This window comes from Scyliorhinus torazame, chromosome 2, assembly GCF_047496885.1.
Source record: "Scyliorhinus torazame isolate Kashiwa2021f chromosome 2, sScyTor2.1, whole genome shotgun sequence".
Classification (NCBI taxonomy): Eukaryota; Metazoa; Chordata; class Chondrichthyes; order Carcharhiniformes; family Scyliorhinidae; genus Scyliorhinus; species Scyliorhinus torazame.
The window spans coordinates 268,229,490-268,296,968 of record NC_092708.1 but is presented as its reverse complement, the minus strand read 5'-3'; the positions used below and the strand labels follow the sequence as shown (position 1 = coordinate 268,296,968).

General features: G+C 52.8%; 1 protein-coding gene and 1 non-coding gene across 2 annotated transcripts; both read left to right on the top strand.

Annotated features, from left to right (window-relative positions):
• Nucleotides 1-43,210: 43,210 nt before the first annotated feature.
• Nucleotides 43,211-43,395, top strand: LOC140408093 (U2 spliceosomal RNA). The gene has a single exon (XR_011940019.1). It is a non-coding gene; the product is annotated as a U2 spliceosomal RNA (small nuclear RNA).
• Nucleotides 43,396-52,774: 9,379 nt separating this feature from the next.
• Nucleotides 52,775-60,809, top strand: ndufaf1 (NADH:ubiquinone oxidoreductase complex assembly factor 1). The gene is made up of 4 exons (XM_072487045.1): nucleotides 52,775-53,404; nucleotides 57,675-57,860; nucleotides 59,370-59,444; nucleotides 60,453-60,809. The coding sequence occupies exons 1-4, from the start codon at nucleotides 52,931-52,933 to the stop codon at nucleotides 60,591-60,593; spliced, it is 876 nt and encodes a 291-aa protein (XP_072343146.1). The 5' UTR covers nucleotides 52,775-52,930; the 3' UTR covers nucleotides 60,594-60,809.
• The last annotated feature ends 6,670 nt before the right edge of the window (nucleotides 60,810-67,479 follow it).

Sequence of the window (67,479 nt, the reverse complement as noted above, 5' to 3'; positions counted from 1 at the left end):
GCATCTATCCTATATTCCCTTCATAATTTTATATGTTTCTATAAGATCCCCCCCGCATCCTTATAAATTCCAAGCTTGCTAACAGTCGTTCAAAAATTACTTGTCCATCAAGCTGCACCATACTTTGAATTAATAATAATAATAATCTTTATTGTCTCAAGTAGGCTTACATTAACACTGCAATGAAGTTACAGTGAAAAACTCCTTAGTCGCCACATACCGGCGCCTGTTCAGGTACACAGAAGGAGAATTCAGAACTCTCAGCTGGTACAGGAATTGAACCCGCGCTTCTGGCCTTGTTCTGCATCACTAACCAGCTGTCTAGTCCACTGAGCTAAACCAGCCCTCCAACATCTTAATGATGAAACTGAGTGGCGGCAGAAAAGGAAAGAAAAGGAAAAGAACCCTGCACTCCAGATCCCGCCAACTCCTTAGCAGAGAGGAAAGAAAATAAACTAATCCTGCACTCCAAATCATAATACCTTGTGGAACAGTAATAAAATTGGAAATTTGAAAAAAATAGAGTGAGGTGGAGAATAAAGAGAAAAACAAGATTGAGGAAAAAAAGAGAAACCAACATAAGAAATAGGGACAGGCATAGGCTATATGGCAGCACGGTGGCACAGTGGTTAGCCTCACAGTGCCAGGGACCCAGGTTCAATTCCGGCCTTGGGTGACTGTGGAGTTTGCACTTTCTCCCCGTGTCTGAGTGGGTTTCCTCCGGGTGCTCCGGTTTCCTCCCACAGTCCAAAGATTTGCAGGTTAGGTGGATTGGCCATGATAAATTGCCCTTAGTGCCAGGGATGTCAGGTTAAGTTACAGGATTCAGGCATAGGGTGGAGTGGATCAGTGCGGACTCGATGGGCCAAATGGCCGCCTTCTGCATTGTAGGGATTCTATGATTGGCCCTCACCTACTCAAACATTCAGCACGATCATGGCTCAACTTATAGATCAGCTCAATTTTCCCACACTATTCCCATATCCATAGATTTGTTTAGTGCCCAAGATTCTATTGGTCAACCTTGAATATGCTCGATGACTGACTATACACAAGTCTCTTGAGATAGAGAAAACCAAAGTAAATAAATTGCCCCTCACTTCAGTCCGAAGTGGTTCATTCCTTATTCTAAGACTACAGTCCCTAATAGTACATTTTCTAGCCAGGTGAAATAACCATTCAGTCTCTACCCTGTCAGATCTCTCAAAATCTTATATGCTTTCAATGAGATCACATCTCATTTTTCTAAATTCCAGAAAATATAAGCCCATTCTAGTCAATCACTCCTCATATAATAACACTCTCCTCCCAGAAATCATTCTGGTAAACCTTCATAGCACCTCTCTAAGGCAAGTATATCCTTCCTTAGGTATGGAGACCAAAGCTGTACAAAATATCCCAAGTGAGGGTTTACCAAAAACCTGTACAATTGCAGCAAGACTTCCTTACCCTTCTACTCCAATCCCCTTGCAATAAAAACCAACATATAATTTGCCTTCCTAATTACTTGCTGTTCCTGCATGTTAACTTTCTGTGTATTGTGTCTTCAGTGAACTCTCGCTAATGAATATGATTGTCCACCTAAGAAACTTTGTGTCACTGGTCATAGGTTCTGTGGGTTCTTGCATGGATGATGAGAGCGATCCCAGAGCCGCATCTCCAACCACACACTTGGTCGGTGTTTCCAGGAGTTGGAATTGGTTAAGGTCATTGGCATTCCTTTCTCAGGCTGATTTTCCGGACCCTCTTGTCATCGGGTGATCTTAAAGATTTGTGTCCCTTCAGTCAGGAGATTCCTCCAGGTAGGTTTCTTCTAAGCAAGGGTCTCCCGGGCTTTGATATCTATGTCGCAATACTTGAGGTAAGCCTTCAGGGTGTCTTTGAAGTGCTTTCTTTGTCTTCCTCTTGTTTGAGTGCCTTCCTTGAGCTGGGTGAAGAAGATTTGCTTTGGCAGTAGAAACTCTGGCAGCCTAAGCACGTGATCAGCCCAACAGAGTTGATTTCGGATGATCATGGCCTCATTGCTGGTGCTCTTGGCACCTTCAAGGATGCTGATGTTAGTGTGCCTGTCCTGCCAGCTGATGCGGAGAATCCATCTCAAACACCTGTAAGGGTCCTTCCTGATGATTCCTTTATTTCCCCTTTATTCTTTTTGCCATTATTATTTTGATCCTTCGATGCTTAATACACATGTATCTTTAAGTCAAGCGGCAGAGAGAATGACAAATTGAAAACGTTGCCACATAGTATATGGTGCTGGGTTTCTTTTTTTTTAAATATTTTTTATGAAGGCATATATAATTTTTTTAATTTTCAAGAAGAAAAACAACAAAGTAAATAACGCCCATCCAACCAAACACCGAACCCAGTCAACATGGCTTACATACATAATTCCCGTCCGCCTTTCCTACTAACTATTTCCCACCTCAACCAACTCCCCATGCCTCCCTCATTCCTTTTACCCCCGCCCCCCCTTCAGCTGACAGCTTAATTTTCCCCAAAGAAGTTGATAAACGTCTGCCACCTCTGCAAACCCCAGCATTGATCCCCTCATGGCAAACTTGATCTTCTCCAGCCTGAGAAACCCGGCCATGTCACTAACCCGTACTCCCGATTTTGGGAGTCCCTCCACGCCAATAAGAGCCATCTCCGGGCCTTGAACGGCATCACCCCCAATCTCCTCTCCTGTCCCCTTGTTTGAATCGTAAAGGCCTCGCTCTTACCCATATTCAATTTATACCCCGAAAACCGGCTAAATTCCTCTAGGATCCCCATAATCTCTCCAATCCTTGCAGCAGGCCAGAAATATATAAAAGCAGATTGTCTGCGTATAACGAGACCCTGTGCTCCAGTCCCCCCCTGCACTACCCCCTGCCAGTCCTTTGATGCTCTCAGCGGCATCGTCAGTGGCTCTATCGCCAAGGCAAACAACAGTGGGGAGAGTGGACATCCCTGCCTCATTCCCCGGTGCAGCCTAAAATAATCCGAGCTCACTCAGTTCGTCCGCACATGGCAAAATGATATATTTACACAGCTTTCCAAACAATCTACATACTAATGAGCCATCTCCGGCGACAAAAGGGAAACATTTAAATACACAATGTTAGGACAGACTCCCCGGCGCCAGAAGCAGCTAAGACAAAGCTGACTGACAGTCACCAGGACACGCCCAGCGATCAGGGAACCACCCCTCTATTGGAGGAAAATCGATACAGATGATTGGGAAAGACCCAATTAGTTGAGGCCAAGTTCAAGGCCCGCCCAAAAGCGCGCGAAGCCCTTTTCAGTATAAAAGTTATCCCTCAAGGGAGAATCTTCCTCCTTTGGCTTTGGATCTCCCCGAAGAGAGAGACCAGCCTAGCAGCTGCACCAGACCAAGTAAGTCCCAAGTCAATGCATGCTACGAGATAGACGCTCCTAGTTGCTACCCTGTAAACAGCTCAACCCAGCAGCCTCAGAACCGAGCAACGGCCATTGTTCCTCTGACTGAGTGGGCACCCGAAGCTAAGTATAGGCTTTAGTAATAGTGGTAGTTTAGTTTGTAGAGTTTATGCATGAGTAGATTTGACTGTGTGTAAATAAATGAGCATTGCTTTTGAACTTACTAACTGGTGCATCGAGTCATTGATCAGTATTCGGTTCTGAACCTTGTGGCGGTGTCGAAAGATACCTGGCGACTCTTGAGCAAACGTGATTAAACAGAGCCAAATTAAGAGCCAACCAAAAGTTAGCAACATTTACTGGCGACTCTGCCGGGACTCGACTTAGAAGTGGCCTAACCACTCCGAGAGAACCCAAAATTTGAATTGAGAATCCAATTGGGAACAGAAAAACCACAAGCGTCAGAACAGTACTGATCAAGCCTCTGAGATTCGGAAGTGTGTTAATGCATGCGTACTAACAGGGATGTAAGGTAAACCTGAGAGATTTTGTTGCGTAAAACTGTCGGGAGTTTTGTAGGCCGGAAATTAGCATAAGCCGTACCCGTGTTTACATCACCGCTTTATCACCCTCTGTTCCAAATTCAGTAGAGATCCCAGATAGAGAGAATGGCAATGAAGGCAATGGAACGCCTTATGAACCCCCAGGCATTCGAGGTCACAGCGACCAGTAGAGTAGGACAGTGTCCCATTTGGGAAGATGTGATCAGAAAATATCTAAAAGGGAAAGGATGGCCCCTTTGGAGTGAATTCTACAATAATGAGGAAACAGGACCCGGGAGTATAGGACATACTTGGTGGGAGATCCACAAGAAGAGCTTGGGAAAAGCTCGCAAGCCGATGGCAATCGTGTCCTGTTTGGCACAATTGCGAGGCACAGAGGAGGTCGTTAGGACGCTCAGTAGAGAGATAGAGGAGAGAGACAGAACCAGTGAGGTAGACGTGAGTGAGGTAGAGAAAGAGAATCGAGATTTAAAAGAGCAGTTAGCAGCAAGGGACAGAGAGGTGGATGATGCCAAGTGGGCACAGCAGTCTTGTCTCGCGCATTTGAACAGTTTTCAGACGCAATACGATAAGGCCTACCAGGACACGCAACGCGGTCTTGGTAAGACAAGAGACAGAACAGCAAGTCGAGAAATTGCAGAAACAATGCAATGATTTAAAAGCAGTCCTACGAGCACTCCATACTTCCACAACGGAACAAAGGCAGAGCTCCGTAGACCACGCAAAGTGCCGGAAGCAAATTGCAGAATTGCAATCTCTGCTGTCTGTTCAAAATGGATTTCAGAGTACATTCGGACCCCAATTAGATCAAGAAAACAGCCCCGACTGGCCGGAATTGAACGAGACTGCCCATAGATACGTACATGGGACATGTATGCAGGAAAAAACCCAGAAAAGGAAAGCGCCCCAACCGAACAGGCAGAACACCCCCCCATAAATCCTGTAACCACACACTGCAGGGCCGCAGGAGAAGGAGAAGCAGATTTCTTTTACACAACCCCGTTAACCGTGACCCAATTACGGGACGCGTGTGGAAAAATTACACCGTTGCTTCCCACTTCAGACCCCCACCAATTTTTCGCGAAAGTCAAACAACAGGCAACCATGTACGGCCTGGACGAAAAGGAGCAAGTGAAGCTCAGTTTTAAGCCTCGACCCTTCAGTCATAGCAGCCCTTCCCGACCCACAGAATGTAGGAGGAGGCACACTCCAAGAGATGCACACAGTGATCCTTGATGCGATCGGCTTTAACAGAGGAGACACCGTAGAAGGCCAAAATAAGTGTAGGCGAAAGAAGACAGAGCACCCCACAGCTTTTGCTGGACGTTTGTGGATTCACTTTACCACAGTTTTTGGAGAGTTAGCCCGCGCCCATTTGTCCCCAGATAATATGGCCAAATGGACCCGAATTCTAGTCTCCCATGCCACAGAGGCAGGACGAAAAGCTTGCGCAAATTATGACCCCTCAGATGAGGCCCACAATGAAAAATGGGTTTTGAAGAGATTGGGAGCAATCAATTGCAGGCAAAACCGCATTTATAACACCCGATGAAGAGCAGGTAGAAATGAACCCAGTTAAAGCACACCAGAACTCCACATGGGTAAATGAGGGCAGGAACAGCCAACCCCAGCCAAAACCTCAAGAATGTTATAATTGTGGACAGCTAGGACACTTTGCACGAGAGTGCAACGCGCCGCAAAAGCAGCAGAGAAACCAACAGACAGGCAGCCTAAACAAGAATAGGGCAAAGCCGATCCATAGCGTTAGCGCCCGGTCAGAGAGTACAGACATGAACGGCACCGACTGACGGTGTTCGGGTTCCCCAACTTGGATCTGCAACACCCTTTGGGACAAGTCCGTTTGACCGGTAGTAGCAGGCAAAGTCCGGGGACAACCCATAGAATTTCTTTGGGACACAGGAGGGCTCCGCACCATACTCAATTCCTCCACGATGTTTCAGCGAGACACGTGGCCCACAACAGACACCATTACACTCCGCGGCTTTACAGGCCATTTACAACAGGGACACATCACAGGCCCTATAGCAATACAGATAGGTAACATCACGACTAAGCACCCCGTAGTTTTAGTCGATCTGCCCCAGACAGCAGAACATATCCTTGGGATCGATTTCATGAGCTCCCATAACCTTTCTTTTGACCCATTTAACAAGTGTGTATGGAAAATGGCAAAGGCAGCACGAGCCCCCGCCATGCTCACAGTGGGAGAATACGTAAATAGGATTAACTCAGTAGGAGACTTCTGGTTCGACCCTCGAGCCATTAGCGCAGACAAACAAGTTAGGGCAGTCCTGCAGGAACACAAAGCAGCATTTGCACAGCACAAGCACGACTGTGGCAGTTTGACTGGCTTTGTGAACATTACAGGTCTCGACCCTAAACCCCAGAAGCAGTACGGATTTCCCCAGGAAGCAGAGGGAGAAATCTCCAAAGTGATAGAGAGTTTGTTGGATCAAGGCATACCCAGATCAGTAGCCTCCGCAAACAACGTACCGATTTGGCCCGTCAGGAAACCGGATGGATCATGGTGACTGACCATTGATTACCGGGAACTGAACAAAGTAACCCCAGCAGCAGCCCCCACCATAGCCACGAGTCCCGAGACCATGCTCAAACAGGGACTCCAGTCAAAACAATTTTCGGTTTTGTACATTAGTAATGGCTTCTGGTCCATTCCATTGGCTAAAGCGTGCCAGTACAATTTTGCCTTTACATTCCAAGGGCAACAATACACGTGGACGTGCCTTCCACAAGGCTTCCACAACTCCCCCTCCATTTTCCACCGACAGCTGGCAAATGGATTAGCAAAATTTTCCCGCCCCAATTGTCTGGTCCAGTATGTAGATGACTTGTTACTACAGACAGACACAAAGGGAGAGCACATTTTGCTTCTCGCCGAGCTCCTAGCACTCCTAAAAGAAATTGGTTGTAAAGTCAACCCCAAGAAGGCCCAGATTCTGAAAGAAAAAGTGATTTACTTGGGAACAGTGATCACTCATGGTAAACGCGAGATCGAGCACAAGAGAATTGACTCGATCGTCAAATTGCTCCTTCACCATAATGTCTCAGCCCTCCGGTCATTTTTAGGACTAGTTGGTTACTGCCAAAACCATATTGACGGTTTCGCCACTCAAGAAGCAGGCACCTTGGGAATGGCTTCCACAGCATACAGATGCCGTGGATGCTTTAAAAAGAGCACTCAGCACAGCCCCCGCACTACAGGTCCCAGATCCACATTCCCCGTACGCTATCGAGGAAGCAAGCACCGACTGAACCCTTTCGGCCGTGCTCCTCCAGGAACGCCACGACCAGTTACATACGCCTCACGCATGTTAGACCCCGTAGAGCAAGGATTTTCTGCCTGTGAAAGGCACCTGCTCGCAGTTTTTTGGGCAGTACAATACTTAGCCTACATTACAGGACTCAACCCCATCACCATCCTCACAGAACACACACCGACACAGCTATTGTTAGACGGCCGACTTAAAGATGGCACAGTCAGCCAAATCCGCGCAGCCCGTTGGACCCTTCTTTTACAAGGACGGGACATCACGGTAAAGAGAACCAAAACCCACACATTCCTTGCCGATAATTTGCAGTATGCAGGCACCCCTCATGAATGTGAGATCATCACCACGAAACAGAACACAGGCCCATTTATTCCCAAAACACCCCCCAGGAAAACAGGAAGCACACCCCAGAGACCCCAGCCCACAGACACGTGTGCACCCCTGAAGATTTATGTGGATGGCTCCTCCACAGTGTTAAATGGAGAGAGAATTACCGGTTGCGGTATATATGTAGAGGACGCGCAGGGACGCGCCCTAGATGAAATTTCCTTAAAGTTGCCAGGACACTTAGGCTCGCAGGCAGCAGAGCTGGCAGCGATTGCATACATTGTAGACCATCCAGACTCGTTCCCGACCCCAGCAGACATCTACTCAGACAGCTTGTATGTCTGCAATAGTTTGACAGAGTTCCTACCACTCTGGTAAACAAGAGGATTTGTTTCCGCGGACGGTAAACCCCTACCCTCAGCTCCATTACTCCGCCATATCTTAGAGACAGCGAAGGATAGGAAATGCGGCATAATTAAGGTTCGCAGTCATCACCGTTCTTCACCCCCTGGTAACGTTAAAGCAGACACCCTAGCGAAGGCAGGCTCCAGGCATGGTTATTTTTGGAACCCCCCCCCCCCGAAAGCACCCCAGTACACGCAGTTCAGGTCTCACAGACCAACATTCAGGATTTAGCGAAGGCCCAGAAAGAGGACAAGAAACTAAGGGAATTTTTAACGGGAACCTTCCCAGCCCCGTACGACAAGTTTAGAAACGCAATCACCACACACGACGGTGTGATTTTAAAGGATGGCATTTATATAGTTCCCAGCCAGGACAGGAACCAGATCATTTGTCAGTTTCATGACAATCATGGACACCAAGGAATTGAACCCACCCTAGCCCACCTCAGACCGCCCTGCTGGCGGCCTGATTAAAAAATCGATGTCACACACTGCGTAGAGAATTGTTTAATCTGTGCACAGAGCAATCTGGACAGATATGCGAAAAAGGCTCAACTTAGTCATACCCGCCCCATTAATGGACCCTGGACAAATCTCCAGATAGATTATATAGGACCCCTACCCCCGTGCAGAAATGGTTACAAGTATGTGTTGGTGGTCATAGACACCTTCACAAAATGGGTGGAAGCATTTCCGTCAAGAACTAATACGGCCAAAGACAACGGCTAAAATATTAACACACCACATCTTTACAAGATGGGGCCTCCCCCGCAGTATAGAATCCGATCAAGGCTCCCATTTCACCAGACGTGTAATGAAAAACATCCTCACGATTTTCGGCATGAGACAAAAGTTCCATATCGCATACCACCCCCAGTCAAGTGGTATTGTAGAGCGGATGAATAGGACATTAAAAGCCACTCTCAGGAAAATGGTTCAGCAAAATAATAGCACCTGGGATTCAATACTCCCATTTGCTTTAATGTTTTTAAGAAACACGGTATCTACATCCACAGGATACACCCCCCACACCCTCATGACCGGACGCCCCATGAAAGGCACTGAGTATTTACTAGGACTGGATTTGGCCAGCCCCGCAGTGACAGCCCTCACACATCAACACGGTTAAACAACTGATACAGAACATAAAGGCAGCCCAACTCGCCGCAACAGTGAGACTCGGAACCAGGAAGAAACAGAGCAAGGCTTGTTTCGACAAAACAGTACACGCCACTGAGTTTGCAGTAGGGCAACAAGTTATGCTTTCCCTTTACAAACCCAGTTCATTGCTTTCCCCTAAATTTTCCGCACCGTACTCCATTTCAGACAAAGTCAGCCCCTCAGTATACAAAATAACCTATCCCAATGGTAAGTCTGCGTTGTTTCACATAAACCAGCTCAAGGCTTACTGCTCACAGAATAACCACACACACCACATCCTGCTCACAGCAGCAGACGATCACGCCCCGCCCACAGATGACGTATTCCTCCCCTCCCCCAACCACTCCAGCCCGCCCTCAGACACGACTTCAACTCCGCCTCCAGCGGCACGACTCCGCCTCTCCCTTCCCTCAACCAGCAGCAACAGCGACAGTGATAGCGATCAAGATGACGGTAGCCACAGCACACCACGTTACGACTATACCCCTGCACCAGGCCCCACTCCCAGTGAATCTCAGCATGATTCTACCGACCCATTTGAAATCACTTATATCAAAGCCCCTGACCCAGACCCACCGCCCGACGATTACGGATTGAAGCACGGTAGCTCCAACCTCGACACACGATTCTGGCACCGAGACAATTCGTTCAGGCTCATCCGGAATGATGAGATGGACCCCAATTCGCCCCAAGCAGCTTTAGCACGGTTACTACAGACAAGAGTTTGGCAGCCGGGAGAAGATGATGACTTAGAGTCGGACTCCCACCAAACAAATCCCTTTGCGACCCTGTTCACTATTGAGCAGTGAAGTGTCCAGATGATGAAGAAAAAAGGAACCGATGGAGAGATACAGTGTCCTTTCTGATGGAACCTGCACCATGTTTGTTGAATGTTTGTTATTGTTAACTTTAAGTGTTGTTCGTAAACCCGAAAGTTTTCACGGCCCCACGTCACCACTCCTTTGACGCCCAATGGCTGTTAGAGGAACTAGTTTTTCCCCAGAAACTTGTTAAATGTACAAGTTTGTCCCCAGACAATAGTTCAGAGGAACTAGTTTGTCAACAGAACACGACTCATAGTTGCTCTCCTATTTCGAGAGGCAGCCCCCCACGACGAACACATTCTTACCTGTTCTTGCCGGTTGCTCAGGCAGTGGAGAAACGGCATTGGTCCCCGCCCTGCCTGAGGACCCCCCCTGGTCAGCTACGCTCGGGTAGAGCACATACGGCATTGATCACCGTCCTACCCGGGGATTCCACCCATTTCTTACCCGCCGCAGCCCATACGCATCCCATTTTGGCTCATTACGTTCAAAATTCTTTTGTTTGGTTTTGGTAACCCTTAGGTTGCTTCCCTCTGCTATTTACATCCTCAAACAGTGGGATGGTAAATCACACAGGCTGCGAGACGGCTCGCAGTATGGCAGTATTTTTCTTAGATGTCTTGTCCAAATATTTGGTTTAAAAAAAAAAATGAGGGAGTCACAGATGGTGACCAATTATTAAGGGAAATTGGCAATAAAGGACAGACAGACAGACATACGAGATCTTAAGCAAGATAATAACAGAAATTATGCTTGTATTCACAGAACTCCAGAAACCCAGGAACCCCAGAGGAAAACAAAGAAGAAGTCCGACAAAGATGAAGACAGCCTTCGTGTTCACATGGATCTTAGCGGGATTCATTCAGTTCCGCGCGGACGCTACCCCCCTGACCCCTACCACACAAACCGTAAATGATTCTCACCCCTGCAATACACGGAATACCGAGATAACTAGCCCAGCGACAGCTAGCAATACCCCGACCTGGTGTGATATGTTTATCACCTGGTACTCACTCTCATATGTAGTCGAAGCACTCTTAGTGCTGGCGATACTTTGCAGTGTCGTGCAAACGTTTAGAGTCAAGAAATGGAGAAAGAGAGCATATCGCTCTCGCACACAGGTATACAGGTTTCGGTCCCCCATTTTCGGATTTCACCAGACCCCCGAACCCATTGGGACGGATTAAAGAGCATCCATTTTCTTTATGTATTCTATGGAATAAAGAGATGTAAACCTCTGTGTCTGACTGCCAGGCCAGAGAATTTTGTGTGCTGCTATTTTGTGCAGTTTAAGATGTATAGATTATTTTTGGATTGTTTGTATTTTTGGATTGTTTGAATGAGGATAGCTTATTGAGAATAGTTAGAGGTTCCAGTTTTTTTATTTTTCTGTAATGCATGTATTAATGTCATAGCGCCCCGTAGAGTTTTATGATAATGAATGTATTTAAAATGGTTTAAGAAAAATTGTGTTGCATAGGATAGGACAGTGTAGAGCCTCAGTATGGGTGCCCCGGTGGTCAGAGGATGAAGACGACATAGTAATGTGATCCTTCACGCTTCGCATTGAGGATCACAAGGAGGGAGTGTAGCCATCTGGGATGGCCACGTCCCGATTACAAAATGGACACTTGCAAAGAATGCAGGGAAAATTAGACAATGCTAAGAAACAAGCCGGTGCAAACTCTGTTGATTAGAACCTTAAACTCTCAGACAGGAGAGAAACTACCAAACAATCTACATACTAATGGGCCATCTCCAGGGACAAAAGGGAAACATTTAGATACACAATGTTAAGGCAGACTCCCCGGCGCCAGAAGAAGCTAAGACAAAGCAGACTGACAGTCACCAGGACACGCCCAGCAATCAGGGAACCATCCCTCTATTGGAGGAAAATCGATACAGATGATTGGGAAAGACTCAATTAGTTGAGGCCAAGTTCAAGGCCCGCCCAAAAGCGCGCGAAGCCCTTTTCAGTATGAAAGGTATCCCCCAAGGGAAAATCTTCCTCCTTTGGCTTTGGATCTCAGCAAAGAGAGAGACCAGCCGAGCAGCTACATCAGACCAAGTAAGTTCCAGGTCAACGCACGCTACGAGATAGACGCTCCTAGTTGCTACCCTGTAAACAGCTCAACCCAGCAGCCTCAGAACCGAGCAACGGCCATTGTTCCTCTGACTGAGTGGGCACCCGAAGTTAAGTATATGCTTTAGTAACAGTGGTAGTTTAGTTTGTAGAGTTTATGCATGAGTAGATTTGACTGTGTGTAAATAAATGAGCATTGCTTTTGAACTTACTAACTGGTGCATCGAGTCATTGATCAGTATTCGGTTTTGAACCTTGTGGCAGTGTCGAAAGATACCTGCCGACTCTTGAGAAAACGTGATTAAACAGAGCCAAATTAAGAGCCAACCAAAAGTTAGCAACACTACCCACCCCTTCCTCAGCCTAATCTGATCTACCACCCTCACGTTAGTCTCCTGTATCATTGCCAAGTCCGCCTTTAAACTTTTTAAATGCGCGAACACTTCGGGTCCCTCTTGACCAGACCATTCAATTCTCTCATGTTCCATGTGATCAGCCTAATACAAAACAGGAACATCTCCAGAGTTCAATATCCTCCTTCTCCTGCCAGTCCATGTCTTTAACAAATTCCATCGCCTCCTCTGGCAACCCAAAGTAGAGTTCCCAGACTTCATACGTTACCCAGAAACGTGCTGGGTACAACATGCTGAACTTCACTCCCTTCTTAAAGAGGGCCGTCTTCACCTTGTTGAAGCTCGCCCTCCTTCTGGCCAGCTCTCGACCCAGGTCCTGATAGACACACAGCTCACTACCTTCCCAGGCGCAGCGTCTCGTCTGCCTGGCCCATCTCAAAATCCGTTCCTTATCCAAGAACTAGTGCAAGCACACCACCATCGCCCTCGGCGGCTCCTTCCCCTGCGGCTTCCTCATCAGCGCCCTGTGCATCTGGTCCACTTTTAAGGGCTGAGCAAATGCCCATCACCCAGCAGCTTCTTGAACATCCGTGCCACATATGTGGCGGCGTCCGCTCCCTCACTGCCCTCCGGGGAGGAAACCGGAACACCCGGATGAAAACCACGCAGACACGGGGAGAACATGCAGACTCCGCACAGACAGTGACCCAAGCCTGGAATCGAACCAGGGACCCTGGAGCTGTGAAGCAACAGTGCTAACCACTGTGCTACCATGCCACCCAGGAGTGTACCCGGCTCAGATTGGAGTGACCTTCGATGGAAAGGACTATTTATTTGATGTGCCAAGGGAGGCGGACTCCTTTGTTAAGAAACATATGTTTGGCAACGGTCTGATTGCGTTTTTTGGGTGATGGGGACGAACATGTAAATTAGTGCATTTTTGGGGTTCCATGTTTTTTTTTGTTCTAGTTGGGGTTAAAATTTTACAGTTTGGGGTTAGGTTTGGGGTTTTGTTTTATGAGGGCTGCTGTTCTGTTTGTTATGAAAATATATAGCTCTCTTAATGGGTTTTTAGTATTATGTTGTTTGAAACCATTTTTCTTAACTCTAGTTGGGAGCCTCCCTGCTAACCTAAGAGTTAGTTAACAGGAGCAGTTTGAATGGGTGGCTGCAGCTCATTATAGTAGTTTTTAGATAATGAGCTTAGAGTTCTTGTTTTGTTTAGGTATGTTGGAAGTTGATTTTAGATGTTTTCATTTGCCTTATCTCTATTTGTATGTGTATTGGGTGTGGTAGTATTGAAGGACAATGGCATGGGAAGTGGGGATAGTTTGCTGACGGTGCCTGCAGATTTTTGTTTAGTCTTGTGACTTGGTTTGGTGGCCATCTTGGGTGGGGCTGTTTGCTGCACCTTTTACGTATGTTTTGAGAAATCCCTCTTGGTTGAAGTGGCTGACTCCAGATTGAGGGGCGTGGGAAACCCCCAATTCATTTGGCCACCTGGAACGTCAAGGGGTTGAATGGCCCAGTGAAAAGGTCGCGAGTATTTGCTCACCATAAGAGTTTAAATTCCAATGTGGTGTTTTTGCAAGAGACCATTTGCAGGTCAGGGACGAGACAAGGGTGTGGAAGGGATGGATAGGACATCGCTTTCATTTGGACTTCGTTGGTAGGGCCATGGATGAGGCAATATTAATTTTTTTTTTAACAAACAATTTTATTGAGGTATTGTTTGGCATTGTAAACAGTTACAGATAACAGAAATGTGCAAACATCAATCTAAAACCAATACTTCAATCAAACCATACTGCACATGCCCGCTCCTCTCCCCTAGACACTACCCACCTATTTATCCCTCCTACTCTACTCTAATCTCTCCCCTCCCCCCCTCTTCCTGCCCCCCCCCCACCCGCCCTGCTGACGTTTACTCTCCTGCGAAGAAGTCGATGAATGGTTGCCACCTTCGGGCGAACCCCAGTACAGATCCCCTCAAGGCGAACTTAATTTTTTCCATACCCAGAAAACTTGACATGTCCGAAAGCCATAGTTCGGTCTTCGGGGGTTTGGAGTCCCTCCATGCCAGCAGTATCCGCCGCCGGGCTATTAGGGAAGCAAAGGCCAGAGCATCTGCCTCTTTCTCCCCCTGGACTCCCAGGTCTTCCGAAACCCCGAAAATTGCCACCCCTGGACTCATCACCACCCTTGTTTTCAGCACCCGGGACCTGACCCCCGCAAATCCCTCCCAGTACCACCTAAGCTTAGGACATGCCCAAAACATGTGAACATGGTTCGCTGGTCCTCCCGCGCATCTAGCGCACTTGTCCTCTACCCCAAAGACTTTGCTCATCCGAGCTACCGTCATGTGGGCCCGGTGAACAACATTAAACTGAATCAGGCCGAGCCTGGCACATGTTGAGGTTGAGTTTACCCAACTCAGAGCTTCCGCCCACAGCCCGTCCTCCATCTCCCCGCCGAGCTCCTCCTCCCATTTGAGTTTCAGTTCCTCCGTCTGGGACTCTTACCCCCTTCATGAGCATCTTGTAGATATCCGAGACTCTACCTTCTCGTCCTTCTCCTCTAGAGACTATTCTGTCCTGGATCCCTATTGGCGGGAGGCGTGGGAAGGATGGGACCTGTCTGCGTACAAAGTCCCGCATCTGTAAGTACCGAAAGTCATTTCCCCTCACCAGCCCAAATTTCTCCTCCAAGCCCCTCAAACTCGCAAAGCTCCCCTCCAGGAACATATCGCCCACCCTCCCCACCCCCGCCATGTTCGCAACCCTCCATCCATGTTCCCGGGGGCGAATCGATGGTTATCACATATTGGAGCCCAGACAGATGCCACCCCCCCCCCTCTCCCCCCCCCCCCCCGCCCCCCCCCCCCCCCCCATGCCTCCTCCACTGGCCCCATATTCGCAGGGCTGCCCCCACTACAGGGCTGGTAGAGTACCTGGACGGCGACAGCGGCAGGGGAGCCGTGACCAGGGCTGCCAAACTGGTGCCCCTGCACGAAGCCGTCTCCACCCGCTCCCAGATTGACCCTGTACCCACCATCCACTTACTTATCATGGCTATGTTAGCCGCCCCAGTAGTAGTTGATCAGCCTCGGCAATGCCAGTCCCCCCTCACTGCGGCTCCTTTCAAGCATCGCCTTCTTCACCCGCGGGGATTTTCCCACCCAGACAAAGCTCATGATGATTTTGCCAGTCCTTTTGAAGGAGGACCGTGGGATAAAGATCGGGAGGCACTGGAAGATGAACAGGAATCCAGGGAGGATTGTCATCTTTACCGTCTGCACCCTCCCCGCCAGTGACAGCGGGAGTGCATCCCATCTCCGAAACTCCCTCTTCATTTGTTCCACCACCCTAGTCAAATTTAACTTATGCAACCTGCCTCAGTCTTGTGCCACCTGTATCCCCAAGTACCGGAAACTTTCCCCAACCAGCCTAAATGGCAGCTCCTTCAGCCTATTCTCCTGGCCCCTTGCCTGCACCACAAACATCTCACTCTTGGCCATATTTAATTTGTACCCTGAAAACCGGCCGAACTTCCTCAATGTTTCCAGTATATTTTCCATCCCAGCCAGTGGGTCTGACACGTACAGGAGCAGGTCGTCCACATCGAGAGAGACCCTGTGTTCCACCCTCCCTCCTAGTCATTCTCTTCCACCCCTTCGCAGCTCTCAACGCCATCGCCAATGGCTCTATGGCCAGTGCAAACAGTAACGGGGAGAGTGGGCACCCCTGTATGGTCCCGCGATGTAGTCTGAAATAATCTGATATTATCCTGTTCGTCCTAACGCTAGCTTTTGGGGCCTGGTACAATAGTCTGACCCAATTAACCAATCCCTCCCCGAACCCAAACCGTCCAAGCACCTCCCACAAATAGCCCCACTCCACCCGGTCGAAGGCCTTCTCAGCGTCCATTGCCACCACTACCTCCACCTCCTTGCCCATTGGGGGCATCATGATCACATTAAGCAATCTTCTCAAGTTAGCTGTCAGCTGCCTGCCTTTCACAAACCCTGTCTGATCGTCCCCAATCACCTCCGGTACGCAGTCCTCCATTCTAATCACCAGGACCTTGGCATCCACATTGATCAGGGAGATTGGCCTGTATGACTCGCAGGATTCCGGGTCCTTGTCCCGCTTCAGTATCAGCGAGATGGTGGCTTGCGACATCATCGGTGGCAGGGTCCCTCTGTCCCCTGCCTCATTAAAAACCCTTGTCAGGACCGGTGCCACTATCTCCGAGAACTTCTTGTAAAACTCTACTGGGTATCCATCCGGTCCCGGGGCTTTCCCCGACTGCATGGCCTTTAGGCCCCCCAATACCTCCTCCACTCTAATCGGGGCCCCCAGCCCGTCCACTAGTCCCCTGCCTACTTTTGGGAAGGTTAGTCCATCCAGGAACCTTTTCATCTCCTCCGGCTCTTCCAGGGTTCTGAAGTGTACAGCTTACTATAGAAGTCCCGAAATACCTTATTCAGTCCTGCCGGGTCCTCCACTCTGCACCCCTTCCCATCAACCACTCTACTTATTTCCCTGACCGCCTTCCTCTTCCTGAGTTGCTGCGCTAGCAATCTACTGGCTTTCTCCCCATGCTCATACACCACTCCCCTCGCCTTCCTAAGTTGTTCCACGGCCCTACTCGTGGATAGCACCCCCAGTTCCGCCTGCAATCTCCGTCTCTCCCTGAGTAGGTCCTCCCCCGGGGACCCCGCATGCTCCTCGTCTATCCGGTGAATTTCCCTAACCAATCTGTCCATTTCTGCTCTGTGCGCCCTGACCATATGAGCCCGAATTGAGATCAGCTCCCCCCTCACTACTGCCTTCAGCGCCTCCCACAGGGTCGCTGCTGAAACCTCCTCCGTATCGTTCACCTGCAAGTCATTTTGCATACACTTCCGAAGTCTCTCACATATCCCCTCCTCCAACAACACTCCTACGTCTAACCTCCATTGCGGGTGTTGGTAATTCGCCCCCCCCCCCGACCTGCAGGTCCACCCAATGTGGGGCATGGTCCGAAATAGTGAATGCCGAGTATTCCGTATTCTTCACCTTCCCTACACAGTCCTGGCTCACGATAAAAAAATCAATCCTAGAATATACTTTATGAACATGCGAAAAAACGAGTAGCCCCTTCCCATCGGCTGTCTGGCTCTCCATGGGTCCACAGCCCCCATTTGCTCCATGAACCCTTTCAGCTCCCTTGCCATTGCTGGGAGTCTGCCCGTTTTGGGACATGACCGGTCCAGCCCCGGGTCAAGGACCGTATTAAAGCCCCCCGCCCCCCTTATCAACTTACGTGAGTCTCTGTCCAGGATCTTCCCCAGCACTCTTTTGATAAAGTCAACGTCGTCCCAGTTCGGCGCATATATGTTCACCAGCATCACTCTTCTCCCCTCCAGCTTGCCCCTTACCATAAGGAATCTGCCCCCGCCGTCTGCGACTACGCCCGCCGCCTCAAATTGAACCGGCTTATTGATAATAATGGCTACCCCCCTGGACTTAGAATCCAAGTCCGAGTGGAAGACCTGGCTGATCCAGCCCTTCCTTAGCCTAGTCTGGTCAGACACTTTCAAATGTGTCTCCTGCAACATAATTACGTCCGCCTTTAGAGCCCGCAAATGCGCGAACACACGTGCCCTTTTAACTGGCCCATTTAGTCCCCTGACATTCCAGGTGATCAGCCTGGTTAGGGGGCACAACCCCACCCCCCTGCCGGTCAGCCATAACCTTTCTTGGGCCCGCCCCCGGCCCATGCGCCGTGCCATTCCTGGCTCGTCTCTTGGCTGCCTCCACCCCCGACCTCCTTTCCATTACCTACTTCAGATCCCCCCCCCCCCCCCACGTCAGCAAAATAACTCTTCCCCCCCCCCCCCCCAGCAACACCCCCCGATAACCCTCCCCCTGCCATTCACTGGCTGTAAAGGAAAAAGATCGTTCGAAAGGGGGGGGGGATGCCCTCCCCCCACATCCCCCACAGGCATAAACTGCCCACAAAAAATACACCACAAGGCACCTTTCAAGCAGTAAACAGTCGACCTGCAGTCCAGGCACAGTAGGCGTCCCTTCAACCAGTAAATCTCGGACCCTAGCTTGCGTCCGTGGGACCTTTTTTCGAGACCAGCCCCTGATCCCTCACAAAGTCCATCGCTTCTTCGGGCTCGGAGAAGTAGTGGAGTTGGCCCTGATGCGTAACCCAAAGATGGGCCGGGAAGAGCAGACCAAACTTCACGTGCTTTTTGAACAACACCTCCTTAACTTGTTTAAAGGCTGCTCGTCGCCTGGTCTGGCCTAGGTCCTGGTAAATGCGAAGGACACTGTTATTCCACGTGCTGCTCTTAGCCCACTGCAGCACCCGCTCCTTCTCCACAAACCTGTGGAACCTAATCACCATCGGACGAGGGGGCCCCCCCGGACACACCTGTCTCGCCTGTACTCTGTGTGCCCCCTCCAGCTCCGGTGGTCGCGGACAGACTTCAGCCCCCATCAGCTGCATCAACAGGTCTGCCACGAACGCTGTGGCATCAGTTCCCTCCACCCCCTCCGGGAGGCCGATGACCCTCAGATTTTGTCTACGGGCTCTATTTTCCAGCTCCTCTACTCTGTCCAGCAGTCTCCTCTGTCTCTCCTTCAACCCGTCGACTTCTAGCGCTGCAATCGTCTGTGCGTCCGCCTGCTCCTCCACCGCCTCCCCCAGCTCCTTAACCTTCTCGTCCTGGGCATCCAGTCTCTGGTTCAATTGATCCACTGCCTTCTGAAGTGGGTCCAAGTTATCCCGCTTCAATGATTTAAAACTGCTTTTTATCACCTGCAGCACGTTTTCCAGCGCCTGCTGGATCGCTGGGTCCGAGGTCCGCCATCTTTCCTCCCGGGTCAGCTTCCCCTGCACCTTGCCTTTGTCCCTTCCTCTCCCGTTTTCGCTGCTTTCTGCTCTCCCGCAGTTCCATGCAGCTCTGCTCGCTCCTTAGCCCCCCGTGGCCGGCCTTTCAGTGCTCCACAGCCCCACAAAACCGGGGAACCAGGTCCTCAAATCCCGGCGGAGTGAGAGCCCCCGAATGTGCGGCTCACTCACTCATTGCCGCCACCGGAAGTCCAAGGCAATATTAATTAATACAATGGTTTAGTTTTCTGCCTCTAAGGTCTTGGCCAACCCCAATGGCAAACATGTGGCTCTTTGGTGGACACTCGGGTGGTTCTGGTTAATACCTATGCCCCAAACTGGGATCATACAAATTTTATTAATAATCTGCTCGACTCCCTCCTTGATTTGGATTTGGTTCAGCTTATTTTTGGTTTGTTGTTTCTCATGGAGCAGACGGAGGGGATGGGGGGGTTAGTTGTTCCTCATGGAGCAGACGGAGGGGGTGGGGGGGGTTAGTTGTTTCTCATGGAGCAGACGGAGGGCGCGGGGGGATTAGTTGTTTCGCATGGAGGAGATGGAGGGGGCGGGGGGGTTAGTGTTTCTCATGGAGCAGACGGAGGGGGCGGGGGGGTTAGTTGTTTCTCATGGAGCAGACGGAGGGCGCGGGGGGGGTTAGTTGTTACTCATGGAGCAGACGGAGGGGCGGGGGGGGTTAGTTGTTCCTCATGGAGCAGATGGAGGGGCGGGGGGGTTAGTTGTTCCTCATGGAGCAGACAGAGGGGGTGGGGGGGTAGTTGATTCTCATGGAGCAGACGGAGGGCGCGGGGGGGGTTAGTTGTTTCGCATGGAGGAGATGGAGGGGGCGGGGGGGTTAGTTGTATCTCATGGAGCAGACAGAGGGGGCGGGGCGGTTAGTTGTTTCTCATGGAGCAGACTGAAGGGGCGGGGGGGTTAGTTGTTACTCATGGAGCAGACGGAGGGGGTGGGGGGGTTAGTTGTTTCTCATGGAGCTGACGGAGGGGGCGGGGGGGGTTAGTTGTGTCTCATGGAGCAGACGGAGGGGGCGGGGGGGTTAGTTGTTTCTCATGGAGCAGACGGAGGGGGCGGGGGGGTTAGTTGTTTCTCATAGAGCAGACGGAGTGGGCGGGGGGGTTAGTTGTTTCGCATTGAGGAGACGGAGGGGTCGGGGGGGGGTTAGGTGTTTCTCATGAAGCAGACGGAGTGGGTGGGTGGGTTAGTTGTTTCTCATGGAGCGGACGGAGGGGGCGGGGGGGTTAGTTGTTACTCATGGAGAAGACGGAGGGGGCGGGGGGGTTAGTTGTTACTCATGGAGAAGACGGAGGGGGCGGGGGGGGTTAGTTGTTACTCATGGAGCAGACGGAGGGGGCGGGGGGGTTAATTGTTTCTCATGGAGCAGACGGAGGGGGCGGGGGGGTTAATTGTTTCTCATGGAGCAGACGGAGGGGGCGGGGGGGTTAGTTGTTACTCATGGAGCAGACGGAGGGGGCGGGGGGTTAATTGTTTCTCATGGAGCAGACGGAGGGGGTGGGGTGATTAGTTGTTACTCATGGAGCAGACGGAGGGGGTGGGGGTTTAGTTGTTCCTCATGGAGCAGACGGAGGGGGTGGGGGGGTTAGTGTTTCTCATGGAGCAGTCGGAGGGGGCGGGGGGGTTAGTTGTTACTCATGGAGCAGACGGAGGGGGCGGGGGGGTTAATTGTTTCTCATGGAGCAGACGGAGGGGGCGGGGGGGTTAATTGTTTCTCATGGAGCAGACGGAGGGGGTGGGGTGATTAGTTGTTTCTCATGGAGCAGACGGAGGGGGTGGGAGTTTAGTTGTTCCTCATGGAGCAGACGGAGGGGGTGGGGGGGTTAGTTGTTCCTCATGGAGCAGACGGAGGGGGCGGGGGTGTTAGTGTTTCTCATGGAGCAGGCGGAGGGGGTGGGGGGGGTTAGTTGTTTCTCATGGAGCAGATGGAGGGGGTGGGGGGGTTAGTTGTTTCTCATGGAGCAGATGGAGGGGGTGGGGGGGTTAGTTGTTTCTCATGGAGCAGATGGAGGGGGCGGGGGGGTTAGTTGTTTCTCATGGAGCAGACGGAGGGGGCGGGGGGGTTAGTTGTTTTTCATGGAGCAGACTGAGGGGGCGGGGGGGGGTTACTTGTTTCTCATGGAGCAGACGGAGGGGGCGGAGGGATTAGTTGTTTCTCATGGAGGAGATGGAGGGGGCGGAGGGATTAGTTGTTTTTCATGGAGCAGACTGAGGGGGCGGGGGGGGGGGTTAGTTGTTTCTCATGGAGCAGACGGAGGGGCGGGGGGGTTAGTTGTTCCTCATGGAGCAGACAGAGGGGGCGGAGGGATTAGTTGTTTTTCATGGAGCAGACTGAGGGGGCGGGGGGGGGGGGTTAGTTGTTTCTCATGGAGCAGACGGAGGGGGCGGGGGGGTTAGTTGTTCCTCATGGAGCAGACGGAGGGGATGGGGGGGTTAGTTGTTCCTCATGGAGCAGACGGAGGGGCGGGGGGGTTAGTTGTTACTCATGGAGCAGACGGAGGGGATGGGGGGGTTAGTTGTTACTCATGGAGCAGACGGAGTGGCGGGGGGGTTAGTTGATTCTCATGGAGCAGACGGAGGGGCGGGGGGGTTAGTTGATTCTCATGGAGCAGACGGAGGGGGCTAGGGGGTGTGTTAGTTGTTTCTCATGGAGCAGACGGAGGGGGTGGGGGGGTTAGTTGTTTTGCATGGAGGAGATGGAGGGGGGCGGGGGGGTTAGTTGTATCTCATGGAGCAGACAGAGGGGGCGGGCGGTTAGTTGTTTCTCATGGAGCAGACGGAAGGGGCGGGGGGGTTAGTTGTGTCTCATGGAGCAGACGGAGGGGGCGGGGGGGTTAGTTGTTTCTCATGGAGCAGACGGAGGGGGCGGGGGGGTTAGTTGTTTCTCATAGAGCAGACGGAGTGGGCGGGGGGGTTAGTTGTTTCGCATTGAGGAGACGGAGGGGTCGGGGGGGGGTTAGGTGTTTCTCATGAAGCAGACGGAGTGGGTGGGTGGGTTAGTTGTTTCTCATGGAGCGGACGGAGGGGGCGGGGGGGTTAGTTGTTACTCATGGAGAAGACGGAGGGGGCGGGGGGGTTAGTTGTTACTCATGGAGAAGACGGAGGGGGCGGGGGGGTTAGTTGTTACTCATGGAGCAGACGGAGGGGGCGGGGGGGTTAATTGTTTCTCATGGAGCAGACGGAGGGGGCGGGGGGGTTAATTGTTTCTCATGGAGCAGACGGAGGGGGCGGGGGGGTTAGTTGTTACTCATGGAGCAGACGGAGGGGGCGGGGGGTTAATTGTTTCTCATGGAGCAGACGGAGGGGGTGGGGTGATTAGTTGTTACTCATGGAGCAGACGGAGGGGGTGGGGGTTTAGTTGTTCCTCATGGAGCAGACGGAGGGGGTGGGGGGGTTAGTGTTTCTCATGGAGCAGTCGGAGGGGGCGGGGGGGTTAGTTGTTACTCATGGAGCAGACGGAGGGGGCGGGGGGGTTAATTGTTTCTCATGGAGCAGACGGAGGGGGCGGGGGGGTTAATTGTTTCTCATGGAGCAGACGGAGGGGGTGGGGTGATTAGTTGTTTCTCATGGAGCAGACGGAGGGGGTGGGAGTTTAGTTGTTCCTCATGGAGCAGACGGAGGGGGTGGGGGGGTTAGTTGTTCCTCATGGAGCAGACGGAGGGGGCGGGGGTGTTAGTGTTTCTCATGGAGCAGGCGGAGGGGGTGGGGGGGGTTAGTTGTTTCTCATGGAGCAGATGGAGGGGGTGGGGGGGTTAGTTGTTTCTCATGGAGCAGATGGAGGGGGTGGGGGGGTTAGTTGTTTCTCATGGAGCAGATGGAGGGGGCGGGGGGGTTAGTTGTTTCTCATGGAGCAGACGGAGGGGGCGGGGGGGTTAGTTGTTTTTCATGGAGCAGACTGAGGGGGCGGGGGGGGTTACTTGTTTCTCATGGAGCAGACGGAGGGGGCGGAGGGATTAGTTGTTTCTCATGGAGGAGATGGAGGGGGCGGAGGGATTAGTTGTTTTTCATGGAGCAGACTGAGGGGGCGGGGGGGGGGGGTTAGTTGTTTCTCATGGAGCAGACGGAGGGGCGGGGGGGTTAGTTGTTCCTCATGGAGCAGACAGAGGGGGCGGAGGGATTAGTTGTTTTTCATGGAGCAGACTGAGGGGGCGGGGGGGGGGGGGTTAGTTGTTTCTCATGGAGCAGACGGAGGGGGCGGGGGGGTTAGTTGTTCCTCATGGAGCAGACGGAGGGGATGGGGGGGTTAGTTGTTCCTCATGGAGCAGACGGAGGGGCGGGGGGGTTAGTTGTTACTCATGGAGCAGACGGAGGGGATGGGGGGGTTAGTTGTTACTCATGGAGCAGACGGAGTGGCGGGGGGGTTAGTTGATTCTCATGGAGCAGACGGAGGGGCGGGGGGGTTAGTTGATTCTCATGGAGCAGACGGAGGGGGCTAGGGGGTGTGTTAGTTGTTTCTCATGGAGCAGACGGAGGGGGTGGGGGGGTTAGTTGTTTTGCATGGAGGAGATGGAGGGGGGCGGGGGGGTTAGTTGTATCTCATGGAGCAGACAGAGGGGGCGGGGCGGTTAGTTGTTTCTCATGGAGCAGACGGAAGGGGCGGGGGGGTTAGTTGTTTCTCATGGAGCAGACGGAGGGGGCAGGGGGGTTAGTTGTGTCTCATGGAGCAGACGGAGGGGGCGGGGGGGTTTGTTGTTTCTAATGGAGCAGACGGAGGGGATGGGGGGGTAAGTTGTGTCTCATGGAGCAGACGGAGGGGGCGGGGGGGTTAGTTGTTTCTCATGGAGCAGACGGAGGGGGCGGGGGGGTTAGTTGTTTCTCATGGAGCAGACGGAGGAGGTGGGGGGGTTAGTTGTTTCTCATGGAGAAGACGGTAGGGGGTGGGGGGGTTTAGGTGTTTCTCATGGAGCAGACGGAGGGGGCGGGGGGGTTAATTGTTTCTCATGGAGCAGACGGAGGGGGCGGGGGGGTTAGTTGTTACTCATGGAGCAGACGGTGGGGGTGGGGGGGTTAATTGTTTCTCATGGAGCAGACGGAGGGGGTGGGGTGATTAGTTGTTACTCATGGAGCAGACGGAGGGGGTGGGGGTTTAGTTGTTCCTCATGGAGCAGACGGAGGGGGTGGGGGGGTTCGTTGTTTCTCATGGAGCAGACGGAGGGGGTGGGGGGGTTAGTTGTTTCTCATGGAGCAGACGGAGGGGGTGGGGGGGTTAGTTGTTACTCATGGAGCAGACGGAGGGGGCGGGGGGTTAGTTGTTTCTCATGGAGCAGACGGAGGGGGCGGGTGTTGGTTTAGTTGTTTCTCATGGAGCAGACAGAGGGGGTGGGGGGGGTTAGTTGTTTCTCATGGAGCAGACGGAGGGGGCGGTGGGGGGTTAGTTGTTTCTCATGGAGCAGACGGAGGGGGCGGAGGGATTAGTTGTTTCTCATGGAGGAGATGGAGGGGCAGGGGGGTTAGTTGTTCCTCATGGAGCAGACAGAGGGGGTGGGGGGGTTAGTTGTTTCTCATGGAGCAGACGGAGGGGATGGGGGGGGGTTAGTTGTTCCTCATGGAGCAGACGGAAGGGGTGGGGGGTTAGTTGTTCCTCATGGAGCAGACGGAGGGGCGGGGGGGGTTATTTGTTCCTCATGGAGCAGACAGAGGGGGCGGGGGGGGTTAGTTGTTTCTCATGGAGCAGACAGAGGGGGCGGGGGGGGTTAGTTGTTTCTCATGGAGCAGACGGAGGGGCGGGGGGGGTTATTTGTTCCTCATGGAGCAGACAGAGGGGGCGGGGGGGGTTATTTGTTCCTCATGGAGCAGACAGAGGGGGCGGGGGGGGTTATTTGTTCCTCATGGAGCAGACAGAGGGGGCGGGGGGGTTAGTTGTTTCTCATGGAGCAGACGGAGGGGGCGGAGGGATTAGTTGTTTCTCTTGGAGGAGATGGAGGGGCAGGGGGGTTAGTTGTTCCTCATGGAGCAGACAGAGGGGGTGGGGGGTTAGTTGTTCCTCATGGAGCAGACAGAGGGGGTGGGGGGGTTAGTTGTTTCTCATGGAGCAGACGGAGGGGATGGGGGGGTTAGTTGTTCCTCATGGAGCAGACGGAGGGGTTGGGGGGGTTAGTTGTTACTCATGGAGCAGACGGAGGGGCGGGGGGGTTAGTTGTTCCTCATGGAGCAGACGGAAGGGGCGGGGGGGTTAGTTGTTACTCATGGAGCAGACGGAGGGGGTGGGGGGGTTAGTTGTTTCTCATGGAGCAGACGGAGGGGGCGGGGGGGTTAGTTGTTACTCATGGAGCAGACGGAGGAGGTGGGGGGGTTAGTTGTTTCTCATGGAGCAGACGGAGGGGGCGGGGGGTTAGTTGTGTCTCATGGAGCAGATGGAGGGGGCGGGGGGGTTAGTTGTTTCTCATAGAGCAGACGGAGGGGGCGGGGGGGTTAGTTGTTTCTCATGGAGCAGACGGAGGGGGCGGGGGGTTAGTTGTGTCTCATGGAGCAGATGGAGGGGGCGGGGGGGTTAGTTGTTTCTCATAGAGCAGACGGAGGGGGCGGGGGGGGTTAGTTGTTTCTCATGAAGCAGACGGAGGGGGTGGGGGGGTTAGTTGTTTCTCATGGAGCAGACGGAGGGGGCGGGGGGGTTAGTTGTTTCTCATAGAGCAGACGGAGGGGGCGGGGGGGTTAGTTGTTTCGCATTGAGGAGACGGAGGGGTCGGAGGGGGGTTAGGTGTTTCTCATGAAGCAGACGGAGGAGGTGGGGGGGTTAGTTGTTTCTCATGAAGCAGACGGAGGGGGTGGGGGGGTTAGTTGTATCTCATGGAGCAGACGGAGGGGGCGGGGGGGTTAGTTGTTTCTCATAGAGCAGACGGAGGGGGCGGGGGGGTTAGTTGTTTCGCATTGAGGAGACGGAGGGGTCGGGGGGGGGTTAGGTGTTTCTCATGAAGCAGACGGAGGAGGTGGGGGGGTTAGTTGTTTCTCATGAAGCAGACGGAGGAGGTGGGGGGGTTAGTTGTTTCTCATGGAGCAGACGGAGGGGGTGGGGGGGGTTAGTTGTTTCTCATGGAGCAGACGGAGACGGCGGGCGGGTTAGTTGTTTCTCATGGAGAAGACGGTAGGGGGTGGGGGGGGGGTTAGTTGTTTCTCATGAAACAGACGGAGGGGGTGGGGGGGTTAGTTGTTTCTCATGGAGCAGACGGAGGGGGTGGGGGGTTAGTTGTTTCTCATGGAGCAGACGGAGGGCGCGGGGGGGGTTAGTTGTTTCTCATGGAGCAGACGGAGGGGGTGGGGGGGTTAGTTGTTTCTCATGGAGCAGACGGAGGGGGTGGGGGGGTTAGTTGTTTCTCATGGAGCAGACGGAGGGGGTGGGGGGGTTAGTTGTTTCTCATGGAGCAGACGGAGGGGGTGGGGGGGGTTAGTTGTTACTCATGGAGCAGACGGAGGGGGCGGGGGGTTAGTTGTTTCTCATGGAGCAGACGGAGGGGGCGGGGGGGTTAGTTGTTCCTCATGGAGCAGACGGAGGGGCGGGGGGGTTAGTTGTTCCTCATGGAGCAGACGGAGGGGGCGGGGGGGTTAGTTGTTCCTCATGGAGCAGACGGAGGGGGCGGGGGGCTTTAGTTGTTTCTCATGGAGCAGACGGAGGGGCGGGGGGGTTAGTTGTTCCTCATGGAGCAGACGGAGGGGGCGGGGGGCTTTAGTTGTTTCTCATGGAGCAGACGGAGGGGGCGGAGGGATTAGTTGTTTTTCATGGAGCAGACGGAGGGTGCGGGGGGGGGGTGTTAGTTGTTTCTCATGGAGCAGACGGAGGGGCGGGGGGGTTAGTTGTTCCTCATGGAGCAGACAGAGGGGGTGGGGGGGTAGTTGATTCTCATGGAGCAGACGGAGGGGGCTGAGGGATTAGTTGTTTTTCATGGAGCAGACTGAGGGGGCGTGGGGGGGTTAGTTGTTCCTCATGGAGCAGACAGAGGGGGTGGGGGGGTAGTTGATTCTCATGGAGCAGACGGAGGGGGTGGGGGTGTTAGTTGTTTCTCATGGAGCAGATGGAGAGGGCGGGGGGGTTAGTTGTTCCTCATGGAGCAGACAGAGGGGGTGGGGGGGTTAGTTGATTCTCATGGAGCAGACGGAGGGGGTGGGGGGGTTAGTTGTTCCTCATGGAGCAGACAGAGGGGGTGGGGGGGTAGTTGATTCTCATGGAGCAGACGGAGGGGGGGGGGGGTTAGTTGTTTCTCATGGAGCAGACGGAGGGGCGGGGGGGTTAGTTGTTCCTCATGGAGCAGACAGAGGGGGTGGGGGGGTAGTTGATTCTCATGGAGCAGACGGAGGGGGTGGGGGGGTTAGTTTGTTCGCATGGAGGAGATGGAGGGGGCGGGGGGGTTAGTTGTATCTCATGGAGCAGACAGAGGGGGCGGGGCGGTTAGTTGTTTCTCATGGAGCAGACGGAAGGGGCGGGGGGGTTAGTTGTTACTCATGGAGCAGACGGAGGGGGTGGGGGGGTTAGTTGTTTCTCATGGAGCAGACGGAGTGGGCGGGGGGGGGTTAGTTGTTTCTCATGGAGCAGACGGAGGAGGTGGGTGGGTTAGTTGTTTCTCATGGAGCAGACGGAGGGGGCGGGGAGTTAGTTGTTTCTCATGGAGCAGACGGAGACGGCGGGGGGGGTTAGTTGTTACTCATGGAGAAGACGGAGGGGGTGGGGGGGGTTAGGTGTTTCTCATGAAGCAGATGGAGGGTTTGGGGGGGGTTAGTTGTTACTCATGGAGCAGCGGAGGGGTGGGGGGGTTAGTTGTTTCTCATCGAGCAGATGGAGGGGACGGGGGGGTTAGTGTTTCTCATGGAGCAGGCGGAGGGGGCGGGGGAGGGGTTAGTTGTTTCTCATGGAGCAGACGAAGGGGGCGGGGGATTAGTTGTTTCTCAATGAGCAGACGGAGAGGGTGGGGGGGTTAGTTGTTTCTCATGGAGCAGTCGGAGGGGGTGGGGGGGTTAGTTGTTTCTCTTGGAGCAGACGGAGAGGGCGGGGGGGTTAGTTGTTTCTCATGGAGCAGACGGAGGGGGTGGGGGGGTGAGTTGTTTCTCATGGAGCAGACGGAGCGAGTGGGGGGGTTAGTTGTTACTCATGGAGCAGACGGAGGGCGGTGGGGGGTTAGTTGTTTCTCATGGAGCAGACGGAGGGGGTGGGGGGTTAGTTGTTTCTCATGGAGCAGACGGAGGGGGTGGGGGGGTTAGTTGTTTCTCATGGAGCAGACGGAGGGGGTGGGGGGGTTAGTTGTTACTCATGGAGCAGACGGAGGGGGCGGGGGGTTAGTTGTTTCTCATGGAGCAGACGGAGGGGGCGGGGGGTTAGTTGTTTCTCATGGAGCAGACGGAAGGGGTGGGGGGGTTAGTTGTTTCTCATGGAGCAGACGGTGGGGGGCGGGGGGGTTAGTTGTTTTTCATGGAGCAGACGGAGGGGGCGGGGGGTTAGTTGTTTCTCATGGAGCAGACGGAGGGGGTGGGGGGGTTAGTTGTTTCTCATGGAGCAGACGGAGGGGGCGGGGGGTTAGTTGTTTCTCATGGAGCAGACGGAGGGGGCGGGTGTGGGTTTAGTTGTTTCTCATGGAGCAGACGGAGGGGGCGGGGGCGGCTTTAGTTGTTTCTCATGGAGCAGACGGAGGGGGCGGAGGGATTAGTTGTTTCTCATGGAGCAGACGGAGGGGGTGGGGGGCTTAGTTGTTTCTCATGGAGCAGTCGGAGGGAGTGGGGGGGTTAGTTGTTTCTCTTGGAGCAGACGGAGAGGGCGGGGGGGGTTAGTTGTTTCTCATGGAGCAGACGGAGGGGGCGGGGGGGGTTAGTTGTTTCTCATAGAGCAGACGGAGGGGGCGGGGGGGGTTAGTTGTTCCTCATGGAGCAGACGGAGGGGGCGGAGGGGGTTAGTTGTTTCTCATGGAGCAGACGGAGGGGACGCGGGGTTAGTTGTTCCTCATGGAGCAGACGGAGGGGGTGGGGGGGTTAGTTGTTACTCATGGAGCAGACGGAGGGAGCGGGGGGGTTAGTTGTTTCTCATGGAGCAGACGGAGGGGACGCGGGGTTAGTTGTTCCTCATGGAGCAGACGGAGGGGGTGGGGGGGTTAGTTGTTACTCATGGAGCAGACGGAGGGGGTGGGGGGGGTTCGTTGTTTCTCATGGAGCACACGGAGGTGGTGGGGGGGGGGGTTAGTTGTTACTCATGGAGCAGACGGAGGGGGTGGGGGGGAGTTCGTTGTTTCTCATGGAGCACACGGAGGTGGTGGGGGGGGGGTTAGTTTTTTCTCATGGAGCAGACGGAGGGGGCGGGGGGCTTAGTTGTTTCTCATGGAGCAGACGGAAGGGGTGGGGGGGTTAGTTGTTTCTCATCGAGCAGATGGAGGGGGCGGGGGGGTTAGTGTTTCTTATGGAGCAGGCGGAGGGGGCGGGGGGGGGGTTAGTTGTTTCTCATGGAGCAGACGGAGGGGGCGGGGGGGGGGGGTTAGTTGTTTCTCATGGAGCAGACGGAGGGGGCGGGGGATTAGTTGTTTCTCAATGAGCAGACGGAGGGGGTGGGGGTGTTAGTTGTTTCTCATGGAGCAGTCGGAGGGGGTGGGGGGGTTAGTTGTTTCTCTTGGAGCAGACGGAGAGGGCGGGGGGGTTAGTTGTTTCTCATGGAGCAGATGGAGGGTGCGGGGGTGTTAGTTGTTTCTCATGGAGCAGACGGAGGGGGTGAGGGGGTTAGTTGTTTCTCATGGAGCAGACGGAGGGGGTGGGGGGGTTAGTTGTTTCTCATGGAGCAGACGGAGTGGGCGGGGGATTAGTTGTTTCTCAATGAGCAGACGGAGGGGGTGGGGGTGTTAGTTGTTTCTCATGGAGCAGTCGGAGGGGGTGGGGGGGTTAGTTGTTTCTCTTGGAGCAGACGGAGAGGGCGGGGGGGGTTAGTTGTTTCTCATGGAGCAGATGGAGGGTGCGGGGGTGTTAGTTTCTCATGGAGCAGACGGAGGGGGTGAGGGGGTTAGTTGTTTCTCATGGAGCAGACGGAGGGGGTGGGGGGGTTAGTTGTTTCTCATGGAGCAGACGGAGGGGGTGGGGGGGTTAGTTGTTACTCATGGAGCAGACGGAGGGGGCGGGGGGTTAGTTGTTTCTCATGGAGCAGACGGAGGGGGTGGGGGGGTTAGTTGTTACTCATGGAGCAGACGGAGGGGGCGGGGGGTTAGTTGTTTCTCATGGAGCAGGCGGAGGGGGCGGGTGTGGGTTTAGTTGTTTCTCATGGAGCAGACGGAGGGGGTGGGGGGTGTTAGTTGTTTCTCATGGAGCAGACGGAGGGGGTGGGGGGGTTAGTTGTTTCTCATGGAGCAGACGGAGGGGGTGGGGGGGATTCGTTGTTTCTCATGGAGCAGACGGAGGGGCGGGGGGGGGTTTAGTTGTTTCTCATGGAGCAGATGGAGGGGGTGGGGGGGTTAGTTGTTTCTCATGGAGCAGACGGAGGGGGCGGGGGGGTTAGTTGTTTCTCATGGAGCAGACGGAGGGGGCGGGGGGGGTTTAGTTGTTTCTCATGAAGCAGACGGAGGGGGCGGGGGTGTTTAGTTGTTCCTCATGGAGCAGACGGAGGGGGCGGGGGGGTTAGTTGTTTCTCATGGAGCAGACAGAGGGGGCGGGTGGTTAGTTGTTTCTCATGGAGCAGACGGAGGGGTTGGGGGGGGTAGTTGTTTCTCATGGAGCAGATGGAGACGGCGGGGGGGGTAGTTGTTTCTCATGGAGCAGACAGAGGGGGCGGGGGGGTTAATTGTTTCTCATGGAGCAGACGGAGTGGTTGGGGGGGGTTAGTTGTTTCTCATGGAGCAGACGGAGACGGCGGGGGGGGGTAGTTGTTTCTCATGGAGCAGATGAAGGGGGTGGGGGGGTTAGTTGTTTCTCATGGAGCAGACAGAGGGGGCGGGGGTGTTAGTTGTTTCTCATGGAGCAGACGGAGGGGGTGGGGGGGGTAGTTGTTTCTCATGGAGCAGACGGGGGGGTGGCGGTTAGTGCAGCCTTGGCAACATTAGATATATGCGCGGATCGATTTTCTTGTGGTGGATAGGTCCTTCATCGGTGGCAGCTGAGTACTCAGCAATTGGGATTTCAGGCCATGTCCCGCACTTAGTTGATTTCGTTTGTGTTTTGAGAACACATGTCCACTGCCATTGGGGACTATATAAAATGTCATAAAACTGAGTCAATCTAACCTTCTACGCTGTGGGAAGCCATTAAAGTGGTCCTCATGGGGGAGATTATCTCCTATAAAGCGCACATGGTAAAGACAGCGAGCTTGGAGCAGCAGAGGATGGTGGATTCCATTCTTGAGGTGGACCACCTATACTTGCTTGCCCCTACCCTAGAGTGTTGACAAGTTAAAAAAAGCTGCAAACACAATTCAAGGTATTATCAACAGACATAGCAGTGGGCCCGCGGCTTTGCTCAAGGGGCATGTTTTATGAATACGGGGAGAAGGCTAATCATCTTTTACCTCACTACCTTAGACGGCTTCTCAAGAAATTGTACAGGTACGCAACTCAAGCAGCAACAGGTTTCAGCCCCTCCCCAGGTTAATGCAACTTTTGAATCATTCTTTCGGGGTCTTTATAGATTGGAGCCAAGGTTCTGGCACTGTGGCTGGAGCCTTGCCTCCCTGAGATAATCTCGGAGGATCAGACTGGCTTCGTTAAGGGTCAGCAATTGTTGGCCAATATACGTCGCCTGCTGAACATTGTCCCTTTTCCCTTCCTCAATTCCTGAGCCAGATGTGATTGTTTCCCTGGATGCCTTAAAGGCATCTGATAGTGTCGAATGGGAATATCTGTTTGAGATATTCGGATTTGGCTACAGGTTTATTTCCTGGATTCGACTACTATATAGGGGCCCGCTGCTAGTGTTTGTATGAATGCCATGAACTTTGGTTACTTCCTGTTGAATAGGGGCATGAGACAGAGCTGTCCACTGTCTCTGCTCCTGTTTGCTTTGGCAATAGAATCGCTCACTATAGCGCTGAGGTCCTCTATTAGATGGAATGGGATAAATTGGGGAGTGGTGGAGCATTGGGTGCCCCTTTACACGGATGACCTACTTCTCTATATTACGGACACGGTACCCTCCATGGGCGACTTGATGAAGTTGCTTCGCATTTTTGACTCCTTTACTAGGAACAAGTTAAAGTTAGACGCGAGTGAATGTTTCCCGATCAACGCCCCTGGGAGGATAGCCCAACTGGGGACATTACCTTTTCGCCTTGCCAAGACGAGCTTTAGATATCTGGGGACATGGGTAGCCCACAACTGGGTCTTAGTTCATAAATTAAAACTACACTAGTTTGGTTAGCAGTATTAAAACAGGCTTGCAGAGGTGGAACAATATCCCTCTATCCTTGGCGGGTAGGGGATAGACTATTAAAATTAACGTGCTCCCAAGAATAAAATTTTTTTTCCAATGCCTCCTACTTTTCGCCCCAAGTCCTTTTTTGTCAAAGTCAACAAATGTCCTCCTTTATTTGGGTGGGTAAGACTCCAAAGATCCATGGGGCTTTGCTCCAAAGGCATAGACAATCAGGGGGCTTGGCTCTACCCAATTTATTGTTTTAGTATTGGGCTGGAGACCAGGAATCTGCTGAGGCCCAGTCAGATAATGTGCCACTGGATTTGGTCATGCCTCAGCTGCTGGAGCTCCAAAGGCAAAGTCAGGAACATCAGGATGGGATGTTAGTGACACCCCTCAGATTGAATGGCCGAATGGAGGAGTCCTACCACCGCCTGTCTGAGCAGATAGTGCCGATACTCCAAAGCAACCAGAGCATCAAAGCAAGGGTGGCGGCCGCAATGGAGACCTTGGTGATGTAGCCATCTGGGATGGCCACTTACAACCAGGAACAGAGAAGTTCGCAAAGCATAGCGGGTAAAATGGACAATGCAAGATTCAGGCAGGCTCAGAGCCTAAAATGTATATTTGAGAGTGAGGAATCCAGACGGTATCGAAACCCCGCCTAATTAGCATTTTGATGGACCGATTACCATTTGGTGGCCCATCTCCACCAAGACAAAGGACTTGAGCGAACGGTACAGTCCCAGACATTTCGGCGCCACTCCCTGTACTAGGGAAGCGTAAACAACAGGGTCAGTGACCGCTTGGGACATGCCCAGCCATCCAGGCAACCGCCCATTTATTGGTTCGAATCGAACATATTGATCAGGGATCACCCAATTAGTGGGGCCCAAACTGAAGGACCGCCCAAAAAAGCGCGAAAACCCCCAAGCATAAGAAGAGAGTCCACCATACGTTCGTCCTCTCTTGGACCTGGCGCCCCGGCACCGACCATCTCCAATCACAGCACCACCAGAAGCAAGTCCAAGTTCAACGCCCGTTACCAGACGGATGAGCCTAGCTGAGCAGCAGTTACTTCTACAGACTCGATAGATCCAGAATCGAACAATGACCACTGTTCCTCTGACCTAAGCCGGTTGCCTGAAGTTAAGTACAGGTTGTCTTAGTCGATAGGTGTAGTTAACTAGTAGTGTTTATGTTGCATGACTAATTGTGTGTGTAAATAAAGTACCCTTGACCTTGAACTAACTAACTGGTGTTTGGCTCTTTGATCGATAGCCGGTTGAACCTTGTGGTGGTATCATTTGATACCTGCCCGATTCTGAGCATTATAATATAGATATCAAAAGAAAGGTGGGCAACCTCACTGATTGCCATAGTTACAGCAGAGCCACAGAAAAGGCAACAGTGCAAGACCTCTGTTCTGCACTGTTACAGGACATGCACCCCATTTGCAGGCACTTGGGATCCACAAGTGCCAACTCCAGAGGACAGCGGGACTTCTCAAGATCACGTCAGATGCCCCTCCAGGGTCCTTAGCTTCCACAGAGAGGAGGAGCAGCTGATGCACAGCCCAATGCCATCCACCCAGGTGACTCCATGAAGGTGCCGCACATCCAGTTCCCCTTTTCTGCCTCAGCTCTAGCACCACAGGCTGGGGAGGGTGGCACTGCCATACAGCAGGATCCTGAAAACAGCCTGGGCCCTCCAGGTCTTTGCCCTCCAGAGGATATCTGCCAAGGTCAACACAGACAACAAGGCGTTACAGACAGTAGGCTGCCTCCACCTCCACAGTGGATACTGAGATGCACCAAGATATAATGGGTGGGATTCTCCGCTTGCAGACACCGATTTCGTATGCAGAATCCCTTTTTCAGACCGAATCGGGGGGCGCCTGTTTTCGAATGCTTTGCCCCCTCCAAAATAGCGTCATCGAGGAGTACGCCGCACGCCGTTGGGACGGCCTCAGGACATTACCTGAAGGCCCTCCCCCGATGATCCGCCCCCGATGGACCGAATTCCCGACCGCGCGGTTGACTCATGGTCTCAGCAGTCAGGAATCCGGCGTGGCGGCTGCGGACTGTGTCCAGCGCTGCCACAGTCGGACGAGAGCCGTGCTGCTGGCCGGAGGGGCTTCAGCGAGGGCGAGGGCTGGGGGGGGGGACTGGTGTGAGATGGCCCGGAGGTGGGGAGGGCAAATCCCTGGAGCGTTCACTTTCTGTGGTCGCAGACCAGCTGAACATTCAGTGAGTGGAAGCCCTTGCTGTTCACGAATGGCATTCCTTAATGCCATGGGTTTTGGAGAGCCACGTGAGTGCAGCCAATGGCATCCTGCACCTGTGGGAAGCCAGAAATCTGTGTAAATCCCATGGCTCTTGCAACCTGGTTTGCCTGATCCTGGTCGAAATTGATGAAGTTGTGTGTCCGAGCAAAGAGCGTGTCCGACACCTCCTGGATGCACGTGTGTGGGGGTTTGCAAGATGCTGCAAAGGTCACCCGTGGAGCCCTGGAAGGAGATAGTCATGTAAAAATTGAGGGCAGCTGTGACTTTCCACACCACAGACAGTGGATATTCTCCAAGTATCCCGTGGTGCCAAATCCTGCAGAAGGGTGCACAAGTGAGCCACCAATTCTCTGGAAAGGTGAAGTATTCACCGACCCGCGCTCATCTGCAGGAAGGTCAGGCGGCATCTGTAAACCCTGGTTCGAGGAAGGCACCACCGAACGACTACTCTCTGGGGTACCTCCTCTGCCTGCAGAGCCTGCCTTGCAACCTCTTCTCAGGGTTCCTCAGGGCTCTCCTCGTGCCTCTGGAGAGTCAGATGCCTCCGTTGATGTTTTCTCTCCTCTCTTTAAGGCAGAAGAATGGCAGCTAGTTCGACAGGCTCCCTTGCTCAAATCATTACAAAATAAAAGAGAGACTTCATGATTAGCATTTGTCTCCTAGGGTGCATCATTTGCCCAATCACCTTCGGAAGCAGCATCCTGACAGCCAGTGAATCATGGGAACAAAATATTTTTGTAAGGAAAGGATGGTGGGGTAACTTTGTTGGTACGAGATGGAACAAGTACATTAGCAAGGATCGGACAATATAGAATTCATATTGGTGGAGGTAAGAAATAACAAGGAAAAGAATACACTGGTGGCATTAGTCTATAATCCCCCTAACAGTAGCTATACTGTAGGACGGAGAATAAATCAGGAGATAATGAGCCAGGTAAAAAAGGCAATACATTAATCATGGGTGACTTTAATCTTTAATCTTCATGTAGATTGGGAAAATCAAATTAACAAAGTTAACCATGAGGAAGAATTCATAGAGTGCATTCAGGGCAGTTTCCTAGAACAATAAGTTTTGGATCCAACCAGGGATCAGGCAGTCTTGGATCTGGAAATGTGTAATGAGGTAGCTTTAATAAACAATCTTAGAGCTAAAGATCCCCTAGGAAACAGTGATCATAATATGGTAAAATTTAGCAATCAATTTGAGAGTGAAAAACATAAGTCAGAAAGAACTGTGCTAAACTTAAATAAGTATGAAGGAATGAGTCAGAGGTTGCTGGAGCGGGAAAGGAGTTTTACAGAAAAGATGGTTGATCAGCAATTGCAGATGTTTATGAAAATAGTTCACGACTCACAACAAAGCTATATCCCAGTGGGGAAGATGGGTTCTAGGAAAGGGATAAATCAACTATGGTTAACCAAGGAAGTTAAAAGATAGCATTAAACTGAAAGAAAAAAACATACAATATAGGAAAGATTAGTGGTACACCAGGGGATTGGGAAAGTTACAACCAGCAAAAGATGACCAAAAAATAATAATAAAGATGGAGAAGATAAAATATGAGGGTAAACGAGCAAGTAATTCAAAAACAGACAGCAAGAGCTTCTTTAAACATATAAAAAGGAAGAGAGAAACCAAACTTAACATAAGCGCCTTAGAGAATGGAACTGGGGAAATAATAATGGGGAACCGGGAAATGGCAGAGGAGTTAAATAAATACTTTGCGCCAATTTCACGGTGGAAGATACTAATGACATTCTAAAAATACAGTGCATTTAGAAATACATAATATAATAAAGCAGAGTCAGCACGACTTCATGAAGAGGCAATCATGTTTGACCAATTTATTAGAATTCTTTGAGGTGGTAACAAGCAGGATAGATAAAGGGGAACCAGTAGATGTAATATGCTTGGATTTCCAAAAAATGTTCAATACGGTACCATATTGAAAGGCTATTTAATAGGGTAAGAGCCTATGGTGTTGGGGGTAATATATTAGCATAGATAGAGGACTGGTTAACTAATATAAGACAGAGAGTTGATGTAAGAGGGATGGCACAGTGTCACAGTGGTTAGCACTGTTGCCTCACAGCGTCAGGGACTCGGGTTTGATTCGGACCTTGGCTGATTGTGTGGACTTTGTACGTATTCCCTGTGTCTGCGTGGATTCCTCCGGATCCTCTGGTTTCCTCCCACAGTCCAAAGATGAGCAGGATAGATGGATTGACCATGCTAAATTGCCCCTTAGTGTCCAAAGATGTGCAGGTTCGGTGGGGTTGCGGGCATAGGATGGGAGAGTGGGCCGAGGTAGGCTGTTCTTTCAGACAGTCAGTGCAGACTCGACAAGCCAAATGGCCTCCTTCTGCACTGTAGGGATTCTATGATTCAACATGGCAAACTAACTAGTGGAATGGCACAGGAATCAGTGCTGGGTCAACAATTATTCCAATATATATTAATGACTTGGACGAGGAAAGTGAATGTACTAATGCCAAGTTTTGCGGATGACACAATAAAAGGTGGGAAGACAAATGGTGAAGATGACATAAAGGGCGCTATTGTCCAGAAAAATTTCCAAGTGCGGTAGTGAGTGGGGATTGCCCAGCGCTCCGTCCAGTGAAGCCGGCAACACTATTCAACTTCAATTGACCCACTTAACGAGGCCTCATGGGCTTCCCATCCCGAATGCCGGCTCGCCAGCTGATTCGCCGGCACTGCGTTCGCCAGCCCCCCGCTAACAACGCTCAGCTGCACTTGCCCAGCCAACCCCAGCCAGCTCGCAACAATGGTGCCGAGGAGATTGGCCCCAAGATTCGGGGACGCTGACCTGGGAAGGCTCCTGGACGCGGTGGAGGCCAGGAGGGATATCTTAGTCCCCCGAGGGTCCTGGAGGGTGAGCCACAAGGCAGCCAGTGCCACCTAGGATGGGGTGGCAGCAGCTGTCAGCTCGGGCAGTGTGACCAGGAGGACTGGCCTCCAGTGACAAAAGAATGTCAACGACTTACACCGGACAGTCAGAGTGAATAGACTCTGAATAGAAGTGAATAGGATCCCCAGCACCCCCCCCCCCATACCCCAAAGGGAGCATCCCCCCAGGCGACCCCCAACCCTCCCTCCATCCCCCTCCCCTTCAATCCCCCCTCCACCCCAACCATCCATTCACACCCACCCACCCGCCACAACTGTAAATCACGTGTGTGGCTAATGATGCCCTCTCCGTCTCCACTCAGGAAAAGCTCTCCCATAATCGGCGGGAGAGGGGCCAGACTGGCAGTGGGATGCCAGACCTGAGACTCCTCACCTCCTTCGAGGAGGAGGCGACTGACGTGGCCAAGGACAGGGCAGTCACCCATATGGAGGCTGGCGGATGCCGCAGAGGTGAAGAACCACCGGGCTCCACCCGAGGGACCTGTCAAATGTAACCTCTGACCCTCCCACTGACCACATGTCCATTTTCCTGCAGGTCCTCCAGCCGACAGTGCCAGCCCATCCCTGGCGGCCCCTTCCCCTGACTCCGGGAAGAACATCTCAGAGGAGGGCTCTGAGGATGCAACAGTTATAGTCGCGGCACAGCTGTCATCCCACCCTCCACCAGCGCAGATACACACACCTCGATGGGAAATGTTCGTGGTCGGGCTTCTGGGGCACAATCTGGTGAGCACCACACTGCTGATGATGTACATCAGGTTGAGGCACGAACCCCCAGGCGAGACAGCATTTGGAGGTTGCTGGATCCCTGGACCCAGCTGGGTCCCAGCCTAATGCTGAGCCCCTAGAACAGGGTTACCGGGGCTGGGCAGCACGGTGGTGCAGTGGGTAGCACTGCTGCCTCATGGCGCCGAGGTCCCAGGTTCAATCCCGACTCTGGGTCTCTGTCCGTGTGGAGTTTGCACATTCTCCCCGTGTTTGCGTGGGTTTCGCCCCCACAACCCAAAGATGTGCAGGCTAGGTGGATCGGCCACGTTAAGTTGCCCTCGAATTGGAAAAATGAATTGGGTACTCTAAATTTATTTTGTTTTAAAAGAGTTACCCGGAGCTGATGGAGACATTAGGCAGTGGTCGGGACATTCAGAGGGAGATGTCAGCGTCACTCCAGTAGATCCATAGCTGATTGGAGGAGTCCCAGAGGCTAAGGGCGTAGGATATGGCGCCGGAAATGAGTGACACCGAGGCTAACACTGCTAGGGTGACGACCGCAGTGAAGAGCCTGGAGCACGACGTCGGCACCAGGAGTGAAGGTGTCCAAGACGGCACTCTCGGAAATGGGGTATTGTACAGGACATTAACAACATTTTGCACAACCATTATGATGGCTTTGTCACTTTCTTCCGCAATGTGGGCTGACCCCCGGACTTTTTGCCCTTCAATCCAGGCAACCCCCCCTCCCCATGGCACGCATTTACCCTCCGGCCGTGGTCCTGTCTCAGAAGCTGAGTCCCATCCCTGGGTGTTCGGATGTTGGCTGCGTGTGTGGTTTTGACTCCGACACAATGTCCAGGCATCAAGGTGCGATCGGAATGCTAGGCAATGACCTCCATATTCTACATGGCCCGCCTACCCCTGGAAACGCACTTGGCATATGTCAAGTGCTCACTTAACCACGATTGGCAATTCCCTATTAGCGATTGCTTTCAGCCGTACTGCCAGATGTCTCAGCAGTCGGTTGGGGTTATGGGTGATCGGTGGGGTAAACGGGCAGGGACAGGGGTTGCCCCCCGGAATAGGGTTGAGATCCAAGGGTTGGCACAGTGGTGCCGCGAGCGATTGCCCCCCCAGTGCCTCCCCCTGACCTTCCCATGGTGGCCCACCCCTGCGGAGGGTCCCCCACGCACCTTCGAGCACTGGAGTGGCAAGACCAGCCTATGAGTAAAGGTGGCTAATCCCCTCCTTCGCTCCCCACAGAAGCCCTTCCGTCAGCTTCACGTTTCTAAAAATGAGTACTAATTGGTGCCGGAATGAGCACTTGCTGGGGAGGCCGGTAAATGGCAGGAGGCCATTGGATGACAGGTGCCTCTCCTTAATTGTATGGAAATGGGGTTTAAGTGGTGATAATTGGTTTCTCGCCACACTACGGCGAGATTCCGAATTCGCCTACGGGAGCAGGCCAGTTGCATCGCAAACTTTGGTGCCTGATGCCGTTTTTCGTCTCTCCTGCTATTCACCAGCCTCGTTCCGCTTGAGCATGAGAATAACGAGACCGGAAGGTTGCGCCCAAACAGTCTACAGAGGGATATTGACAAGTTAAGTGAGTGGAAAAAACTTGGCAGATGGAATATAATGTAGGAATATGTAAAGTTATGCACCTTGGTAGGAAGAATAAAGGAGCTGAATATTATTTAAAAGGATAAAGACTGCAGAAAGCTGCAGCACAGAGGGATTTGAGGGTCCTTGGGCATAAATTACGAAAAGCTAGCATGCAAGTTCAGCAAGTAATAGGAAAGGCAAATGGAATGTTGGCCTTTATTTCAAAGGGAATGGAGAATAAAAATAGAGGAACCTCTTGCTAAAACTATACAAGGCATTACTTAGACCACATCTGGAATATTGTGAACAATTTTGGTCCCTTTATCTAAGGTAAGATGTGATTACCCTCACAAGGATCACGGGGAACCACTCATTGATCTCCCCATGGGGTTTGTGGGATTTGAGTTCCCATGGTAACGGGCAGAAGCCCACCCAGTGGGGACTTGTTACCAAGCCCTTTAAATGCCATCCCAGACCAAGACCGGGTGTTCTGTTAGTTTCAGGATGGGACGCTTGTATTTTAAAAAATATGTTTATTAAAAATTTTCCATATTAAACAAAACCATCCAAAACAATTAACCAAAATTACACAATAAAAGAAACAGACAAACAAACAAAAACACATTTTTAACCCAAAAAAACAAACTAAACCCCCTAAAAGCTGACGGTGACTAGCTCCTTAAAGAAGGAAATGAATGGCTGCCATCTTAGGTAGAACCCTTCCACCGATCCTCTAATGGTGAACTTAATCTTTTTAAAAATAAATTTAGAGTACCCAATTATTTCTTTCCAATTAAGAGGCAATTTAGCGTGGCCAATGCACCTAACCTGCACATCTTTGGGTTGTGGGGGTGAAACACATGCAAACACGGGGAGAATGTGCAAACTCCACACAGACAGTGGTCCGGGGCCGGGATCGAACCGGGTCCTCAGCGTTGTGAGGCAGCAGTGATAACCACAGCACCACCGTGCCACCCCGTACTTAATCTTCTCCAAATGTAGAAAAGACATGCGATCACCCAATCAAGCCGATGTACTAGGCGGAGTAGGAGACCATCACCCAAGCAGAACTCGTCTCCGGGCTATCAACGAGGCGTGGGCGAGGACATCTGCCTTTGCCCCTGACTGAAGCACCAGCGAGTCCAACACGCCAAATATGGCTACCAGCGGACATGGATTCAAATCTACATTGAGTATCTCCAATATGCTGTTGAAGAAAAGGGCCCAGAAGCTTACTGTCTTGGGACAAGACCAGAACATATGAGTGCGGTTAGCCAGCCCCCAAGCGAAGCGTCGCACTTGTCCTCCACCCCAGAGAAAAATCCGCTCAGTCTTTAGTCAGGTGCGCTCTATGCACCACCTTGAATTGAATCAAACTTAACTGAGCACACAAAGACTTGTGCCTGACCTTGCGAAGGGCCTCATTCCACACCTCATCATCCAGAATGGGACCCAATTCACCCTCCAATTTCATCTTCACCTCACTCCACGGAGCTGACTCCGCTGAGACGATATGACCATATATGCCTGAAATAGTCCCCCAATTAGACCCGGCCAAAGACAAAATCTTCTTCAACAGGGAAGAGCCAAGGGAAAGGAGGGGAAAGCCTTGCATGCAAAATCATGAATCTGAAAGTACCTGAAAAGACTGGAACCAGGCAGTTGGAATTATTCCATCAACTCCTTAGAACTGGCAAACCTTCCCTTCACAATCAGGTCTTCAAACCTCTCCAAACCCTTCCCCTCCCATGACTTAGACATCAAGTCAAAACCCCCTGGCAGAAAAAGGTGGTTGTTGCACATAGCGGCCAGCAAAGGCAGGGGACTGAGCTTGAAATGCTGCCTGAACTGCTTTCAAATTGTCATGGTGAACACCACCACTGGATTCAGGGGAAATCTCACTGGCGAGAAAGGCAAGGGTGCAGTAACTATTGTGCCAAGGCTAGAAAAAGTGCAGGAGCTCACTTCCATTTGTCCCCATATGGAGCCAGAATCGCTGAACCACAACAATATCTTCTGCTCTGGATCAAAACGAGTAAGGTGCTCACCAGTTTGTGACCCCGATGTCTCTCTAAAACTAGGTCCAACAGAAGAACCATCCGTGCTGGTCTCAGAGCTTTCTTGGAGCTGGCTGGTGGATTCCTTGAGCTGCTCCCCTGATTTGCCTGTGAGAGAAGGAAGATTTCATTAGTGTATGGCAGGGCCTTCAAAAACAGGAGACATGACTCACATCAGTATTGAGCGATAAATGCTGTGCTGGAACCTCACTTGGTTTGTTGCCACCTCACTGTTGACACAGGAGCAGTCAACTTGTTCCCTGGCCAGAGAGAGGCTCTTTCTTCAAAATCCATGAGGATTTTCTTCTCAGGCATCCCTCCTACTTTCTGGGACTTGTCTCTCTTATTGTGAGCCAACTTGTCCTGCATGAAAACTGCTGGAGTGCAAGCAGCACGCATGCCAGGGCAGATGATATGGATGCCTGGCATGTGTGAATGGTGAATGGGAGCAGTAAGGTGATGAGGTGATGACCCGCGGGGCAGATGAAGATGTGTGTGGGAGAGCGAGTGGTGGTGCATCTTGAACTGGCAGTGAGTGAGCTCCCTGTGGATGTGTAATGGTGTGTGTGTGTGTGGGGGTTGAGGGTGATGAGAAGAGTGACTTATCCTGGCAGAATAGAGGTCACTCACTTTTCCTGTAACTAGATGCCTGTCCTACTTTGTAATGCCCTGGCACTGACCACAACTGCCACCGCCTCCCATGCTGGGTTGGTGCCCCAGCTTACTGATCTCCACTCTGTGCTTGGATAGAGAATGCCATGCCACTCCTCCACAGCATCGAGCAGTCTGCTGAAGGAGCTGTTGGAGAACTTGGCTGGTGGGGGTGGAGCCTTCCTTGCAGCCATCAGTTGCCGTTAACCAAGGAGAAGTGGCTGGTGAGCACAGGGGGAGGCTTTTAAATGGAAGGCCCCCCTCAGTAATGCACTGAGATGATGGCGGGCGAATCAGATGCTGCCCCCCCACCAAGGTGCTGTGAATCCCATGGCTTAAAATATTTTTGTCCATCTCTTCTCAGCCTTTTGGCTAAGATGAGGTGTAGTATCTGCTCGGACTTTTGGCTGGGATCTGTTGTGTCTCTCTTGTGGGGACCATGAATTGGATTCAATTTGAATTTCTTTTTTAAAAAAAATATTTTTAGTAAAGGTTTTTAACCACACAATTTTTACCCCTTACAAACAATAACTCCCCCCCCCCCCCCCCCCCCCCGGTAACAAGATAACGCAAAATCACCCTGAGCAAGATATATACATGGCAAGATGGTATATTTACATAGCTTTATACACTGGCTCTTGGCCGCACATGCCATTTCTCCCCACCCTCCATGCCATCTCCCGCTCGTCCATCCCCTCAAACAATCTCTCGTTCCCCCCTCCCCCACCCCCCAGGGTTGCTGCTGCTGCTGATCGACCTTCTTCTAACGCTCCGCGAGATATTCTAGGAACGGTTGCCACCGCCTGTAGAACCCCTGCGCAGACCCTCTCAAAGCAAACTTAATCCTCTCCAATTTTATGAACCCGGCCATGTCGTTTATCCAGGCCTCCAGGCTAGGGGGCTTCGCCTCCTTCTACAATAGCAAGACCCTTCGCCGGGCTACTAGGGACGCAAAGGCCAGAATTCCGGCCTCTTTCACCTCCTGTACTCCCGGCTCATCCACTACTCCAAATATTGCTAGCCCCCAGCTTGGCTTGACCCGGACATTCACCACCTGGGATATTACTCCCGCCACACCTCTCCAGAACCCCTCCAATGCCGGGCATGACCAAAACATATGGACATGGTTCGCCGGGCTCCCTGAACATCTTTCACATCTATCCTCTACCCCAAAGAACCTACTCAGCCTCGCCCTCGTCAAATGCGCTCTGTGAACCACCTTAAATTGTATCAGACTGAGCCTGGCACACGAGGAAGAGGTATTAACCCTACCCAGGACGTCAGCCCATAGCCCTTCCTCAATCTCCTCCCCCAGCTCCTCCTCCCATTTACCTTTCAACTCTTCTACTAGCCCTTCCCCCTCTTCTTTCATCTCTTAGTGTATTTCCAACACCTTGCCCTCCCCGACCCATACCCCCGAGATCACACTATCTTGAACTTCTTGTGCCGGGAGCAACGGAAATTCCCTCACCTGTCGCCTCACAAAAGCCCTCACCTGCATATATCTAAAGGCATTTCCCAGGGGTAACTCAAACTTCTCCTCCAGTGCCCCTAGGCTCGCAAATGTCCCATCAATGAACAGGTCCCCCATTCTTCTAATCCCCGCCCGATGCCAGCCTTGGAACCCCTCGTCCATCTTCCCCGGGACAAACCGGTGGTTACCCCTGATCGGGGACCACACCAATGCTCCCGTTGCACCCCTGTGCCTTCTCCACTAGCCCCAGATCCTTAGTGTTGCCGCCACCACCGGGCTTGTGGTGTATTTTGTCGACGAGAGCGGCAGCGGTGCCGTTACCAACGTCCCCAGGCTCGTTCCTTTATAGGACGCCATCTCCATCCTCTTCCATGCCGCCCCCTCTCCCTCCATGACCCACTTGCAGATCATCGCCACGTTTGCTGCCCAGTAGTAGCTCCCTAGGTTTGGCAAAGCCAACCCTCCTCGGTCCCGATTGCGTTCCAGGAACCCTCTCCTAACCCTCGGGGTCTTATTTGCCCACACAAACCCCATAATACTCCTACCTACTCTCTTGAAAAAGCCCTTGGTGATCACGATGGTGAGGCACTGAAACACAAACAAAAACCTCGGAAGGACCCCCATTTTGACCGACTGCACCCTACCCGCCAGCGAGAGCGGGAGCATGTCCCATCTTTTAAAATCCTACTCCATTTGCTCCACCAACCTCGTCAAATTCAGTTTATGTAGGGCCCCCCAGCTCCTGGCTGTCTGGATCCCCAGATACCGAAAACTCCTCTCCGCCCTCCTCAGCGGTAGGTCCCCTATCTCTCTTTCTTGGTTCCCTTCCTGTAATACAAAAAGCTCACTCCTCCCTACATTAAGCTTGTAGCCCGAGAACTCCCCAAACTCCTTCAGAGTCTGCATGACCTCCACCATCCCCTCCATTGGGTCCACCACGTATAGCAGCAGGTCATCCGCGTAGAGCGATACCCGATGCTCTTCTCCCCCGCGGACTATCCCCCTCCATTTATTAGACTCCCTAAGTGATATGGCCAAGGGTTTGATCGCCAATGCAAACAACAGGGGGGACAGGGGGCACCCCTGCCTCGTCCCTCGGTACAGCCGAAAGTACTCCGACCTCCGCCGGTTCGTCACTACACTCGCCACCGGGGCGCTGTAAAGGAGCTTAACCCATCTGATAAACCCTCCCCCGAACCCAAACCTGCACAATACCTCCCAGAGGCACTCCCACTCCACTTGGTCAAAGGCTTTTTCCGCGTCCATAGCTGCCACTATCTCCGCCTCTCCCTCCTCCGATGTCATCATTATCACGTTTAAGAGCCGCCGCACATTGGTATTTAACTGCCTGCCCTTTACGAATCCCGTTTAGTCCTCATGAATCACCCCCGGGACACAGTCCTCAATCCTGGTGTCCAATACTTTTGCCAATAGCTTAGCATCCACATTGAGGAGCGAAATCGGCCTGTACGATCCACATTGCAGTGGATCCTTGTCTCGCTTTAGAATCAAGGAGATTGTCGCCTCCGACATTGTCTGGGGCAGGGTTCCCTCCTCTCTTGCCTCGTTAAAGGTCCTCACTAGTAGCGGGGCCAGCAGGTCCACATATTTTCTATAGAACTCCACCAGGAACTCGTCCGGCCCTGGGGCCTTCCCCACCTGCATGCTCCCCAAACCCTTCCTCAACTCCTCCAACCCAATTGGTGCCCCCAAACCAACCGCCTCTTGCTCCTCCACCCTCGGGAACCTCAGTTGGTCCAGGAATCGCCCCATCCCCCCTTCCCCCCCTGGGGGCTGGGATCTATACAGCTCTTCATAGAAGATCTTGAATACTTTATTTATTTTCGTTGCACTTCGAACTGTGGCTCCACTTCCATCTTTGATTCCCCCTATTTCCCTCGCTGCCGCCCTCTTACGGAGCTGGTGCGCCAGCATCCGACTAGCCTTTTCCCCGTACTCGTAGGTCGCCCCCTGCGCCTTCCTCCACTGTGCCTCCGCCTTGCCCGTGGTCAGCAGGTCAAACTCCGTCTGGAGCCGTCGCCTTTCCCCAAGTAATCTTTCCTCCGGGGCCTCTGCGTATCTCCTGTCCACTCGCAAGATCTCCCCCACTAACCTTTCCCTTTCCATGCCCTATGTTTTCTCCATATGAGCCCTGATGGAGATCACCGCCTTCAACGCCTCCCATACCACCCCCACTCGCACCTCCCCGTTGTCGTTGGCCTCCAAGTACCTTTCAATACACCCCCTCACCTTCCCACACACCACCTCATCAGCCAGCAGTCCCACATCCAGCCGCCACAGCGGGCGTTGGTCCCTCTCCTCTCCCAGATCCAGTTCCACCCAGTGCGGGGCATGGTCCGAAACGGCTATAGCCGAATACTCCGTCCCCGCCACCCTCGGGGTGAGCGCCCTACCCAGAACAAAGAAATCTATCCGGGAGTAGGCTTTGTGTACATGGGAGAAGAAAGAAAATTCCCTGGCCTGCGGCCTTGCAAACCTCCATGGGTCCACTCCCCCCCCCATCTGGTCCATAAAACCCCTGAGCACCTTGGCCGCCGCCGGCCTCTTTCCCGTCCTTGGTCTGAAGCGGTCCAGTGCTGGGTCCATCGCTGTATTGAAGTCCCCTCCCATTATCAGTCCTCCTACCTCCAGGTCCGGAATGCGCCCCATCATGCGCTTCATAAATCCTGCATCATCCCAGTTCGGGGCGTATACATTTACCAACACCACCCACGTCCCTTGCAACCTCCCACTCACCATCACATATCACCCTCCATTATCCGCTACGATAGTCTTGGCCTCAAATGACACATGCTTTCCCACCAGAATTGCCACCCCTCTATTTTTCGTGTCCAATCCCGAGTGAAATACCTGTCCTACCCATCCCTTTCTTAACCTGACCTGGTCCGCCACCTTCAGGTGTGTCTCTTGGAGCATTGCCACGTCTGCCTTCAGTCCCTTCAAGTGCGCGAACACTCGAGCCCTCTTCACCGGCCCATTCAGGCCCCTCACGTTCCACGTTATCAGCCGGATTGGAGGGACTCTCACCCCACCGACTAACCATCTCCTTTTCTGGGCCAGTCCCTTGTCCGCGTCTCCCTCACTCTCCAGTCCCCCAACCGGGGGACCCTCGTCCCAACCACCTCTTCTGCGCCCCATTCTCTTTCGGCCAGTGCAGCAGCAACCCTTTCCCCCTCCCCTTCCCCCCTCCCTCCTCCCTCCTCTACCCCACTTCCCTCCCCCCCACTAGATCCCCGTCTAGCTTTTTTGCTCCCCCCATATCCCTCCCGTAAGTCAGCTGACACCTGCTGACCCCGGCTTCCCCCGCCATCCCTTTGACCCCCCCCGTGTGGGAGTCTCCCAATCAATGTACATTCCTTCGTTCCCCTTCCCGCCTTTCTTGCCACGCGCGGGAAAAAAAAACCGCCCTTTCCGGAGCCTGCCCCGCTCCCTATGGCGCAGCTCCTGTCGCGGCCTTGTCTCCCTCCCCCAGCCCATATAGAATTTCCTGCGCGTTGTTGACCCCCTATGTACAACAACCATCATACTTCAACCCTCAAACACCCCCCTCCCACATAAACCCTCAATTAGAGTCCAACTTTTCAGTTTGTATAAAGGTCCACGCCTCTTCGGGCATTTCGAAGTAGTGGTGTTGGCCATTATGTGTAACCCACAGTCGCGCTGGCTGCAACATTCCAAATTTCACTCCTTTCCGATGCAGCACCGCTTTGGCCCGGTTGAAACCCGCTCTCCGCTTAGCGACCTCCGTGCTCCAGTCCGGGTATATTCTGATCTCAGCATTGTCCCACTTGCTGCTCCGTTCCTTCTTGGCCCATTTCAGGACCCTCTCTCTGTCCGTAAACCGGTGAAATCTCACCACCATCGCCCTTGGCGGCTCATTTGCCTTGGGCTTCCTCGCCAGCACTCGGTGCGCCCCTTCCAGCTCCAGCAATCCCGTGGGGACCTCCGCACGCATGAGCGTCCCGATCATTGTGCCCGCATATGCCGCGGCATCGGCCCCCTCCACTCCTTCTGGCAGACCCAGGATCCTCAAATTGTTTCTCCTCGACCTGTTCTCCAGGTCTTCGAGTCTTCCCGCCCACGTCTTGTGTAGCACCTCGTGCTGCTCCACTCTCTCCGCCAGGCCCACAAGCTCGTCGTCGTTCTCACTCACTTTTTCCTGGAACTCCTGGATCTTCACCTCTTGGGCTTTCTGGGTTGCTCCAAGTCCTTCAATTATTGCCAGCATAGGCGCCACCATCTCCTTGCGCAGCTCCTCGAAGCAGTGCTTGATGAACTCCTGCATCTCCTCTTTGTCCGTGGGCGCCGCCATTTTGCTTTTTTTCTCTTTCTTCTCCCGCTGCTCCAGGGCCGCTTTTTTCGCCGTTTCGCTGCGGGTCCGGTCCATGCAGGTTAGTAGGGGACCTCTCTCCTTCCTTCCCCACGGGTTGTCTGTATCAAAAGTTCCGTTGGGGCTCCGTTAGCGAGCCCAAACGTCCGTCTTCGCGGGAGCTGCCGAATCGTGCGGCTTAGCTCCGCATCGCCGCAACCGGAAGTCTCAATTTGAATTTCAATTGGTTTTTGGAGCAGGCAGGAAGCTGGATTGGGGGTTCGGCCTTGTCCACACTCTGAGCTCTGGCTTTGTAGCTCAGAAAAAGCAATTTTAAAAAAAAATGTTTTTTTCTCCAAATGCCGTATAATACGCCGCATAACTCCACCATTACTGCGGCAGGCTAAATGCCACTTTCCCTGTCTGTCATTGGCCTTTGCCAAATTTAGGGAAATTCCACCTATAGTTTTTTTTAAATAATATTGTCACTTTTCCTACCTACCAATCCACTGGAACCATTCCATAATCTATGGAATTTTGGAGGAACACAACCAAAGCATTCATCATCTTTGCAACCACTTCTTTTAGAACTTTAGGATGTTGGCCATCAGGACCACTGGATTTGTTGGCTTTTAAAATCATAGAATCTACAGTGCAGAAGGAGGCCATTCGGCCCATCGAATCTGCACCGGCGCTTACAAAGAGCACCCTACTCAAGCCCACGTCTCTACCCTATCCCCGTAACCCAATAACCCCCACTTAATCTTTTTTTTGGACACTAAGGGCAATTTAGCATGGCCAATCCACCTAACCCGCACATCTTTGGTCTGTGGGAGGAAACCGGAGCACCCAGAGGAAACCCACGCAGACATGGGGAGAACGTGCAGACTCTGCACAGCCAGTGACCCAAGCCGGGAAGCAAACCCGGGACCCAGGAGCTGTGAAGCAACTGTGCTAACCACTATGCTACCGTGCTGCCCTAACATCCCCGCCCATCCATTCCCCTCCTCATGTCTTCCCTGTCCATCCCTCTCCTAACAGCACAGCTTATCCTATTCTTAATCCAACAGGGATGAATGGGATGGGATGCCCGATCCGAAACCAGGGTCCGAATTAATTTGGGATGAAACTCCTCACAATACTGTACTGGCTGGATTATCTGCCAAATTCTTTTTAGTCCCATGAATTTCTCCAATACTTTTTCTGTATTGATCTTAATTATTTTAAGTTCCTAAATCTCATTAGACCCTTGCTTCCCAACTTTGCCTTGCATCTTCTACTGCAAAGACAGGCACAAAATATTTGTTTAACATCTCTACCATTATTTTATAATTTCTCCTGTCTCAGCCTTTAAAGGATCATTTACTATTGCTACACTTGTCCTTTTGACATACCTGTGGAAGCTCTTAAAATCTGTTTTAATATTTTCTCTCTTTATCAATTTTTAAGTAATGTATTTTGTTTTCTGTAAAATGTTCCCAAGTGTTTGGAACGCATTACTATTCTTCGCTTCTTGGCCTTTTGGCTAAGATGCGCGTGGGATCAGGTGTAATGCTTGGATCTGGTATGTCTCTCTTGTGGGGACCATGAATTGGATTCAATTTGAATTAATTTTTGGAGCAGGCAAGGAGCTGGATTAGGGGTTTGCCCCTGTCCACACTCTGCCTTCTGGCTTTGAAACTCTGATAAAGTAATTTTTTAAAAAACTATTCTTCTTGACAATATTATAAGCCTCTTCATTTAATCTAATACTATTAGATTCTATTATTAATCTAATACTAAATCTAATACTACTAATACATAACCTCATTAATTAGCCTTGAATAGATCACTTTTCCCATGAATAATTTACTTTTCAATGGAATGTATATTTCTGATAATTATGAAATATTTCCTCAAAAGTTCACCGCTGTTTATCTGACATTACTCTTTTTAACAAAAATAGTAAATAATGAACAATCTCAGCTTTGACAATGAGCCATCCAGGCTCGAAACTTTAGCTCCCTTCTCCCTCCACACATGCTGTTCGATCTGCTGAGATTGTCCAGTATTTTCTGTTTTTGTTTCAGATTCCAACATCCGCAGTAATTTACTTTTATCACTTTTTAATCTAATTCTCCTATTTATCGTAACCAATTCTCCTTTTGTACCTATGCAGTTGACTTTGTTTGATTTATACTCTAGATTCGGACTTATGTAATTCACTCTTGAACTCTATCATAATAATAATAATTTTTATTAGTGTCACAAGTATCCTTACATTAACACTGCAATGAAGTTACTGTGAAAATCCCCTAGCCGCCAAAACCAGCGTCTGTTCGGACACACTGAGGGAGAATTCAGACTGTCCAATCCACCTAACAATCACGTCTTTCGGAATTGTGGGAGGAAACCGGAGCGCCCGGAGGAAATCCACGCAGACACAGGAAGAACTTGCAGACTCTGCACAAACAGTGACCCAAGCCGGGAATCGAACCCAGGTCCCTGGCACTGTGAAGCAACAGTGCTAACCACTATGCCGCCCATTCTTGATTAATACTCAATCCAGCCATATTGCTACTGTTAAGGGATCTATCAGATTTAAATTTATTGTCACGTGTACTGAGGTACAGTGAAAGGTATTGTTCTGCATACAGTCCAGGCAGATCGCTCCATACATGAAAACCTAGAACATATGATTATACATGATACAAAATGAAAATATATAAACATAGACAGTGGGCGAAGTATACAGTATATGGTGCTACAACTGTAGAGAAGATGCATTGGAAGATAAGTTCAGTCCATAAAATCAGTTCAGACCCTAGGAGGAGTCTGGTAACAACTTGGAAGAAGATGTTTTTGAGTCTATTGGTGTGTGTTCTCAAACTTTGGTATCTTCTGCCCAATGGAAGAGATTGGAATAGAGAACAATCCGAGTGGATGGGGTCTTTGATTATGCTACCCGCTTTCCCAAGACAGTGGGAAGTGTCGACAGAGTCAATGGATGGGAAGTGGGCTCGCGTGATAGACTGGGCTGGTCACGATTCTAGTAAACTCATCCAATTAGTGTTTTCAGACTGTTCTACCTACTGTTTATTATCAGGTCTATTCTGATCACCACCAGTAAAGGCCCCACTGCTATTTTGGGGATCTTGTGTGCAAATTGGACATCTCATTGGCTGTAAAGTCCTTTGGGATGTCCTAAGGTCAAGAAAAGCGTTCTATAAATACAAGCCTTTTTTATTTTAAGACCATTGAAACTAAGGACAATCCTTGGCATGCTCCAACTGACCACTCTTCCCCAGAGGTTCCCTTGCTATGAGATTACCAATTAACTATCTCACTTTACACAAAACAAGATCCCTCTTCCTGCTTGGTTTCACACATTTTGTTTTGGGAAATAGTTGCATTCCAGGAACTTGCCTTTAAACTACTTTTTCCGGAATGTGGCGACTAGGGGCTTTTCACAGTAACTTCACTGAAGCCTACTTGTGACAATAAGTGTTTATTATTATTATTAACATTTGAATGTCTGCCTGTTATAACCTGCCTGCTTACCATTGGCTGGGGACTAATGAGAATCCCACAATCCTGTGGGAGTATGAGCTTCCCCAATGAGGGGGCGGAGAAACCATTAGTAAACTCCATGTATAAATAAAGCTGGCCAGTTTGGAACCAGCAGGAAGGAGTGTGCAGCAAGGGAAGTTGCTGCTGTATATATATATATATATATATATATATGTTATTGTAAATAAATGTTATTACTTTGTATCCTTAAAACTCGTGCTGGATTCTTTGTGGCCCTCACAAAACTGCCTTAGAAACCAAACTAGACATACTGCACAAGGGTCTGCCCAGAGCGGGACAGTGATGTGCAGAGAATCGAGTTTGGGGTCCTTGGGGGGGGGGGGTTGTAGTTATTGAAAGAGATGAGGGTTACTGGACAGGATTTTGGTGGGTTAATGGGGGATTTAGTCGTTACTGGGGCATTTGGGGTTAATGGGGAATTTAGAGTTAATGGGGGATTTGTTGTTAAGGTTACTTGCGGATTGGGGTTGCCAACTGGTGTTGACTGTATTCCTGGAGGTGTCACCTCTCAATCCACTACCCCAGTCAAACAGCCTTCCACCGCGGCCATCTACAATATTTTATGTAATTAACAAAGATGTTGATGAAAACTTTTTAAGTCTTAAAATGATTTCTGTCAGATAAATGTTCAATTCCTAGAGACTCCAGGGCAATCCTGGAAGGTTGGCAACCCCACTCGCCACATAGACTCCCTGAAGATGGCGGGCCGGCTGCGGCTGCTGCTCCGGCCGGGCCGCGGACACCCGGCCGCCGGTCCGGACACAAACCCTGCCCTGGGCCGCGGGTACCGTCGGCCGGGGGCCCCAGTCGACAATCCACCCCCCTGGAGAAGGCTGAGCTGGGACTGGCGGAAGGGCCTGGAGAGTGTGGGCCGGCACTGGGGCCTCCTGCGAGAGGAGGCAGTGGGGCGGCTGCGGGGCCCTGAGGGCCGCCCCCTCCGCCAGGGGCTGCTGGAGCAGAGCCGCCTCCTGTGGCAGGCCCAGGGCCCGGACAGCCTGCACCACTGGCACGTCTCCAGTGACCAGGAGATTGGCGGCCGGAGCCGCGCCCGGCTCGGCGTTGGCAGCAACGGGCGGACGGCGCTGCTGACGGGGGAGCTCAACACGGAGCCGCCCCGCGACGGGGAGACCCGATACAGCGGCTACTGCAGCCTGAGGAGCCGCCCGCTCAAGGTCAGGGGCTTCCCAACCCCCATCTCACCCGCACAATGTCAGCACCCCATTCCCTCACACCCCCCCCCACGACACCCCCCCCAACGACACCCCCTCACCCCCCCCACCCACACCCCCCCCCACCGACACCCCCCTCACGACACCCCCTCACCCCCCCCCCCACGACACCCCCTCACCCCCCCCCCCCCACGACACCCCCCCCCACGACACCCCTCACCCCCCCCCACCCCAACGACACCCCCTCACCCCCCCCTCCACGACACCCCCCTCACCCCCCCCACCCCCCTCACCCCCCCCCACCGACACCCCCCTCACCCCCCCCCACCGACACCCCCCTCACGACACCCCCTCACCCCCCCCACGACACCCCCTCACACCCCCCCCCACGACCCCCCCCTCACGACACCCCCCTCACCCCCCCACGACACCCCCCTCACCCCCCCACGACACCCCCCTCACCCCCCCACGACACCCCCCTCACCCCCCCACGACACCCCCCTCACCCCCCCACGACACCCCCTCACCCCCCCACGACACCCCACTCACCCCCCACCACCGACACCACCCTCACCCTCCCACCCCCCCACCGACACCCCCCCTACGACACCCCCCTCACGACACCCCCGACCGACTCTACCCCCCCTGACCGACTCTAGCCCCCCCCCCGACCGACTCTCTTTCCCCCCCCCCGACCGACTCTCTCTCCCCCCCCCCGACCGACTCTCTCTCCCCCCCCCCGACCGACTCTCTCTCCCCCCCCCGACCGACTCTCTCTCCCCCCCCCGACCGACTCTCTCTCCCCCCCCCGACCGACTCTCTCTCCCCCCCCCCCCACCGACTCTCTCTCCCCCCCCCCCCACCGACTCTCTCTCCCCCCCCCCCGACCGACTCTCTCTCCCCCCCCCCCGGACCGACTCTCTCTCCCCCCCCCCCGACCGACTCTCTCTCCCCCCCCCGACCGACTCTCTCTCCCCCCCCCCCGACCGACTCTCTCTCCCCCCCCCCGACCGACTCTCTCTCCCCCCCCCCCGACCGACTCTCCCTCCCCCCCCCGACCGACTCTCCCTCCCCCCCCCGACCGACTCTCCCTCCCCCCCCCCGACCGACTCTCTCTCCCCCCCCCCGACCGACTCTCTCTCCCCCCCCCCCCCCCCCCCCGACCGACTCTCTCTCTCCCCCCCCCCCCCCTGACCGACTCTCTCTCTCCCCCCCCCCCCCCCCCCGACCGACTCTCTCTATCTCCCCCCCTCCCCCGACCGACTCTCTCTCTTCCCCCCCCCCCGGACCGACTCTCTCTCCCCCCCCCCCCCCGACCGACTCTCTCCCCCCCCCCCCCCGACCGACTCTCTCTCCCCCCCCCCCCGACCGACTCTCTCTCCTCCCCCCCCCCCCCGACCGACTCTCTCTCCTCCCCCCCCCCCCCCCCGACCGACTCTCTCTCCTCCCCCCCCCCCCCGACCGACTCTCTCTCCTCCCCCCCCCCCCCCCCGACCGACTCTCTCTCTCCCCCCCCCCCCCGACCGACTCTCTCCCCCCTCCCCCCGACCGACTCTCTCCCCCCTCCCCCCGACCGACTCTCTCCCCCCCCCCCCGACCGACTCTCTTCCCCCCCCCCCCCCGACCGACTCTCTTCCCCCCCCCCCGACCGACTCTCTTCCCCCCCCCCCCCCGACCGACTCTCTTCCCCCCCCCCCCCGACCGACTCTCTTCCCCCCCCCCCCGACCGACTCTCTTCCCCCCCCCCCCCGACCGACTCTCTCTTCCCCCCCCCCCCGACCGACTCTCTCTTCCCCCCCCCCCGACCGACTCTCTCTTCCCCCCCCCCCCGACCGACTCTCTCTTCCCCCCCCCCCCCGACCGACTCTCTCTTCCCCCCCCCCCCCGACCGACTCTCTCTTCCCCCCCCCCCCCGACCGACTCTCTCTTCCCCCCCCCCCCCCCGACCGACTCTCTCTCCCCCCCCCCCCCCACCGACCGACTCTCTCCCCCCCCCCCCGGGACCGTCCCCCCCCCTCCCCGGACCGACTCCTCCCCCCCTCCCCGGACCGACTCCTCCCCCCCTCCCCGGACCGACTCCTCCCCCCCTCCCCGGACCGACTCCTCCCCCCCCTCCCCGGACCGACTCCTCCCCCCCCTCCCCGGACCGACTCCTCCCCCCCCCCCCCCCGGACCGACTCTCTTCCCCTCCCCCGGACAGACTCTTCCCCCTCTAACCCCCCCCACCCCCGACCCCCTCTAACCCCCCACCCCCGACCCCCTCTAACCCCCCCACCCCCGACCCCCTCTAACCCCCCACCCCCGACCCCCTCTAACCCCCCCACCCCCGACCCCCTCTAACCCCCCGACCCCCTCTAACCCCCCCACCCCCGACCCCCTCTAACCCCCCCCACCCCTCTAACCCCCCCACCCCCGACCCCCTCTAACCCCCCCCACCCCCGACCCCCTCTAACCCCCCCCACCCCCGACCCCCTCTAACCCCCCCACCCCGACCCCCTCTAACCCCCCCACCCCCGACCCCCTCTAACCCCCCCACCCCCTCTAACCCCCCCACCCCCGACCCCCTCTGAACCCCCCACCCCCGACCCCCTCTAACCCCCCGACCCCCTCTAACCCCCCCACCCCCGACCCCCTCTAACCCCCCCACCCCCGACCCCCTCTAACCCCCCCACCCCCGACCCCCTCTAACCCCCCCACCCCCGACCCCCTCTAACCCCCCCCACCCCCGACCCCCTCTAACCCCCCCACCCCCGACCCCCTCTAACCCCCCCACCCCCGACCCCCTCTAAACCCCCCCACCCCCGACCCCCTCTAAACCCCCCCACCCCCGACCCCCTCTAAACCCCCCCACCCCCGACCCCCTCTAAATCCCCCCACCCCCGACCCCCTCTAAACCCCCCACCCCCGACCCCCTCTAAACCCCCCCACCCCCGACCCCCTCTAAACCCCCCCACCCCCGACCCCCTCTAAACCCCCCCACCCCCGACCCCCTCTAAACCCCCCCACCCCCGACCCCCTCTAAACCCCCCCACCCCCGACCCCCTCTAAACCCCCCCACCCCCGACCCCCTCTAAACCCCCCCCGACCCCCTCTAAACCCCCCCCCCGACCCCCTCTAACCCCCCCGACCCCCTCTAACCCCCCCCGACCCCCTCTAACCCCCCCCCCGACCCCCTCTAACCCCCCCCCACCCCCGACCCCCTCTAACCCCCCCCCACCCCCGACCCCCTCTAACCCCCCCACCCCGACCCCCTCTAACCCCCCCACCCCCGACCCCCTCTAACCCCCCCACCCCCGACCCCCTCTAACCCCCCCACCCCCTCTAACCCCCCCACCCCCTCTAACCCCCCCACCCCCGACCCCCTCTAAACCCCCCACCCCCGACCCCCTCTAACCCCCCCACCCCCGACCCCCTCTAACCCCCCCACCCCCGACCTCCTCTAACCCCCCCACCCCCGACCCCCTCTAACCCCCCCACCCCCGACCCCCTCTAACCCCCCCACCCCCGACCCCCTCTAACCCCCCCCACCCCCGACCCCCTCTAACCCCCCCACCCCCGACCCCCTCTAACCCCCCCACCCCCGACCCCCTCTAAACCCCCCCACCCCCGACCCCCTCTAAACCCCCCCACCCCCGACCCCCTCTAAACCCCCCCACCCCCGACCCCCTCTAAATCCCCCCACCCCCGACCCCCTCTAAACCCCCCACCCCCGACCCCCTCTAAACCCCCCCACCCCCGACCCCCTCTAAACCCCCCCACCCCCGACCCCCTCTAAACCCCCCCACCCCCGACCCCCTCTAAACCCCCCCACCCCCGACCCCCTCTAAACCCCCCCACCCCCGACCCCCTCTAAACCCCCCCCGACCCCCTCTAAACCCCCCCCCCGACCCCCTCTAACCCCCCCGACCCCCTCTAACCCCCCCCGACCCCCTCTAACCCCCCCCCGACCCCCTCTAACCCCCCCCATCCCCGACGCCCTCCAACCCCCTCTTACCCCCTCCCAACCAGCGCTCCCTCCCCTTACGCCTCTCATGTGTGCTCCCTCCACCTAGCCCTCCCATGACTGCTCCCTCTCCCTAGGATCGAACCTGGGACCTCGGTGCCATTAGGCAGCAGTGCTAACCACTGCATTACCGTGCTGCCCACCATCCCCATTTCTGACATACCCCCCACCCCTCATAGAAATACTCTGACAGTTCTGCAGTGTTTGTGGGTATTCTCAATAATGTGCCATAGCTTCCAGTCACACAGCTTCTTTCTTTGTCTGCTGCAGGGTGCCTTTGACCTCAAGAAGTATTATGACCTGTCGAATTTCAATACGCTGTATTTGCGGGTCCGAGGGGATGGCCGGCCCTGGATGGTGAACATCAGCAGTGAGATGTACTTCACCCATCAGAAGGATGACCTCTACAATTATTTCCTCTTCACCCGTGGAGGCCCTTATTGGCAGGATGTGAAGGTAGAACAGAATTTCTTCCCATTCATCTGAAGGCTCTGGTTCATACCTTTGAGTACAGGAACCCAGTGGCATCTCATCCATATATTAGCCTGAGGTCAGTGCGCAGCTGTCTCTCCTCGCAATCAGTATTGTTCCACCTCCCCACTCCAGTGAGTTGTGCTCATCGTGTAGGCTGTCACTGCAATACAGTACTGTAGGACATACCTACTGTCTGAGGCAGGGACCAGAATCATAACAACATAAAAATGTAGGAAGTAGGAGCAAGGGAAGTCCATTGGGCCATCAGGAGTGCTCCACCATTCAATGTGGCTGACCTCCTGCCTCAACTCAACTTTCCTGCCCTCTCCACAGATCCCTTGATTCTCTAAGAGACCAGAAATCTAAATATATTCAGTAATGGAGTATCCACAACCCTTTCCCCTTTCAGAAAGCGAATTCCAAAGATTCACAACCTTTTGAATGAAGAGGTTTCTCCTCATCTATCTAAAATGATCATCCCTTTTATCCTGAGACTGTGACTCCATGTTCTAGATTCCCTGTCCAGCCCCTTCAGAAATCTTGAATGTTTAAATGAGATCATTTCTCTTTCTTCTAAACTCCAAAGTGTCTAGGCCCACTTTACTCAGCATCTCATCATAGGATAATGCTCTCACCCCACTGACCAATCCAGTGAACCTTTGTTGTACTGCCTCCAATGTGAGCATATTCTTCCTTAAATATGGAGACTAAAACTCTCCATAACGTGCTACCTCACGATGCCGAGGTCCCAGGTTCGATCCCGGCTCTGGGTCACTGTCCGTGTGGAGTTTGAACATTCTCCCCGTGTTTGCGTGAGTTTCGCCCCCACAACCCAAAGATGTGCAGGCTAGGTGGATTGGCCACGCAAAAATGCCCCTTAATTGGAAAAAAATGAATTGGATACTCTAAATTTAAATAAATAAATAAATAACGCTCCATACAATTGTAGCAAGATTACCTTATTTTTTCTTTAGTCTTCCTCAGTCTTTAGACTCAGGTTGTACCACAGGACTGGAGAATTATGAATGTTACACCCTTGATCAAAAAAGGGCGCATTGATAAACCCAGCAACCCACAGGCCAGTCAGTCTAACTTTGGTGGTGGGGAAGCTTCTAGAAACAATACTTTGGGACAAAATTAATTTTCACTTGGACAAATATGGTTTAATTAAGGAAAGGCAGCATGGATTTGTTACGATTAAATTGGGTTCAACTAACTTGCTGGAGGTTTTTGAAAGGTAACAAAGGTTGATATGATGTCCATGGACTTTCAAAAAATCAGCTGGGTGATCCGAAACAGAGTAATAGTTAATGGATGTTTTTCAAACATGAGAATAATTTGTAGTGGAGTACCCCAGGGGTCAATGTTTTGACCCTTGCTTTTCCTGGGATGGATGATCTGAGTTTGCCCTGCTGCTGGTGTCTTTATATCAGTGCTGTTGTGGGAGGATCTCTTGGCCTCTTGAAATCTATGATTCTTGTGTTTTTCCAGATTCCGTTCTCCAAGTTTTTCCTGTCCAGTCGGGGTCGAATCCAGGATAACCAGCATCCATTGTGGTTGGACAAGGTTTGAGACCTTTATTGAATTGAATGACTAGCTGGAGTGTTTAAATAAAACTCTTTCCTGTTCAGACAATTGCGTCAATAATCAGTGGATTTTTCTCTTGTGCTGCATTCCACTGACTGTATTTCTGACAAGTAGCACAGTGGTTGGCACAGTGCTTCACAGCTCCAGGGTCTCTGGTTCGATTCCCGGCTTGGGTCACTGTTTATGCGGAGTCTACACGTTCTCCCCGTGTGTGCGTGGGTTTCCTCCGGGTGCTCCGGTTTTCTCCCACAGTCCAAAGATGTGCAGGTTAGATGGATTGGCCATGCTAAATTACCCTTATTGTCCAGAACAAAAGGTGAGGTGGGGTTACTGGGTAACGGGGATAGGGTGGATGTGTGGGCTTAAGTAGGGTGCTCTTTCCAAGGGCCAGTGCAGACTCAATGGGACGAATAGCCTCCTTCTGCACTATAATTCTATGATTCTAGCATGAGCACAGGGCAATGCAGTTTCTATTGGGTTGTAGCTGTGTGTCCGATGCTGGGTTCCCAACCCTCTCCCAGTGACTGGGCATTTCCTGGAATTGTGGGTAGCTCCCTGGAGCGGTGAAATCCCTCCGATGCGTCTGAGAAAGACTCTTGTCGGCTCTCATGGCGAATGGGCAATTGTGCAGTGGACAGGGGGAACAGCACTAGGGCATTGCATTGCACCACAGAAAACACCCTTTTTGGAAGGGACAGCTGAGCTGCTTTGACTGCCTGTGGTTGAACAAAGAACAAAGAAAAGTACAGCACAGGAACAGGCCCTTTGGCCCTCCAAGCCTGCGCCGACCATGCTACCCACCTAACTTAAAACTTCAGGGTCTGTATCCGTCTTGTTCTATTTTATGCAGTGAGTTACCGTAGTTACGAGGTCTGGAGGAGAGGTTGGGTTGGACTTGGGCGGAGGGATTACTGATCCTGGGGATGAGTAAGCAGTAGAATGTCCAGATCCTTAGACATGTCCCTGAAATGTTTTGTTTTGTTACAGATCAACACAATCGGCTTCACGCTGGGTGACAAAGTAGATGGGCCATTCCAATTGGAAATCGACTTCATTGCTGTGTGCAATGACCGAGCTCACACCGAGGAGTTTGCCTATGAGAAATACAAAAGAAACCCAGAGGTATAAATAGATTCACAGGACTGCATAACCTCAGACAGACCTGCACAGACTATATACGGGAGCACTTACCTGCGCTGAGCAAAGATCCTCTCTGGGAGATGGATTTGTGCTTCCTCAGCCCATTTGGAGAGATCATTGACTGTGTGCAGCAATAACATCTCGCCTAGATCTTGGAGCGTTGAATGTATATAGAGAACTTGTAATAAAGTTTTGTCTTTGTAATCATTATCCTACACTTTCTTACACAAGTATTCTCTGTGGGAAGTAGCTCCTGATCTGGCACAAGCTGATGATGTAGCACTGGCATTCATTCAGGGGTATCATGGTATCTTGTTGATTGTCCTGGACTAGCAGCTTCAAGTTCGTGAGTTGTTAAATTTCATGAATATTGTGAATTAAATTTAACCATCAGAAAGAGAGTGTGATTGCAGCATGAAAAGTAAACAAAAGGAAATGGTGGCACGATGGTTAGCACTGCTGCCTCACAGGGACCAGGGTCAATTTCTGCCTTGGGTGACTGACTGTGTGGGGTTTGCACATTCTCCCCATGTCTGTGTAGGTTTCCTCCGGGTGCTTCAGTTTCCTCCCACAGTCCAAAGATGTTCCGGTTTGGTGGATTGGCCACGCTAAAATTGCTGCTTAGTGTTCAGAAATGTGCAGGTTAAGTGGGGATAGGGTGGGGTAGTGGGCCAAGGTAGGGTTCTCTTTCAGAGAGTCAATGTAGACTCGATGGACTGAATGGCACTGTAGAGATTCTATTGAAAGGCAAGTACAAACTCAACTATTTGTCCAACAAAAACTTGTATTTATACAGCACCTTTTACATAAAATATCCCGAGCTGCTTCACAACAATGTTACTCAGCTGAAATTTGATGCATACCAGTTAAGGAGATACTGGGTGAGATTCAGCAACCTCGTCGCGCCTGACTTGGTGTCGGGACGAGGCCGTTGAATTCCGTAAGTGGCCTCGTGAGATTTGCGATGCTCAAAAAGGTCTTGCGAGATTCCGTTTAAGACCTTGTGATCTGGATCTTGCTCTCGCTGGGCGTAATCCAGATCTGAATATTTAAATGATGCGCCTGGTGCTTAATGGTTGCGACTGGAGACCTCGCCAGGGCGCCGTTTAGTACTGTTCTACACAAATGTGGACCAGGTGTTACGCACCTTGTCGAGTAGAGGGGTCTCCCAGGCACTTTTGGCACTCCCCTTGGCCAGTGAGGGGCGGTCCCCAAGGTTGCGGGGGTTAAAAAAATGGGGGTGGGGGAGAGAGAGAGTTTGGAGCAGCCGGTCAAAATGCCACCCCGATCTGTGAGGCTCGACCTCTGCATCGGCAGAAAGAACTCCCTGAGACCAAATAAAAATGCAAAGCGTCATTGAATAGCTCTGGTGTTTAACACCCCGCGAAACGCCCGGTTATGTGGACTTTAACTCAAGTACGCGGAATCGCGCCCACTATTTTCAAACCCTGCTTTGGCTTCATCCCTCCCTATTTAACATCCCCTAGTCTTACAACACTGCCAAGATATCAGCACTCTTCCAATTCTGGCCTCAAGCAACAGCAATTTTAACAGGATACAGACAAAAAGAGGAAGATAAAATACACGGAAAAGGGAGATGGTGGGAAAGGAAAGAGGAGAAAATAAGATTAGAGGAGAAACTGGAGTCATTGGGTTCATTGATGTGCCAATAGGGGTTTGGGAGTTAACCCACTGGCTTCAACTAGCGCATACATTTCACAAGAGCCCTCCCCACAGAAATACACTACTAATGGCTGGCTAAAGAAACTGAAATAAATTATAAGATTATTTTCTTCAGTGATCAAATAGCCTGTATTCAGTGGTGCCTGTTGGCCAAAGAAGGTCTTGAGTGTCCTACTTGACACTACTCAATCCCTCTCTGTCGGTCTTGGCCAGTCCCAGGCGCTGATACACAAGGAGGTCCTCTGATCATTCTCCTATTCACCAGGTTACTAAAGGTGACCAATCAGGAATGGAGGAGCAGCTTCTTTAGAAAGTGAAATGGACTGAAACTTCTCACACTACATATAGGATAGAAATCATTTCTTAATTTTGTCTGCAAAATTGGCAAGCTGCCTGGGTGTCCATAAAATGGTGAAAGAATGATTGAAATTACCATGTGGGAACAGGATTTAAGAATTAGGAGCAGAAAGAGGTTAAACCTACTCTTAACTGATCATGGTTAATCTGATTGTGACCTTAACTCCACTTTCCTTCTTGTCCCCGACAACCGTTGATCCCTTCGTAAATCAAAAATCTGTTGAATTCAGCCTTGAATATATTAAAGTTCCAGCCCCATTCCTCTCTGGAGCAGATAATTCTTCATCAGTTAGATCAGATAAGTATTTTTCAATACTGTAGAGATGCTAGTGGTTAAATTTAAAATTGATCTGATCTGAATGTTAAGGACATGAGAATTGTTTTAACATTTGATGGACTATATATGTGATCTTCCGTTTGTGATGATTCAATTGCATTCCAGTTTTCCTCAAAGATGAACACATGGCATTCAAAAGTGAACTTCAATGCAATTTAAATATTTCATTTTAAGGCAATTGTAACAATCGGATCGGAAATCAGGGTGATCAGAATGTAGCCAATGAACCTGATAAACGATATGGATGTGTCACAAAGGATTGGCAAGATGAAACATAGGATTTAGGAGCAGGGCGTTCAGTTAGCCCTTTGAGCCTGTTCCGCCATTCAGTGAGGACATGGTCTCAATTCTACTTTCCTGTCTGCCCCAGCTTAACCCTTGACTCCCGTGTCTATCAAAAATCTAACTCAACCTTGAATAAAAATTCAACGACCCAGCCTTCACTGCTTTCTGGGGATAAGAATCCCACAGACTAGTGACCCAGTGAGAGAAAAGTAACACATTTTCCTCTGTGTAAAAAGAGAGATCCCTTTGTCTCCCCCACAAGAGGAAACATTCTCCTGGTAGCCACCCTATGAAGTCCTCTCAGAATCTCTCGTTCTTCAAAACTACAATGGGCATAGGCCCATTCTGTTCAACTATTCTTCACAAGATAAGCCCTTCATCCCAGTAATGAGTTGAGTGAACCTTCTCTGAATTGCTTCTAATGCAATTATATCCTTTTTCAAATCAGGAGACCAAAAGGCATAAATATAAGAGCATAGAGGATATGGTGGAGCTGTATAACAAGCTTGTTAGGCTACAAGCTAGAATATTGTGTGCCGTTCTGGTCACCACATGTGATTGCACTAGAAAGGGTGCAGAGGAGATTCAGAAGGATGTTGCCTTGGCTGGAGTGTTTCAGCTCTGAAGGCTAGCTAGACTGGGATAATTTTCCTTGGAGCAGAGAAGGCTAAGGTTTGAGGTATACAAAATTATGATTGACATAGAAAGGGTAGATAGGAAGAAATTTTTCCCCTCAGTAGTGGGGCCAATAACCAGGGGGAATAGATTTAAGATAAGGGACTGGAGTTTTAGAGGGAATTTGAGGAAATCTTTTTCACCCAGAGTTTGGTGGGAATCAGGAACTCACTGCCTGAAAAGGTGGAAGAGGCAGGAACCCTCATAACATTTAGGTATTTTGTTGAGCACTTGAAATGCTATAGCATACAAGGCTATGCACCAAATTCTGGAAAATGGGATTAGAATAGATAGGTGTTTGATGGCCAGCGCAGACATGATGGGCAGAAGGGACTCTCTGTGCTGTAAAACTCTATGACTTTGGCAAAATTAGCAACATCAGGGTAACAGTTGTTGCAGGTGGTATCCTAGTGCATCATAAACCTTATGATCAGCCAGAGGTGAAAGTGAATTCCTGACTTTCTGTTTATTTCCCTTTTGAAGTAGAGTGGCTGGTCATCCATTTGATGGTATTTCTATTCAGATAATTACATTGGGATGTCATTAAGGTTTAATTAATTTCGTATATTTTTGCATGGTGTCCTGAACGTCCCAAATTCATCTGTGATGAATGTTGCATGTACAGAGTCACAGTTGTTGTGGTTCAGAAGGAGACTATTTGGCCCATCATGTCTGCACCGGCTCCCCAAACAAGCATCATGATATAGTGCAATTGCCCTGCCTTTTCATTTTTAAAAAAATATATATATTTATTAAAGTTTTTTAACACAATGTTTCTCCGTTACAAACAATAACCCCCACCCCGTAACAACAAAAACCGAGAATTTGCGCAGAGCAAGATATATACATGGCAAAATGATATATTTACACAGCTTTGTACACTGGCCCTCACCCGTATGTACGTCCCCTCTTCCCCCCCTCCCAGGACCCCCCGTCCCCCCGTCCCCCCCCAAAGTTGCTGCTGCTGCTGACCGACCTTCCTCTAACGCTCCGCGAGATAGTCTAGGAACGGTTGCCACCGCCTGTAAAACCCCTGCGCAGACCCTCTCAAGGCGAACTTAATCCTCTCCAACTTTATGAACCCAGCCATATCATTTATCCAGGCCTCCAGGCTGGGGGGCTCCGCCTCCTCCCACATTAGCAAGATCCTTCGCCGGGCTACTAGGGACGCAAAGGCCAGAATGCCGGCCTCTTTCGCCTCCTGCACTCCCGGTTCGTCCACTACTCCAAATATTGCTAGCCCCCAGCTTGGCTTGACCCGGACTTTCACCACCTGAGATATTGCTTCCGCCACTCCTCTCCAGAACCCCTCCAGTGCCGGGCATGACCAAAACATATGGACATGGTTCGCCGGGCTCCCTGAGCACCTTCCACATCTGTCCTCTACCCCAAAGAACCTACTCAACCTCGCCCCCGTCAAGTGCGCTCTGTGGACCACCTTAAATTGTATCAGGCTGAGCCTGGCACACGAGGAGGAGGAATTAACCCTACCTAGGGCATCAGCCCACAGACCTTCCTCGATCTCCTCCCCCAGCTCCTCCTCCCATTTACCCTTCAACTCTTCTACCAGCGCTTCCCCCCTCTTCTTTCAACGCCTGGTGTATTTCCGACACCTTGCCCTCCCCGACCCATACACCCGAGATCACCCTATCTTGAACTTCTTGTGCCGGGAGCAACGGGAATTTCCTCACCTGTCGCCTTACAAAAGCCCTCACCTGCATATATCTAAAGGCATTTCCCGGGGGTAACTCGAACTTCTCCTCCAGTGCCCCTAGGCTCGCAAACGTCCCGTCGATGAACAGGTCCCCCATTCTTCCACTCCCCGCCCGATGCCAGCTCTGGAATCCCCCGTCCATCTTCCCCGGGACAAACAGGTGGTTACCCCTGATCGGGGACCACACCGATGCTCCCATTGCACCCCGGTGCCGTCTCCACTGGCCCCAGATCCTTAGCGTTGCGGCCACCACCGGGCTCGTGGTATACTTTGTCGGCGAGAGCGGCAGCGGTGCCGTCACCAACGCCCTCAGTCCCGTTCCTTTACAGGACGCCATCTCCATCCTCTTCCATGCCGCCCCCTCTCCCTCCATAACCCACTTGCGGATCATCGCCACATTTGCTGCCCAGTAGTAGCTCCCCAGGTTTGGCAGTGCCAACCCTCCTCGGTCCCTACTGCGTTCCAGGAACCCTCTCCTTACTCTCAGGGTCTTATTCACCCACACAAACCCCATAATACTCCTGCCTACTCTCTTAAAAAAGGCCTTAGTGATCACGATGGGAAGGCACTGAAACACAAACAGAAACCTCGGAAGGACCACCATTTTGACCGACTGCACTCTACCCGCCAGCGAGAGCGGTAACATGTCCCATCTTTTGAAATCCTCCTCCATTTGCTCCACCAACCTCGTCAGATTCAGTTTATGTAGGGTCCCCCAACTATCTGGCTATCTGGATCCCCAGATACCGAAAGCTCCCCTCCGCCCTCCTCAGCGGTAGGTCCCCTATCCCTCTTTCTTGGTCCCCCGCCTGTAATACAAAGAGCTCACTCTTCCCTACATTGAGCTTATAGCCCGAAAACTCCCCAAACTCCCTTAGAGTCTGCATGACCTCCACCATCCCCTCCATTGGATCCGCCACGTACAGCAACAGGTCATCCACATATAGCGACACCCAATGCTCTTCTCCCCCTCGGACCATCCCCTTCCATTTATTAGACTCCCTCAATGACATGGCCAATGGTTCGATCGCCAATGCAAACAACAGGGGGGACAGGGGGCACCCCTGCCTCGTCCCTCGGTACAGTCGAAAGCACTCCGACCTCCGCCGGTTCGTCACTACACTTGCCATCGGGGCTCTGTAAAGGAGCTTAACCCAATTGATAAACCCTACCCCGAACCCAAACCTGCGCAGCACCTCCCAGAGGTACTCCCACTCTACTCGGTCAAAGGCCTTCTCCGCGTCCATAGCTGCCACTATCTCTGCCTCTCCCTCCTCCGATGGCATCATTATCACGTTTAAGAGCCGCCGCACATTGGTGTTTAGTTGCCTGCCCCTTACAAATCCCGTCTGGTCCTCGTGGATTACCCCCGGGACACAGTCCTCGATCCTCGTGGCCAGCACTTTTGCCAGCAACTTTGCATCCACATTGAGGAGCGAGATCGGCCTGTACGATCCACATTGCAGTGGGTCCTTGTCCCGCTTTAGGATCAAAGAAATTGTCGCTTCCGACATTGTCGGGGGCAGGGTCCCCTCCTCTATTGCCTCATTAAAGGTCCTCACCAGTAGCGGGGCCAACAGGTCTGCGTACTTCCTGTAGAACTCCACCGGGAATCCGTCCGGTCCCGGGGCCTTCCCTGCCTGCATGCTCCCCAAACCCTTGCTCAGCTCCTCCAACCCAATTGGTGCCCCCAAACCAGCCACCTCTCGCTCCTCCACCCTCGGGAATCTCAGCTGATCTAGGAATCGTCTCATCCCCTCTTCCCCCGCTGCGGGCTGGGATCTGTACAGCTCTTCATAAAAGGCCTTGAATACCTCGTTTAT

Excerpts from the sequence above, each read along its gene's own strand:
- ndufaf1 (XM_072487045.1), top strand. The coding sequence starts at position 52,931 with ATGGCGGGCCGGCTGCGGCTGCTGCTCCGGCCGGGCCGCGGACACCCG. Across the intron at positions 53,405-57,674 it reads TGAGGAGCCGCCCGCTCAAG|GGTGCCTTTGACCTCAAGAA; the intron begins GTCAGGGGCTTC and ends TGTCTGCTGCAG. Across the intron at positions 57,861-59,369 it reads CTTATTGGCAGGATGTGAAG|ATTCCGTTCTCCAAGTTTTT; the intron begins GTAGAACAGAAT and ends GTGTTTTTCCAG.